This window comes from Schistocerca nitens, chromosome 2 (genome assembly GCF_023898315.1).
Source record: "Schistocerca nitens isolate TAMUIC-IGC-003100 chromosome 2, iqSchNite1.1, whole genome shotgun sequence".
Classification (NCBI taxonomy): Eukaryota; Metazoa; Arthropoda; class Insecta; order Orthoptera; family Acrididae; genus Schistocerca; species Schistocerca nitens.
The window spans coordinates 638,211,369-638,283,457 of NC_064615.1; the positions used below are offsets into that span (position 1 = coordinate 638,211,369).

The following is a 72,089-nucleotide window of genomic DNA, read 5'->3' on the forward strand; positions in this document are numbered from 1 at the left end:
AAACATCCGACTGTGTGAAGATCTTAGACTGATTCTTGCACTGGGGCTGTGTCAATCATTTCTGTGAAACAATTTTATGCAGTTCCTTAAATGTATGATTCAACTTCTGAGCCGAAGAGTTTTCGTTAAAAGCTTGAAGTACTGAGATGACAATGTTTTTGGTGATTGCCAAGATGATAAATTTGTTTAATTTATTGACTGAGGTAACCAAATAACAATTAAATGTACCACGAATCTTGGTTGTAAAATCACTCTTGCTACCATCTGTAATGTGTTTATTATCTTTATTAATAAACGATAACTTGAAACTATATCCAGTAAAACTCTCAGCTTGTTCCATTCACTACCTCCCATGCTTCTACCGACGCATAGGATAATATCAAAAACAAAGGAAAATGTTAAAATGGAGTAGGATTCGAGTTACTTTAAACAGTTCAGTGATAGGTTTCTTCTCATCAAAATAGACAGCAACGCAACGCCGACATCCTCATTCAGGTATACATCCCGACATCCCAAGGAGAAGATGAAGAGACACAGGAAATGCATGTCAAAGTGAAATGGCTATAGAAAAAATGCTAAGAAATCATAAGTGATCGTCTGAAGGACTATCTCATCATTTAGGAAAGTCAAAATAACCTTCAGTAAAACTAAAAGCATGGATGGCAACATTAAGAATGTAACGGAAATCCCACCTTAAACGAAAAACAGAGAGCGCATGATTGGAAAGCGTGCACTGAAGGCCGGTATGAGGAGGAGCATTGTCTGATGATATCACAGAAGAAGAAATTGGAGTCTATATGGAAGAGATAGGTGATCCAGTATTAGATCAAGTATTAAAATAAACGGTTTGGAAGACTTGCGTTAAGTATTACTGATCCTTCTCGTCTGCGATAGATATTATTCCATCGTAATTTCTGAAACCATCGGAGGAAGTGGCAACCCAACTTCTAATCAATTTGGTGCATACAATCTATGAGACCTACCGCCATACTTTCGGAAAAATGTCAGCCATTCATCTGCTAAGAGAGCAAGAGCAGGTAAGTGCCAGCGTTTCAGCACAGTAATTTAACAGCTCACGCATCCGATTTGCTGACAAGGTGATATACAGAAGAATGCAAAAGAAGACGAATAACTATTAGATGACAGTCAATTCGGCTTCATCAAAGGTAAAGGCACTTAAGAGGCAGTCCAGACGCTGCAGTTGATAACAGAAGCAAGACTGAATTAATTTGACCAGAAGCGAGACTGAATAAATATGATCATACGATTTGTCCTCCTGGAAAAAGCGTTCGACAGTTTAAAATGGAATTCTGAGAAATATAGAAGTAAGCTGAAAGTAAAGGCGAATAATATGCAATATGTACAAGAACCAAGAGGGATCAATAAGTGTGGAAGATGAAGAACGAAGTGCTCTGATTAATACTGCGTAAAATAGGGATGCAGCCTTTCGCCCCTACTGTACCATCTATACAGCGCAGAAGCAAAGGCGAAAACAGAATGGCTGTTCGAGAATGGAATGAAATTTCAGGGTTTAAGGATATCGATGATATGATTCACGGAAGAGGTTGCTATTCCCAGTGAACATGAAGAATAATTACAAGATATGTTTAATGGAATTAACAGTATCATCAGTACAGAATATAGTTCGAGGGTAAACCGGAAAATGATAAAAGCAATCAGAAATAGCAGAAATGAGAATGGTGAGAAACTTAACATCAAAATTTGTGGTCATGGAATAAACTGCTACCTTTGTACCCCCACGAAGTAGAAGTTAAAGAACTCTGCTATCTTGAAAGCAAAATAACCCATGACGGACAAAGCAAGGAGGACATAAAAAGCTGACTAGCACAGGCAAAGGGTGGGCTCTGGCCAAGAGAACCTACTAGTATCAAATGCAGGCCTCCATTTGAGGAAGAAATTTCTGAGAATGCAGTACAGCAGTGGTTGGTAGTGAATGATAGGATGTAGCAAACCACGATGTAGGAAAACCGGAACAGAAGAGAATCTAAGCTTTCGAAAAGGGATGCTACACAAAAATATTGAAAATTAGGGGGGCTGATAAGATAATGAATGAGGAGGTTCTCCGGAAAATCGGCGAGGAAAGGAACATACGGAAAAAAAATCGACAAGGAAAAGGGACAGGGTGATAGGACATAAGACATGAGCGAGTACCACATGTGGTACTACAGGGAACTGTAGAGGATAAAAACTGATGAGTGAGCCAAAGATTGGAGTACGACTACATCTGACAAATAACTGAGGACCCATAGTGAAAATGCTGCTCTGAAATTGGAAATTTGTGGTAAGATCCTATGGGACCAAACTGCTGAGATCATTGCTCCATAAGCTTACACACTACTTAATCTAACTTGAACTAATTTACACCAAGGACAACACACACACCCATACCCGAGGGAGGACTCGAACCTCCGGCGGGGGAAGTCGAGCGAACCGTGACAAGGCGGCCAAGACCGCACGGCTACCCCGCGCAGCTCTGCTCTGAGATAAATAGATTGGCACAAGAGAGAAATTCACGGTGAGCTGCATCGGACGAGTCAGAAGGCTGATGAATCAAAAAAAGATATATGCCTCCTCGCTTTGCTTAATACCTCTGTTAGAAATGCAGGTACTTAAGATCTACTTACGTTTCAATTGAAAATACACTGGTCTCTTCCGTTCGCAAAAATCGGAAATTATTCGACGATAGAATCTCATCGGAAAAATTCGCAAAATTTTAACTAAAATGAATCCATACGAAAATTCATTTGTCAGATACAATCTCTGAAAACTCCCAACTACCCACCAATTTACAGATATACAGCTTCTTACCACAAGATGATATTTTGTTAGGTATTTAATGGTGGATAATTATTGTAGCTCTTGGTTCATTTACTCACCTTTTCACGTTGAACTACTGACATTAACCCCGTTGCTAAGTGCTAAGGGGTGTCTGCTGTCAGCAACATATATTTGGTACGCACTACTAGTGTAAGGTTGCCTGGGAGTGGATGATCTAGACAAAATAAGGACTGAAAATTATTTGTATCAAGATTTTTACTAACACTCCCCTGGGAAAGTAACTTTGCCAATTAGATCAAAAGGACCTTGACACACTGAGGCAAAACCAACTAATTAGATAAAACAATTTAAGAACAGTAATGATAATCAATAAAACAATCTCTTTAAAGGTTCTGACCCTTTACTAAAGGATAAACGATTAAGCACAAAACTCAAGAATGTTCCGAATAAAAGTGTTTTACAACAAATAAAACTTGATAGGAAAACTGTCTTCTAAACAGGCAGGCAATAAAGATCTTTAGAATGTGTCTGACTAAAATACAGCAAATAATTCAGATTGACGTAAAAGAAATCCATTAGAAAGAAACAAAAATAATTAAAGCTGCTTGATATGAAACCACCACACATCAGTCAGTGTAGTTCGGACGAGCGGCCCCGAAATTACTTACGCCAGGTCCGATACGCTGCTCGTCACACTCCTCCTATTGTAATCAATCAGTGGGAACACCCCACAGGGCACGAACATAAAATAATACCCTGATGAACAGATAAGTAACTTTTAGTTAAAAAGAGTAAAAACCTGAGTCATCAGATTAGACGCTGACAGTTTAGACAAGACAGTTGTGATAGGTCGCTAAAAGATAATAAGGTAACTGGCCAAGGTAACAACCTCGACTTACACTGTATCATAAAGAAGTTCAGTGGCCAACTGAGATTCAGCTTCAGATCACGCCACGAGGTGGAGACGATAAACAGTTAACTGTCGCTTGGGACGGAAAGCATAGGTGGAAGAGAGACGCAGACTGTTGGCTCGTGAACTTCACCTACGTTAAATGCAAGCTTGGACTGGAAGTTTAACTCACCAAAATAGATGCAACAAGATTTGGGGCTCCAAGTAACTAAAGAAAGCGACTTGCCCGCTTAGTACACAACCTACCAGGCCAAAAAAGAAACCGAGCGAGGTGGCGCAGTGGTTAGCACACTGGACTCGCATTAGGGAGGACGACGGTTCAATCCCGTCTCCGGCCATCCTGATTTAGGTTTTCCGTGATTTCCCTAAATCGCTTCAGGCAAATGCCGGGATGGTTCCTTTGAAAGGGCACGGCCGATTTCCTTCCCCATCCTTCCCTCACCCGAGCTTGCGCTCCGTCTCTAATGACCTCGTTGTCGACGGGACGTTAAACACTAATTTCCTCCTCCTCCTCCTCCAAAAAAGAAATATATATATAAATCTTGAACGTCTCAGATAATGACATATTGTATAAAAAAAAAAAAAAAAAATTACCTAACTCCAAGCAATCCAAAACCGCAATAATTTAAGACATACAACAAAATCACAACTCTATGACAATTACCAATTGGAACTTACTGTGTTTTCATACGAGCAACGGGCTCCTCAAATCGCCTGGCCAGACGCAGGAGCAGGGAACAACAACAGTGGGCTGGACCACGTTCCATATAGAATCAGCAAGACACAAACAGGTACAGGAAGTGAACCAGTTGCAATTATTAACACACTCATAGCGGAAAGCAAGATCATTCTTTACGAATGCTGCATGGTCTCAGCACCAAAGCAACGAGCTAAACGCAGGTCACCGAGCATGCGATGCCCCCGTGCCGTGACAAACAGTGGAAAAACTTGGAGCCTCCAGGAGAGACGTGGATGACGACGACCCACCACCCACTTCCAAATGTCGTCGGCCAAATCAATAACGCGTCCACCGCGGTTTCTGGTGCACCTCCTTTATATCGGGAAGATGCTCCGCGCTGCTTCAGTCATTGCCTCTCCGGGAAAAAACGGCCTCGGAGCCACTCGCGGCAAACGTGCCACGGCCTTTCACGCCAAAGATCGTGTTTCACGAGACTTGGGGCCAGCTGTTAGTCGCGCTATGGTTCAATACTATGATACAGAAGTATTCTTCAAACAAGAGTATCCAAAAGAATCATCCTCACAGAAGTTCTTGTGTCGTAATCCACACAGAAATAATTACCTTTTAAAAATTGTGGGTTTAATTTTTATCGCAAAAATAAACGTTTTCCTGTTATCCTGTAGCTTTACATATAACATTTTCGAAACATTAAACCTATACGAGTGTTAAGAAAGACTATTTTTCCTAAACATGGTTGGGGTCTCATACTACGTGTTATATACACAGCACTTTCGAAAAGGATTTCAGTGAAGTTCACCGCTACCGCGTGTCTCTTATAAATCCCAATTATAATTTACTTATCTTCGAGTTAATAAATTACAAAAAAAAATGGTTCAAATGGCTCTGAGCACTATGGGACTTAACATCTGTGGTCATCAGTCCCCTAGAACTTAGAACTACTTAAACCTAACTAACCTAAGGACATCACACACATCCATGCCCGAGGCAGGATTCGAACCTGCGACCGTAACGGTCACGCGGTTCCAGACTGAAGCGCCTAGAACCGCACGGCCACACCGGCCGGCAATAAATTACAAATCTTGCTTATATTCTGCGCATCTAACATAAACGTCCTGTGTAAATATCTTCACTTGTTTTGTTTCGTTCTTCATAATCATCATCATCATCATCATCATCAGTGTTCTGCCAAAAGGCAGGTTTTGACATGGTAGTTCTCCAGTCTGTCCGGTCATCTGTCATCCTCTTCAGGCCTGCATAATTTCCTCTTCCCTTTATGTCGTCTATCATCTTGTGCCTCCTTCTTCCTCTCAGTCTTCTTCCACAAACCAATCCTTCCAAAGCATCTGCTAGCAAGCACTCCCTTCTCAATGAATGTCCCAACCAGTTCTTTTTCCTTTCTCTTACAACATTCAACAGACATCTTCTCTCACCAACTCTTTCCAATACTCTTTCATTACTCACTCTTTCCATCCAGCTTATCCTCTCTATTCTCCTCCACATCCACATCTCAAATTCTTCTAACTTTTTTTCATCCTCTCGTATCAGCGTCCATGTTTCTGCCCCATATAGTGGCACACTCCAGAGAAAACATTTGCCAAGCCTTTTCCTTAGACTTGTATCTAATTTGCCACATAACAGTCTCCTCTTTCTGCTGAATGCCTTCTTTGATATAGCAATTCGAGTTTTCACCTCCTGGTGACATCTCAAGTGTTCTGTTATTGAGCTTCCAAGATATTTAAATGCACTTACTTGGCTAATGGTTGATTGTGCTACTGTAATATTGGACAGTCCGCCTCTTGTACTGATGACCATAATCTTTGTTTTTGCTGTGATCCCATATTCCACACAAGCTTCATTCAGATCTTTCAGCATGTTATTCACCGTCCGCTCACTTTCTGCCACTAATACAATGTCATCAGCAAATCTTATGCGTTCTATCCTCTTTCCACCAATACGTATTGCTCTTTTCCCATCTAAGCCTTCTGCAATAATCTCTTCAAGGTGTGCATTAAACAACAGTGGGGAAAGGCAACAACCTTGTCTAACACCTCGACCAATGCTGCTTCCTTCTGGCATTTCATTTCCGATCCTTATCCTTACTTTCTGGTGTAAATATAGATTCTGTATCAGTCGTCTCTCTTTCCAATCTACTCCTTTCCTCTTCAAAATATCCATCAGCTTGTTCCACTGAACTCTGTCAAAAGCCATTTCTAAATCTATAAAAATAGCAAAGTTTTCTCTACCTTTTTCCCTATATCTTTCCCCTATAGTTCTTAACAGACCAATAGCATCTCTTGTGCCTTTTCCTCGTCTAAATCCGAACTGCTCCTCTGCAATCCCTCTACCCAGCTTGCCATATAGTCTTCTATTCAACACTCTCAGCAAGACTTTAGCTGCATGAAAAATTAGACTGATGGTCCGATGCTCTTCACATTTTTTAGCGTTTCTCTTTTTCTCTTTTGGTATCATAACTGTTGGAAAGAAATCCTCAGGCCATCAGGCCATTCCCCTTTGTCATATATCTCGTTACAGAGGTACACGATTTCTTTTCTTGTCTTGTTTCCCAAACTCTTCAACAGTTCTGCTGGCAAATCATGAATTCCACATGCCTTCCTATTCTTCATCTCCTTCAGTGCCTTTTCTACTTCTGCTTCCAAGATGGTGAATCTCTTTCCTTCTTCCGGCACATATTGCTCGTCTTATTGTTCTTCATAATGGTGTTCAATTTATGCATTGCACTGACATTAATCACACAAACATTTGGCAAGAATCTTTCCTGGCAACTACCGACACCCACAAGTTAGGGAAACAATAGAAACATGTTGAGGAGGACTATATCCGGCAGTGAACAGACATAGACTATCAAAGATAAAGAAGAAGAAGAAGAAGAAGAAGAAATACTTTTCGTGAAACCGCTATATTTCTGAATGGTTATTGTGCTTCTGTGACTAAAAATGCCTCACATTTTATGAATTATTTTTCAAAGACCCGACTGGAAGAACCACCTTGCCGATGACTTATCAGGTAAACAAACTAAATTTTTAGAGATCACGGCGGTAGAGATGAACAGGAAAAAATCTTACAACGACATCTTCTTAGCCCTTCCGTACCCATGTTCCATTTATTCAGGTTTCTTTCGTTGATGTTTCTCACAAAAATCGATTATATCTCTATAAATAATTTGCTAATTTGATGTGTTTCGCTGACCTCACTACGGCACAGCATGAACTGTAGCCTGCGTTATCGTTTACGTCCATGGCGCTACATGGTTTAGTGTACATTAATTTCAATTTGTGACCATACGAGTTAATTAGGGCTATCTGAAATCGCCTCATCCAACTACAGACACTTGAGATCAATTGTTTTCATTATCAGAGTGACGAGCTTGTATATATTTATCAGATTTGTTTTATCGAGCACGGCAGTGGAAATTACCAAGGTCGCGGAACATATGGTGCCCGAAGCTCTGAGTGTATAAAACAGCTACACATCACGTCTTTCGCACTGGTGACCAACATGAAGTGCGCTTTAGTGGTTATTCTGTTACTGGCTTCTGCGCTGGTGAGTGTCAAGTAAAATTTTTTGATATAAATCTTTACGAAAGTTGTAAGAACAAGGAATTAGAAAGTGGAGATTATTTTATGAGTAGGATTATTGTACTGCAAATGATTTGAATTAAATAGTATTATCTTAGAGTTCAGATATTGATATGCCCAGGAGGCAATGATTTCAAAACTGTGGTGCACCTTTCGCATAAGCACCAATAATTCGAATACAATGAGTTGTAGTAGATTCGTAAAATCAGAATCAGTTTGTAACTATTTTCCACATGCCGTTAATTTAAAACCATATAAAATATGCACTACTAAGATTGTTACACTGTGGACATTTCTGCTGCAGGTTCTTACCAGATACAATGTAGATGTATTTATTTTTCTCCAACATTTGATCCACTAAAATTGTAATCATATGTGGAAAGAAAGAAATGGCCATACGGTATTCTTAGTTGGGACGCCTCGAGAGGCTTCCATTATGTACGAACAACGGCCCCTTTCCAATGGCTGTGCCAGGGTTGTGTGGGATCTCTTCAGTATAGGTGCATGTAGTGCTGCATAATGATGCAAGAAGCGGTAGGATGAAACCCAATGGCATACCAAGGGTACCGTCGAGTTTAACGTTCTCATCCAAAGAATGGATCATCATCACAAATTTCATATGATTTCATTTCAAGAGACACTTTATTTTCCATGCTGCGATCGCCAAGCTTCTGATATGTTTTGTATGGCCTGTAGTGGTCCACTCGGTAAGATTAGCTAGGACCAGTGGTTTCCACTGTGCAGCACTCATGCTACGCAGTTGAGGCCATGGGCTCCTCGTGGGTGGTGGATGGAGGGGGAGTGGGGGGGGGGGGTGGGGGAGGGCTTGTGCAGATCTTTTGTCCTCGTTCTTTGTGTAAATGGAAACTGCATCATACTTACAAAACTATTGCACAATATCTTGGAAACAGAAAATTATAAAACATTTTTGATTTAAGAACATCAATATAAGGGGACAGGATCTGTGTAGTAGAGCTCCCTTCACCTGCTCTGCCCCAGAATGAGATCTCGGAATGAGACCTCGAGTCCGACATCCCCGGCAGTACCTCCCAAGTTTACTTACTAAAGGATGTTGATATGATAGTCTGCTTAATCATAGGTTAGTGTTTTAGAAGTTTGTCAGCCACACTACGTTACACATTCTACATCGTGTCTTTACACTATGTGATAAAGGGTAACTATTGATATGTGTTGTTTATGCAATGTATAGTGTCTCTTCAAGTGTTTTATTGTGTGTTTACTCTTATCCTAATTTACATTAAGTGCAGGAAAATCTACGTTATTATAATAACAGATTTAAGGAGGCGTCTGGTACAATAACCGGCTACGATTATGTGATAACATGCAGAGTGAAGAAAAATGTCATACTTGTCGGTGCGCATGTGATTTCTCAGCCCAATTCAAAACAAAAGTGTATCTAGCAGAACCTAGTGTCACCAATAGGCTTAACAGAAATACGATTTTAAAAACGAGGCTATGGAAACGCTGTACTGCTTGCGGCATGACCAACAACATGCAGCATGAACTCGGCGCTCTACTGGAGCTGCCCCGTTAGCTCAGTGACACGAGGTAATGCTGTGCGGAATGAATATTCAGACTCGTCAATGTGCGAATACTGTTCGCGACAAACATTTTTTTTTTTCGGTAAAAGCGTCAAGCAGTATCTAATTTATACTTCCACAATGTGGTGTCTTGTATACATCTTTCCGTTACTATTATCTTTATTTAAACATTAAGACATAACATGAACTTCTTACTCACGCAAACGATTCACTTTGTTTCGTCTATGACACAAATAAAGCCAATAGAAAATAAATAGTGGATATAGTAACATCGTCAGTATCCAGTGAGGCACAAAAGACACAATAGGCAGGTTACACTGGATTGCACATTATGCTACACACAATAATTCCACTCAGTATGTCTGACGTCCAGGCTTATATTCACAGATCCAGTACATACATGTACGAGCAATTTTATCTTTAGAGAAGATGTCCAAAACGACCACCTTACATTGACATACACTTCGCCACTTGCGGGATAGTACTTCGCTGGGTCCTACGCAAGACATCTGCATCCAACCATTGCCGAAGCGGCGTGGACGCGAACTATCAGGTCATGTACATCCATGGGTGAAGTACTAGAAACTTGTTCGGGGTAAGTAACCTCACGAATAAAAATGTAGTGGACTATGGTCAGGGGAACGTGGAGATTAGAACAATGGACCAATCCATTTGGCTCGAAGAGCTTCATTTATTAGTTACGCACATTCGTTCCAAAGTGTGGCGGTGGATCATCATGCTGAAACCATGACTGTCACCAGCATAAGTGGAACCTTTTGTAATGTGTCAGACACAGTACTGCAAAGAAACGTACGATAGAAGGGCACATCCAAATCATCCAGCAACTCGACTGAAAGTCAATCGAAGAAACACGAATGCAATGAAAAGTAGCAAAAACGAGGACAACGAGAAACTTAACGTCAAGTATTGGTGATCACGAGGTACATGAAATTATGCAATTCTACTAACTAGGCAGCAAAATAACCCATGACGGACGGAGCACGGAGGGCATACAGAACAAACTAGCACTTTCAAAAAGGGCATTCCTGGCCAAGAGAAGTTTTCTAGTGTCAAGCATAGGCCTCAGTTAGAGGATGAAATCTCTGAGAATGTACGTTTGGAGCACAGCATTCTATGGTAGTGAAATATGGACTGTGGGAAAATCAGAGCAGAGGAGAATCGAAGCGTTCGAGAGGAGATACTATAGAAGAGTGTTGAAAATCAGGTGGACTGAAAAGGAATGACGTGGTTCTACGCGGAATCAACAAGGAAAGGAATACATGGAAACCACTGACAAGAATAAGGGACAGGAGGATTGGACATCTGTTAAGACATCAGCGGATAACTGCCATGGTACTAGTGGGAGCTGTAGAAGTTAAAAACTGTAGAGGAGGACAGAGAGTGGAATACATCCAGCAAACAATTCAGGACGTAGGTTGTAAGTGCAACTCCGAGGTGAAGAGGTTGACACAGGAGAGGAATTCGTGGCGGACTGCATCAGACCAGTCAGATTAATGACTCAAGAAAAAAATTAGTAAGAGCCAAAAAACACTCATTCCACAATTCCACCCCGCAGGTTGATGGCAAAGAATGCCCAAAAGCCACATTTACGGGTAACATGTGGGTTGTGTTCCGATTAATAATGGGTATTGTGGAGGTTGAAAACGTCTTCACGAATGAAGCTGTATTCGTCAGTTCGTATCACGTTATTTATAAAATGTTGATTATATTGGTGCAAAAGCCATTCACAAAACTGTATTCGTCGAATGCGGTCTTTCGGCCGCTGGTGTCGATATATCGTGTAGTGATATGGATGCATTTCTTTCATCGTGTAACACTTCAATAACCGGTCTTTGAGACATCTGGAACTGTCTGGAAACATCATTGGTACTTCGCTGAGGTGCCTGGTGAACGGTTTCAACAACTACGTCTTCAGTCTTCGGAGTACATCTAGTCTTTGGACGACCCCCGTTCATTACCTGCGGACGAAATTACCCGTTTCCCGAAGGCGTAGCTCCAGGCGACTTTTTCGGAACTGCGCCTTCGGTAGTACTGTGCAGCGTAGGTATGAGCAGCAACAGCAGCAGCAGCAGTTTCTTTATCGGATGCGCCTGGCACCAAAAGCCTATCGATGTATTCTTCATTTGTGTACTCCATAAGGAAGCTGACCCACATGAACGTGACAGGACCATTTACGGCTGTGCACTGCGCAGTTATAAACACATACGATAGGCTACTGTCATGCGGGAAAATTATGTACTGCTTATAAACGACGAGAACTGGGGAACAGACGTCTAAAAAGTAAAAAAGGAACTTGACAAGTATTTGAATCATAGCTACATGGTGGATGTGGGTTTGATGTCCCACAAGTGTACTCAGTGAGCTACGACGGCTGGTACAGTACATGCAGAGTGGTACACGTTTCTCTGTACAATAGAATGCACTGCACCATGTAACCGTTGCCAGCTCCTCGTTTTCATACATCTGTTTTCAAAATGTGCCCGATCTGATTTTGATATCTAAACTTTTGTCTTACCTGGATGAGGAATCGCATGCCGATCCCTACTTGCAGCATTTTTTCTTCGTCCTATATGTCTCTCTGGTTTGATCTATATTTAACATTCCAATATTTTGGGTGGCTACAAGTTCTTCTTCACGTGTTATGTCGTCTATGTCGATGTTGGAGGAGTCCGTAGTACGGGAGTCATCATCTGAAGCAACCCAGTCGTCTCTTTGACGTCTGCTACGATGCCAGTAAAGTCTCATCTTCTTATAGATGATGTGTTCTCTCTTATAAATATGGTCTACTAGTTCATTTAGTTTTCCCCATTTCTGTAAGCCGCTGAGTGTGTGTTGTAGTGTTTCTCTTACAATTACTGTTGTGTTCGGCTGTGTGTGTACTGCTCACAGTACAATACGATGTGTTCAGGGGATCCATGTTCGCCGCACTGGCAGTTGCGGTCCCAGAAAGTGAGAAGCGCTGTAGGTTCGCTGGATATGGGCCATGGCCAGTCAGGAAATGAACCATGTCATGGACGGGATTGACATAGTTGGCACGATTCACCCGTAACCGTTCCCCGACGTTCGGAAAAAAGTTGTACACATCACGGCCTTTGTCTCCTGTTGCCAGACAACCAGCCGCCAAGTATTCAATGCCTTCCGCTTTTATTTCCTTGATTTTTTCACGGCTTCCTCTCTTTAGCCAGTAGCATGCGGTCCCATGTCTGATCTTTGTGTCGATTGGGAAGACACCCAACACCGCACATACCGCCTCTGCTGAGATGGTGCGGTTTGACCCCGACAGCCACAGGAGGACACTCCTTCGTCCACGCCTCATTGCTGTCCTGCTGGTCTTTGAGCAAGTCAATGTGCGTATCACTTGCCGCTAAGCTCACCACCTATTCATACAGAGCGCTGTGGTTCGCTCTGACGTCTGTAATTGATTGTCTGTACAGTGTTGCGTTTATGCGTGCGAGTTTATATCGAGTATTTCCTCTGCCTTACCAGTAGTTTCTCTTTTAATATTTTTATTCTGTATTTAGACCATGACACACTGCTGCGAGATTTGGAATACAATGCAGAACACTGGTGAAAATATGTTTATCAGTAACTCGTACGCCACCATCTCTTTTTCCAGTTCCCGGGCAATTAATAGCTCTGAAAATTCTTCTGTCATCTGAAATTGGACTTCCGAGTCTAACACCACACACAAAGACGAGCGTTAGCGACATCGTTTGTGTATGCAGTCTCGTGTCTAGAAATGTCGTTTCCTAACTTCTTTTTTTGCAAGATACATATACTATACTGCTATTTTTATTCGTTTTTGCTTTGCACAGCCGGCCGTGGTGGCCGAGCGGCTCTAGGCGCTACAGTTTGGAACCGCGCGACCGCTACACTCGCAGATTCGAATCCTGCTTCGGGCATGGATGTGTGTGATATCCTTAGGTTAGTTAGGTTTAAGTAGTTCTAAGTTCTAGGGGACTGATGACCTCAGCAGTTAAGTCCCATAGTGCTCAGAGCCATTTGAACCATTTGCTTTGCACAGAGTTTGAAGTGATGTTGTACTATTTCGTACAGACGGCTCCATGATAATTAAGGCATTACATCATAGTGTAGAAAAGCGTGTATCTAGGCATTACTCAGCTGTGGAGTATTATGAGTTTCACTTGCCACTGTAACAGCAGATAAGTGGACCACCGTGTAGCTAGTCGCTTTACATGCTATTGTTAGATAACAACAATTCATTTGCATCGACGCAGGAACGCTAACAATGGGCTCCCCAACCAGTGAAATTTTGATTGACTAGTCGTGGTCCATTTGCAATCACATCAATAGCTTGGCGATGGTGCTGATCAGAAAACATAGGACTCAGTAGATCACTAGTGCCATAATTCATAGAGCATTGGTTGGTATCATCGTAGGAGAAGTGAGTATAAGAGCTACACCGCTGATCGTGGTAGGTAAGACGTACAAGGTTCAACTGTTGATTATGTTTACTTGCACCAGCCTTATTGACACTTGTACAGTATATCCATCCTCAAATGTATCGCCCAGCGCTCTGGATACAACGTTACTAATCTTTCGCGGAACACCACTTGACCTCTGAACTACCGAACACACCATAAGTAACACATACAGCAAAAAAAGAAGCAACCACCTCAGCATCGATGTTGCCGCTAACAATACTAAAAAAATCTGCTGACCATCTCCTGGAAGCCCCTGGTAAATAGATTTCTGGTATCGGTGGACGTACAATAGTTAAGTCACGGCTAGGTTCAAGACGGTCTCCTGCCGGGTTACGTATGTCCTGTGTTGACCACTGACTTCTCTTCCAGGCAGCGGACCCGCGGCGGGCCGCCAGGCTGCACTCCCAGTCGCACCTCAGGAAGCTGCCGCGTGCGCCGCCTTCTCCCCCTGCAACCAAGAGGATCCCTGGTAAGTGACAGAGTGCATGAGAGAACAATATAAAATCTAGGAGAGTAGTTACGTCTTTGGTTCCAAGTTCGGCCTTTTCACAACATGCGGAACCTGTTGCAATCAATTCAGTCCGAAGATTGGTTTGCTGCTGCTCTCCACACTAGTGCATCCTGTGCAAAACCCTTCGTCTTTGCATAACTGCTGCAGCCTACATCTATTTTAACCTGCTCAATGTAGTCAAACCTGGGTTTCCAATTTTTACCCGACACCAGTTACTTCACCAAACTGACTAATTCTTGATACCACAGACTGATCCTATAAACGGATCGCCTCTTTTTGTCAAGTTGTAGTACAAATCGCTTTTCTTCCCAGTATGATTCAGTACCTCCTCATTAGTTGACTGATCCGCACATCAAATCTTCAGCGTGCTGCTGTAGCACCACATCTCAAAAGCTTCAACTTTCGTAATGTCTGACCTGTTAAGTGTCCGCGATACACTTATGTACAACACTAAACTCCATTTTAATACCTTCAGAAAACACTTCTTAACATTTAAATCCATGTTCGATGCTAAGAAATTTCCCACTTTCAGAATCGCTTTTCTTGTAATTGCAATCTGCATTATATATTCTCCCCACCTGGGTCAACATCACTTATTTTGCTACCAAAATAAGAAAGATCATCTGGCCCATTTAGAGTCTCGTTTCCAAACCTAAGTCTCTCAGCATCACCTGATTTAATTCAAGTACCTTCGTTTTAGTTTCGCTAATTTTCATTTAATAACATTCCTTTCAACACACTATCAATTCGCCGGCCGCTGTGGCCGAGCCGTTCTACGCGCTTCAGTCTGTAACCGCGCTGCTGCTACGGTCGCAGGTTCGATTCAGAAATCGAATCATGGGTGTGTGTGTGTGTGATGTCCTTAGGTTAGGTAGGTTTAAGTAGTTCTAAGTCTAGGGGTGTGTGTGTGATGTCCTTAGGTTAGGTAGGTTTAAGTAGTTCTAAGTCTAGGGGATTGATGACCTCCGATGTTAAGTCCCATATTGCTTAGAGCCTTTTGAACCATTTGAACCACTATCAATTCCTATATTAAAAATAAAATAATCTTGGTTGCGAAATTATTTTTATTTAACAACAATGCGTTTCGTCGTTGTTAGAAATCACCAGATTAGGTAACACACTCAGATGAAGTTCACTGTGCAGGCTGCCAAAGCTCTACGTCAGCCACATACACATAAGACCGTCTCGACGAAAATGCGATCGTCAGAATAACTAAAAGGAACTGTGAAAACCTTTGTACTGTTATAGCAAGTATAGCAGTGAGACGTCTGTCTGTAGACGAATGGCAGCCCATTTTTAAACTAGAGAAGGTAGCGATGTCGGGCTCTGGGGTCGACGTTCTATCTCACCCAAATGTCCGGACTTGGGACAGGCTAGATGATTCCAGGTCATTGCCTCATAGATGTTGCTTTATACTAGCCTCCATTGTGTCGCTCATGCAAACAATAATCGTCTCCGAACTGTTCCTTTACGGTACAATTTATTGGCCGAACCACCCGTTTCTGAGCCAAAAATATCCTTTAGAATGGGAACCGCGGTGGTTAGAATCCTGCCTCGGGCATGGATGTCTGTGATGTCCTTAGGTTAGTTAGGTTTAAGTAGTTCTAAGTCTAGGGGCCTGATGACCTCAGATGTTAAGTCCCATAATGCTTAGAGCCATTTGAACGATTTGAACTAACCAAGTTCAAACATCGAACAATGTGGATTCGTTTCACTTTGTTTCCATTCATTACGATGTACGTGAGGAGACCTTAAAACTTCGTATGAAAAGTGTTCGTGTCGATTAACACGTAACACAATCTCATTTTGTTAAGAAGGACAATATCCCAGAGAAGAACGATGCAATTGTTCAGTATGTGTCTTCGTCGTCGAATAATGACAATTATTGTTTACTTATGATGAGTACAAGTCGAGTGAATGCGAACCATCACTGTGTTATTAATAAAGGGATGACAGTCGAAGCTGCATTTGGACTTGTTTTGGCATTTTGGCGGCATGTACGATCTGCTATTAAGATAAATAGCATACTCTAAAACTACCGTTACAAACTCCTAGGATTTTTAGAGGTGAATGAGTAGATAATATGGTGAACTGGAACCAATGTTTCGGTACGTACCGTCTCCGTACTACAGCCATTTGATAACATGTTGGTAATGCGACCATTTTCACAATTAATTTATTAGGCACGACCGAGTGCATAACATGTTCTACAGTTCTATTCATTGACAGACAAAGAACTCGTTGACAGATACTCTTGGTATTGTGCAAACGTGTACTCAACCAGTCGCTGTAACAGTCACAGACACATGAATGAGGCTCGAACCAGGGCAGAAAGATACAACAGACGTCAAATGATATTAGTCGATCCGACGTAATCACTCCCACCATGACTAACTTATTGCATCAAACATGTTTTCAAATAGCTGTAGCGCGGAAACGATACGTTTCTGGACATGGGTTCTAATTCAGAATATTGTCCACTCGGTCGCCATTGCAGGTCTTATAATTTTGTAAGTGAAATTTTAGAGCATTCCCTATAAGATCGTATAGAGGTGACCATTTGGTTGCAAGCGGAAAAATATTGTAACAGGCATCCTCAGTGTGACCGTGACTACTTTCAACCAAAGTTGCAGTAGGGGCCGATATGAACTATGTGCTCTGCATTCTAAAAGAAGAAGACGAAGAAGGAGAATTGAAGAAAGGCAACCCTACCTTTCTCTATTCAGGGGATCTTCCGAACTGATAACTAAAGTTCATTCACCTGCAGAGTCCGCCGGTGAATTTCGTAAATTCTCGTGAAGTCTTATCGACTTCAACTAATTTCACCAGTAATATTTGTCAAACTCTTCTTTTACAGTGGAAAGACGAATGGTGCAAATTTCTTACACATAACTGCCTAAGAGCTGTCACTCCCCAAAGTAATCGATCTTACTGTTAGAGCATGAAATCAGTGTGGTCTCGTTCACTAAATCGTTGATATCCATGTTATAACACTAGTTCGTTATACATTATACGCCACTCTTCCCTAACTACAGAACATAAAGTCCTGTCACGGGAAAAGCTGTCACTCCCCAAAGTAATCGATCTTACTGTTAGAGCATGAAATCAGTGTGGTCTCGTTCACTAAATCGTTGATATCCATGTTATAACACTAGTTCGTTATACATTATACGCCACTCTTCCCTAACTACAGAACATAAAGTCCTGTCACGGGAAAAGCCACGTGTAACACTAACCTGTCGTGACACAAGCTAATGTTACCCCCTGAGAGGATTTGGGAATGTTGACTGCATGTGTATCTAATGGATAAAGGTATCGGACTGCAATACTGAATATATTGCAACTAACAGAAAACTAAACAGACTTTAACTTTGGGGTTAATGAAAGTAGTAAAATTCATATAAGAATGAAAAAATGAACGGTCGACCGCCAAATTAAGCCCAATAATTCGGAAATATATGTTTAAGAAAATTGAATAGTTGTTGTTGAAGTTACTTTCATTAATATTTCCCTTTGAATATCACACAGGATACAAACTGACTCAGGCCACTCTGAGCTGTGCATAGCAGCAGTTACCAATAATGCACAAACTGGAAATCACGGAAAGCAAAAATGTACCAAACTTATACTAATAACAGTTACACTCAAGATTATTACATGAACCAGTACTGAAATGTTACTGCAAGAAGTGCAGAACTAAATTTAGGACATGGGGGGGGGGAGGGGGTTCTGACTTAACTAACATGTGACAACCACTAACAAATAATATCACAATTACATTGTTTGTACCCCCATTAATAGAAATCTATCAGATTTTCTTATTAGCAATGATATTCCAATTATCTTTCTAATATGAGACGAAAATGGTGGGGACCCATAAACTGGTATAATATCACTAGTTAAGTCTATGAATATTTCAGTTGAAAAGACTAATTAAAACAAATTCACTTCTTAACTTTACTTGGGATAGGTTATATTTTACTTTTCAAGGCAAATTATTCAACATTGAACTCAATTAACTCAAAAAACAAATCATCCATGATAGTACTCGAGACTAAATTAAGTTTCAAATGAGTGTAACTTATTTGCCCCTTTCATCACCTGTGATGCAGCTATTTTAGACAGTAACATATACACAATCTGAGACTGTATTTTTGCGAAACGATATTTTCACTATACTAAGAGTACTTTAGGAAATTTCTAACCATCTTCACTTTTGTGGTTTTAACTTCAACTTTTGCTAATCTTTGCACATTTGACCAACATAAATAAATCACTAGTTTATTTGAAACAGGAGAGGACCCTGCATAGGTTCATGATCAGGATGGAAGTCATGGTTCCAAACGCAGATTTATAGCATTATGATTATTATTAAAATCACTCGCACAAATTAACTGGTCCATGCTCTGATACATATCTGTATGCATGAAGTTAGTGGAGCAGTGGTGAAGTTGTGGTGGCAAGCGACATGGAGGCTAACTGTACACACGGCTCTTGATGTTTGAATGGTATATAAAATTACTTCTTGGCGACAGATTTTTAACGTGTTAGAGCCATTACTAATTGCCGAGAGTACTAGGCAACAGCCAAATCCACATCAGAGGCAAAATTCTTTTCAAAACGGCTTCCAGTTACCTCCCTTGGCACCGTCGATGTGTACCGTTCCCACCAAGTAGCCACACAGTTCGCCCGCCAAAACCACATTTTACATCGCACCGTGCCGCTTCCGTTGCGAAGGGACTTCCCCTTCCCTACCTCTTTCACATTTTACAAACACAAATGCCGTAAGCATAAACCAGCTTCCAGTACACATTCTTTTTTTTTGTAGAAGTATACATCTATTACCAAATTTTATTATTTTGAACAATCATTTATCTTTTTCCATATATACATTATAACAGTCTAATCTCCTGTCACAAATCAAGGACTTCAACTAACAAAGAACACACACTCCATTACCGTAGATACACAGTTACCTGATAAAAACCTACTACTAATCGATATAAGTGTTACAAGGTGACCACTAAAAGATAACTAGCTGAGAATTTCCTGACATATTAGGATTTCGTAGCGGACAGAGACGTGAACTCGAGACTATCGCTGTTGCCAACCCCTCCCTCTCATCACACCAGTGAGATACTTCCATTATTCGTTTATGACGTTCTGAATTACTGCTCCTGAATCGGTAGGAGGGGGTCGACTTCGGGCGGCGAGTATGTTGCGTCCGACTGCTGCCAACATTAACGATCTGAAAAACGGCGTTTCTGTTTGTGCAATACGTATTACGAAGTGATTGTGGTGCCATTTTGTGCTGCGTTCTTAATTAGTATACCTCGCAAACAATGACGAAGCAGTTCCTGTGGCACTTCTTATTGTCACAGAAGATACGAAACTGCCACAAGTGCATGAGGAAAGTAAATCTCCCTCCCCCTTGCCCCCCCCCTCCCCGCCGCCAACCCCAACCCACACACCTTGCATTGTCACTCTGGCGGGGACAGTGAGCAGTGCTCGCTTCTTCCGGTCTCCGTAACCCCCCCCCCTCTCCCCCCGAGGCCCAAGAGAATTCGGTCGTGACCACCTGAACAAAGAATTTCTCTTTCCCAGTACCTATATGAGATGGCTTGCTTTCCGCAGCATCCGCAGAAGAGCGCGTGGTGCAAGGTTCGCGGGCCGTGCAGGGCCAGTTCCCGTTCCAAGCGGGCCTCATGATCGACGGCTCCGGTTTCTGCGGCGGTTCCCTCATCTCGACCACCGCCGTCCTCACCGCTGCGCATTGCGTCGACGCGTAAGTAGACACATTTTGTAGCAATACTCGTGCGTCCTGTATCTAAAAGTAACGTAATCACCCGTAATCACCAAAGCATGGAGTAAATAATACCAATACTCGACGCGCTTAATCAACAACAACATAACGAAATCTTGGCTCTGAGTACTATGGGACTTAACGTCTGAGGTCATCAGTCCCTTAGAACTTAGAACTACATAAACCTAACTAACCTAAGGCCATCACACACATCCATGCCCGAGGCAGGATTCGAACCTGCGATCGGAGCGGTTGCACGGTTCCAGACTGTAGCGCCTAGAACCGCTAGGCCACTCCGGCTGGCAACGAAATCTTACTTGTTAAACAACCTTCATTTCTAGATCGACAATTATTTGGATAACATTAGCCTTTGAAACCACATACAGAGCCAGATGGCCAGTGACTTTTGCTACTGATAATCTGAAGAAGCAGGGACTTCCAAGAGGACGGGCAAACTGAAACTGACCCAGGAAATATTTATAACAATCTTTGCAATTGCTAAACATGTATGGGAATTGTATACACGTCTCCTTCTCCCCCTCTCGCTCTCTACCTCTCTCCTCTTCTCCCTTCCTTTGACCATCTGTTCCTCCTCCCCCTATCGCTGTCCATCATCTTTCCCCTGCTCCCTATATATCTTTTATCCCTCACTCTCTCTCTATCCATCTCCTCCTCCCTCATCTCTCGGTCCACATCCTCCTATCCCTCCTTTATATCTACTTCTTCCCCCATTTTCTGCTCATCTCCTCTGCACCGCCCTCTTACCTTATGTATTCTTATTACAAACGGAACCTTCATTAAGAATAGAAGTCAAAATGAATGGGTAAATCGGTATACATGGCGTAAACACTGGGTATGAGAGAGACCATTACAGCTATTGGATCTGCGAGGATAGTACCTTTAATGACAATATTTCGCATTGATGTATAACTCCACTGAGAACCGTGTCCATCAATACCGTATTGTTGTCAATATATTTTGGATAAATACCAGGACCGGTCGTAAATATTGAAATCCTTTATTTTACAGATGATTACAGTGACCGAACTCGATCTGCAAAATAAAGGATTTCAGTATTTACGAGCGATGCTGCCATTTGTCCAAAATATACTGAATACTTCGCATTGTTTTGATTTACGAATAGGAAGGATTATAAAGTTAGCCATAACACAGCTTTCCTGTTTTCTGTTAAAACTTACTGCGAAAAGGAAAATAAAACTACACATCTTCACAGCACAGCCTAGCATGTTCTTTCTCGCAGCCCTTGCTGGATGGTTGTGAGTAAGCTACAGGTGTGCGAGTCGAAGTCGACTGTAACCGTTGTTCCGACTCACTGATAGTATTTTGTCCGAAGAAATAAACCAGGGCCATGGAACAGCGGTTGGTTTCCGCCAACATTATTGTCCACAGAATTGACGAACGGGAATTTGATATGAATGTGGTTTAGATTAGAGATTTAAAGACAAAGCCCACTTTCTTATGAATGGGTTCATCAACAAGCAAAATCAGCGCATTTGGGGGACTGAGAATCCGAATTTCGCGATGGACGAATCTCTTTACCGTCAACGGGTGACTGTGTGGTGTGCAATGTCCGTCCATTCACGGAATAATCGGTGCGATATTCCTTGATGATACCGTGACTACCCAACGGTAAGTGAAGGTTTTGAAGGTGATTTCACCCCCATTACCCAAGCTCACCCTGATTTCGACAAGATGTGGTTCATGCAAGAAGGAGCTCGACCCCATCCAAGCAAGAAAGTGTGAGGGGAACTTTGGGGCCACTTGTTCTGGCTCTGGGATACCCAGAGTCCACTGACATGGGCCTCGATTGGCCGCCATATTCCCGGATATGAAGACATGCTATTCCTTCTTTGGGGGCTATATTCAAGGCAATATGTACAGGAATAACACGAACATCATTGCTGAGCTGAAAATAGCCATTCAGGAGGTCATCTACAGCGTCGATGTTCCGACACGTCAGCGGGTCATGCAGAATTTAGCGATTCGTCTGCAGCACATCATCGTCAGTTTTGGCAGGTATTCCAACATGTCATAACCTACATCCGAATATCTGTATTTACATATACGTGTCGAATAAAGTGTGTGCACACAATAGTTTGTAACTTATTTACGTTTCTTTCATATAGTTCAGTAAATTTCACCCTGTAGATACATTCGAAAGTACTTCATCGTGAAAGAGTTGTAGCTTATATATATGAATCAATGTGATTCTGCTTTTTTTACATGTACCTCACGATAATTCATGTCTCTTGGTAACTTATTAAAGCATGTAACGCTAAATTATAACAACTGTTCTGTTAATTAAGTAGAAGTAAGTTAAAAACTAATACGCATGTGACTGCTTTATCACCATTGGAGCGCTAGTGTCGCTCCAGTTGTCCATGGTAACAATTTTTCGCACCAGAAAGGGTCGTGATTTGGGGGAAAATATTAAATTGGTCTCTGTATATACTGCTCAGCAATAAATTCCTCTCCTGAGCCATTACTTATCTAGAGAGCAACAATTTTGTCTGTGCTACACCCGTGATATGCAGAAGTACAAAGTATGAGACAGCGACAGGGTTAACTGTGTTACGGTAATTAGGACTATAACACGTATGTAAGGACTGGTTATTGGTTACGAATAGACGTAGATATATATGCACTAACAACTCCATATGTTTGCAGATAGCTTGACAATGGCAGTGGAGCCGAAATAAGCTTAAAGCACTAGCAAGTAATATCTCAATAAAAAGTCTTTGACTATAATAGCGTTCAGGCTTACTATACATATAAGGTCCTTACAAGACAACTTAGATGTTAATCTTAGTGTCGAAACCTATCACATGCGACTCACTGAGCATTGTACAGAAATGTGCACTTGAGGCTCATCACCTTGCCCTATTTTCCAATGTTATTGGGGCTCCATTCAGCCAATTCTCCTCTCTGACATGGATCTGGATCAGGAGTTTCTTGACGAACAGCAGTTGGAATGATACAGTGGATGTCTTCCCAAAGAAACACTAGTAAAGCTCTTCACATCACAATGTAGCATGATGACCAATAATTTATTTTGTCAATCTAAACTAACTTTTGAGTACATAAATTGTTGTCAGACTTGCATTTTGGGCTCAAGAAAGGATCTGTGCCAGTAAATGCAAATGTTGGATTCCAGGCTAGCGTGTGGATCCAGCCGTTGCGCTAGGAGACCGCGAAAGCCCACCTGACACTAATTCAGGAGTTGTGAAACAAATCGATAGAAGCATTTTTAATAACCGAGGGAATACAGCGTCTTCTTCATCTTGGTGATGAACTTGCAGTCGGGTCACACGGCTGATCAAGGTAGTTTTCTCGCTCTCGCACGAGAGAGAACCGACATCCTGAAACCATACCACATGGCGTCTGAGTCTACATCTACATCAACACTCTCCAAGCCACCAGAAGGTGACGTTGGCATTTGTAGCACCGCAAACTGATGTCCCCTTCCCTGCTCCATTAGTGAACGACGAGTGCGAATTGTGACTCTCCGTAATCCTTTGTATTTCCTGAATTTTTTTGGGTGTGCTCATCTCGCGAGAATGAGTGAGGAAATAACATGTTGTTCGGCTCTTCCCAGAAAGTACTTTCGTGTAATTACAATAGTAAACCTCGCTGTGATGCGTAACGCCTCTCTTGTAGCGTCTGCCAGTGGAATTTATTGAGCATCTCTGCAACGCTCTCGTACCGACTAAACGATCCCGTGATGCAAAAGCAGCGCTCTTCGTTGGATCGTTACCTCTTGTGTCAATCCAACCTGGTAAGGGTCCCAAATCGATGAACACCACTAAAAAATTCAGTCGAGCAAGCGTTGTACAGCCTCTTCTTTAATTGGTCTGTTAATTGCTTTTACTGCTGTTTTATGCGGTTTATTCTTCCAAGCGTCGTTCGGGATAGTTACTCCAAGCTATTTTACGGCATGTACTGTTTCCAGCAATTTGTCACCAATACTGTACTTTTAAAGCGGTGGATTTCTTTTCCCATCTATGCGCAATATATTGCATTTATTAACGTACATCATCCATTAGCTCTTCGTATCTACATCTCCATGGATACTCTGCAAATCACATTTAAGTGCCTGGCAGAGGACTTATCGAACCACCTTCACAATTCTCTGTTATTCCAATTTCGTGTAGCGCGCGGAAAGAACGAACACCTATGTCTTTCCGTACGAGCTCTGATTTCCCTTATTTTATCCTTATGCAAATCGTTACTGTCTTCTGACGTTGCTACTCACTTATACACAACGGCATCTTCTGTGAACAATCTTAAAGAACTTCCACGCCTTCTTCTAGATCATTTAGGTACATCCTAAAAGTAACGGACCTATCACACTTCCCTGGGGTACTATGGAAATTACCTTTGCATCTGTCGATTTTGTTACGTCAAGAGCGACGTGTTGAGTTCTGTCTGCAAGGAAGTCTTGAATCCAGTCGTAAGTCTGGTTTGATACTCGCTAAGCTCGTGTTTTTCAGTAAAAAACAGTGCAGCACAGTATAAGACGCCTTCCGGCAGTTGAACACGGCATCGACCAGAGCGCCTATGTCACCAGCGCTGTACATCTCACGGAGAAACACAGCGGGTGAGTTTCGCAAGATCTCTGTTCGCAGAATTCTGATTGATTTTTACGGAGGAGTTTTCCTTCTCCAAAACAGTCACAACACATGAACATGTAACAGGTTCCACAGTTCTGCGACAGATTGACGCCAACGATATATCGTGCATCTATGTGCACCTGTAGACGAGCCTTCTCGGAAATGGGAGAGACGTGCGCTGTTTTACAATCCCTAGGTTCGCCTCTTTGCTCCAGCGATCTACACTGCTGGCCACCGTAAATGCAACACCCTGAAGGAAGCATCCGAATCAAGTGAAATTTACACCATGGGTTTAAAGCGATGAGATATGTAACTGATTAGAATTTCAGCGTAGACGCACATCACGCGCGCCTGTGGCGCCACCTCATAGCGCCATTTAAGGCTTGGAGATTTCGACGAGTGTACGTTCGGCACGTGTGTTTACCTTGTGGTTGTTTCACAAGACGATCAGTTATGCCTCGTAGACAACAGCGAACATCTTTTGATCAAGTATCCGAGTTCGACAGAGGAAGGATAGTGACTTACCGAGATTGTGGATTATCATACAGAGAAATCGCTAGTCGTGTTGGACGAAACCAAACAACTGTAATGCGGATATGTGACCGTTGGATGCAAGGAGGGTACGACGGACCGACGTGGTCGATCGCATTCACCTCGGTGCACCACTGCACGTGCTGATAGGCAAATTGTGCGCATGGCAGTGACGGATCGCTCAGTGACATCCCGAACCATAGCACAGCACATTGCGTCTGTAACGCATCATCCAGTGTCTGCGCGTACCATTCGACGCCATTTACAGCAGAGTGGTCTGTCCGCAAGACGTCCATTGCTTCGTCTACCATTGACGCAGAACCACAGACGTCTCCGTCGCCAATGGTGTGATGACAGACGGATGTGGACGGCAGAATGGAATGACGTTGTCTTTACTGACGAGGCACGCTTCTGTCTGCAGCACCACGATGGTCGGATTCGAGTGTGGAGACACCGTGGAGAGAGGATGCTGGACAGCTGCATTATGCGCCGCCACACTGGTCTTGCATTATGGTATGGGGCGGTATTGGATATTACTCTCGCACGCCTCTAGTACGCATTGCCGGTACTTTAAATAGCCGGCGCTTCATATCCGAGGTGCTGGAGCCAGTTGTCCTTCCTTACCTTCAGGGCTCGGCCACAGCCATATTTCAACAGGATAATGCGCGACCACACGTGGCACACATTGTCCAAAGGTTCTTCGTCAATAACCAGATTGAATTGCTTCCCTGGCCGGCTCGCTCTCCGGATCTTTCGCCGATAGAAAACATGTGGTCCATGGTTGCTCAACGAGTGACCCAGATTACATCCCCAGCTGCCACACCAGATGATCTTTGGCAACGTGTGGAAGCTGCTTGGGCTGCTGTACCCCAGGAACACATCCAACGTCTCTTTGACTCAATGCCGAGACGTGTGGCAGCGGTGATCTCCAACAATGGCGGCTACTCTGGCTACTGATTCTGGCAGGAACCACATGTCACAGACGTCTGTAAACGTAATCATTTGATACTTGGTCAACATGTTATCTACAAAATAAATCTTGTTGTGCTACCTCTTGTCTTTCTTGGTGTTGCATTTACGGTGGCCAGCAGTGTACATTAAACTGCTGCTAGAAAGGGAACAAGTTCTTTTGTATAATCCCTGTCGAATCTTACAGGTATTTCATCTGCTCCATAAGCCTTTCTATTACAAATCTATTGTTCTTATTTTTCTATTCCGCGGTCAGTTACCGATATGCCTGTCATTTCAAAGGTCATAGGACGATTAAAAGGATATACCATATTATGATCTTCCACTGCGAACAATTTCTGATACCTAATTCAGTATGTCGGCCTTCTCGTGAGACATGCTGAGGTAAAGCGTGACTGAGCCTCTGGTCGCGCCTTGTTGCAGCGGTTCGTTCTTCACCGTTCTGCTCGGAGGCCTGGAGTCGCGGCCCACGTCTGGGGACAACAGCCAGTCCTTCGCCACCACCGACGCCATCAAGAACGACGCCTTCTACACTCCGGACGGCAACGCCGCCTACTATGACGTCGGCGTCATCTTGTGGTCCGATCCCATCACCATCACCGGTGAGTGTCTCCACTGAAATGTCTTCTAGGTTTTTAAGATGTAGGTCAGAGATACTTAGATACTTTTGTTCCTACTGTTGATATGGCTTCCGAGTCACAATTCTATGGTATGAGTATCTATGGAGTTGGCATTCACACGCATAGGGCAGTATTGTCACCGACAAACACTGGATTCAACGCCAAGTGCATGAGATATAGCGTGAGGTTGGCCTGAAAGATTTTGAATGTTATAATATTGCTAGTACAGGGTGGTCCCGTTCAAAAGTGCAATTGTTTCTGCGCAAGCGAATCGTATTGGAATGAGCTACTGTAGACTTAAATCTTTGATTTTATTTGCGGCAAGTATCACAAAGCTAAGAAGTATTTTTATTTTTATTTTTCTATTTTTCATGAAAAAATTGGTAGCCACCGTTATTTTCTAAATTTTGTATTGAACTTTGTCATGTGATCGAGTCTCTTTCAAGAAATTTGACAGCGACGGCATTGTGAGATCGTGTCCTTGTACGCCAAAGTGAAAGTAACTCGAAAACTTCGAATTTGGAGTTGTGACACACAGAATTTATTGATTTATCATACTTTTAAATATTTTTATAGACGAAACTGTTATACTTTGCTCTTAATCACAGTTCCCGTTTAAAAACGCTGTAGAAAGAGGACAACTGCTCAGGTTGAAGTCAAATTTCTACGGTATATTACTGACGCAGGGTGAAACGCCACGGAACCAACAATTTTTAACGAAAATTTGGCCAATAGCTGTCGCTATAAGCGTCAGAATACCCACACCAACAGATGCACGGCACACGTCTCGAAGGCCCAACATAACTGTCTCTATGAAGACTCGCCCGCTGCTAGTAAAACTCTTTTACAGTAACGGTGGCTATGCGCCAGTAGCCCTGTAAAATCTTCAGACACTGAAGACTCTGAAAAATGGCATTGGTCCAATGTCTGCTAAGGATCTAGAGAAAATGACTACAAAATTCGAAAATACAAGATTGTTTTAATTGTACTGTAATCAGAGGGAGGAAAGCAGTTCTTACGACATGTGTCTAAACGTGGCCACAGCATTGCAGGAGGGGTCGAGCGGTGGTGTGGAAACATTCAGTGCACATGGAATTGCCCGAACAGTCGACATGCCTGCGAGCACGGTGCATAAAATCCTACAAAATATCCTGCACTACTGTCCTTACAAAATCACCCATGTTCACAAGCTGCCTTCTGATGACCTGCCAGCAAGACAAACGATCGTTTTGGAATTTCTTGCTCGCATCGAGGTGGACTATGAATGACCATGGACCATTCTGTGGACAGAAGAAGCCCATTGCCATCTCCAAGGACATGCCAATATGCAGACTACTTCATTCTTCAAAGTTTACTGTCTCGTGCGGCATCGTTTGTCGCAGAGTCGTATTTTTCTAGCAGATGAGTCCTGTGCATCCTATTACCTGTATCGTCACTGCTAAACGCTATCCGTGTTCCATTCCAACCCTTCAACAGCGTGGATGTGTGGGTAAGATCATTGTCATGCAAGATGGCGTTCCCCAGCACATTGCACAGCCAGTGAATCGTCTGCTGCAGAGGCATTTCGAAAACGCTAGAATTATCAGCCGTCATTTCTCTACGGCCTCACCGTCGAGATCACCTGATCTTAATTCGTGCGACTTCCCACTGTCTGAACGATGTTGTGTTCAGTGCTCCAGTTACCAACGTAGCTGAACTGAAGGCACGCATTGCGCAACGCATTCTGAACGTGACACCTGAGGCACTTCGATATGTTGTGGAACACATTGTTTCTCACTTTCAACTTGTTGTAGAAAACGGTAGACAGCATATTCAACATGTCTTGCTCCAGTCTCATAGCAGATAAAGGCCGATGACATTTTGTTTTTTATGTGGTTTTTCGACCTAGATTTTCCGATCTGATGTCGTACGATGTTGCCGTGGTGGATGGTCTTACCTAGGTGTGCCACAACTGCTGACTGCCGAACTTGTGGAGTCATAGATATTGAACAGTACGGATGGTGTAATGAGCAACCCAAACCACAGCTGTTGTGTTACGATTCATCTGTCACTTGTTGCATACCGCATTTACGTTAAGACGCTTAAAGAGCTGTCTTTTGGTAAAATTTTCGCGCATGTGTGTTGTGAGTGAATGTGTGTGTGTGTGTGTGTGTGTGTGACCGTGTGTGTGTTCCATGACGTCCCCCCCCTCCCCCTCTCCCCCCCCCCCCCCACTGTCAATAATATGCTTTTCAAATTTGATGTCATTCTAAGCAGTGGTTCTCTAACTACAATGTTTAAGTTTAAAGCGGAAACCCTATACTTTGTGGAGTAACATGTTCTTTATTTTTTTCTTCTTCCTTAGGGAAGTAAAATATTAGACCTAATCGCAAATGCAGGTAGACATTCTGTACATCATAGGTGCTAGTAGTACAGTTTTCGGTCGTGACTATTTCAAAGTACACACAGTGGCTTTGATACTTGTGAAGTACGCAGGAAATGACTCAGATTGTCAGAGGCAAGTCTTATGCGCAGATGAATTTTGCTCCAAGTGTCTATAAATCGACTTAATGTCAACATACTTTCTCTAGAAACACATCTCTTAATTATATGGACAGGCTGAAGGGTATTAATTCCTTATAGCAGTGTAAATCGTTCTTTTTCAACATGCTTCTTATTGTTATGAACGGTTATTGATAGGAGGCCAACTGCGTTGCCACAGTGATAACACCGGTTCCCGCCAGATTACCGAAGTTGAGCGCAGTCGGGCTTGGCTAGCACTTAGATGGATGATCGTCCGATGGTGTTGGCAAGTGTGTTGCACTCAGCTCTTATGAGGTCAACTGAGGAGCTATTTGAGGGTTCACCGCTCTGCTCACGAAAACTGCTAACGGCTGGGAGTGTGGTGTGCTGACCATATGCCTCTTCATATGCACATTCAGTGACGCCTATGAACTGAGAATCACACGGCGGTCGGTCGGCACCGATGCGCCTTCAGAGGCCTGTTGGGACATTTTTATTATCAAAGGTTGGTAGTATGACAACCGTAACTACAGATTTGTGGTAGTAATCGACGAAAAGCAATGGTAAACTGAACTTGAATAAAACCACGATCAACTGTTAACTGATAATTTTTTCACAAGACCAGTTTTGCTACATTAAAGCAGCATCTTTAGGTGATAGTGCATAGAAAGTAAAGCAAGCTTGTACTCTATACAAGTTAAAAAAGAAGGATAGCCACTAAAAATGAAACTAAATGAAAAGTATTTACAGTAGTGAAACTTCCTGGCAGATTAAAACTGTCTGCCGGACCGAGACTCGAACTCGGGACGTTTGCCTTTCGCGGGCAAGTGCTCTTGCCCACGAAAGGCAAAGGGCCCGAGTTCGAGTCTCGGTCCGGCACACAGTTTTAATCTGCCAGGAAGTTTCATATCAGCCGAACACTCCGCTGTAGAGTGAAAATTTCATTCTATTTACAGTAGTGTCACATAATTAGCAAACGGAGACGCCCTCAACTTTCGTAGTCAAAGAACCAAACATTATGATGAGGGGAAGTAGTCAACAAATTATAGAGAGCATTGCATTGGGGCGAACAGTGCAAGAGAGGAGGCACTATAGCAAGAAGAACCGTAGTTAAATGAAATAAATAAGATTAAAAGAGAATACAAGAAACACAAAATAAAATATCTTAAGTAGAGCGTCTATCTGAGAAACGTAATCATTTAACCAACCCCGTTACTAAAAGGATTAAAAAAACTAATAGGAAAAAAGTGATGCATGATTAAAAATCGAGAAGCTGGAAGTTAATTAAGCTATTGGGCCTGCATGTGCATCCATGTGGAAATTGATTGCAGATGAAGGATTAAAAGTATCAAAGACTATAAACTTTGTTTAAGACATTTGCCAATAACAAACAAGTCGGAACTGAGAACGAACGTATCACGTAGTAGAACGACCCATTTTTAATGGCGAACCTAGGAAACCAGAGAACAGATTAATAAACCGTCTGACATAACTTGAGTGTCCAAACATACCAATGCAAGAAATGGTTGTAGCGAGGGTAAAGCACGGGGGCGGTCAGGTGTATACTAAACTAGGGGGTTGGGGGGGGGGGGGGGTCGCCACATGGTTGGAGGGAGTGGTGAACGATGGAAGACCACAAAACGTGACGGGCGCAGCGGGATTTTGAGCTCCGAAGTTTGGGGAACGCTTTCAGAGTACAACGTTATATCTAAGAACGAAAGATCACAGAAAAAATGAAGACGCGACTGCTATTGGGATAGCATATTGCATTAGTGGAATGCCAGAATGTAAATAGTGAGGGAATAAGGTACCAAAAGTGAATACAAAAAATCTTGAGGTCCAAAGAATTAAACTCTGCTTTTTAAACACTCAAAATTACGTAGAATACCGCAGTGTCTTAGTTCGGCCGATTGTTTGAAAACACAATGGGAGTGTGTTCTTTCTGCGAACAATCTAAACTTCCTCAAGGATGTTGAGAATCAGCTCTTTCTCCTGTCGGTGCACAACAGATAAAAGACAGTCCAAGTTTGTAACTAAATGTCCGGTGTGGCGGAGATGTTTGCTTAAGACTGCACGCGAGCTGGCCAAATTAAGAAGATCCCGGAAAAGTGTGTTAAATGACCTACCAGTCCGGCCAATATATCTCTTTGGAAAATCACTACGTTGGATACCATAAACGCCAGACACATCAAATTTACAAGTTGCTGAACTCTGTGCCTACATTTGTAACCAATCATCTGAGGTATAAAATACGCGGGGAAATATTGTTTGCTATGAGACTGACACCAGTCTTCTCAGAAATCTTGCCATAGTACAGGAGCCTATGGTAAACAGTGGTCTCAGAGTTGTTAACGATAGACTGGAAAGTGATGCCATGGATATCATCGAGCCCACGACTTTTTTTATTCATTTCTGGTACCTCATTCATTCACTATTTATATTCTAACAGCCCAGTAATGCAGTGTGCTATCCTGACGATAGTCACATGTTCGTTTTTGCTATGTTATTTGGTTCCTAGATACAGTGTTCTACTGTTAAGGTATTCCCCAACCTTTGGAGTCAGAATTCCGCCTCACCTGTCACGTGTTCTGGTCTTCCGTCATTCGCTAGCCCCTCCGGTCGTATAGATATCCCCAACAATTCAGTATACAGCTGACCGCCTGCAGCGCTTTACCCTCGTCACAACTTTACCCTCGTGACAACCATCTGCAGGGTACGTAAATTTCGTGTATTGGTCTATCGGTTCTTCTGGTTTCTTACGTCTGCCATTATAAGTGGAGTGTTCTACTATCTGAAAGATCATCCTGGGTTCCGACTACGCTATTGGTGAACGTTTGAAGTAAGGTTTATAACCTTTTAAGTTTTTTAATACTCTTAGTCCTTCATTCGCAGGCAGTCTGCACATGGAAGTACGAGGCCAAATACCTTAACTACCTTCTTGCTTCCCCATGTTTAATCTTGCATAACTTCTTCCTTCTGTTTTTGTAAAAAATTTTTTACTAATGGGCCTATTATTGGTTAACGTTTCTCAGAATTAACCACTACTGATGGTATCTAATTTTATGCTTCTTGTATTATATTTAAATGATATCTGTTACATTTAATTACCGTTTTTTGCCATAGTGTCTTATCCCCTGCACTATTTACCCCAATGCTCAGCCAGTTATTCAAATGGTTCAAATGGCTCTGAGCACTATGGGATTTAACATCTGAGGTCATCAGTCCCCTAGAACTTAGAACTACTTAAACCTAACTAACCTAAGGACATCACACACATCCATGCCCGAGGCAGGATTCGAACCTGCGACCGTAGCAGTCACGCGGTTCCGAACTGAAGCGCCTAGAACCGATCGGCCACCGCGGCCGGCTGCCAGTTATTATTTGTTATCTACGTTCCCTCTTAATGAGACTGGATTCTGCGAGTACGAACGTTGGGTCGTTTTCGTATGTTAATCTACGTGACGCTACTTTTCAGTTAGGTTTATTGTTGTCGGCTTCTTTAATTATTTTAATTTTATGGACTACAAGGATGCTTCGCTTTCTATGCAGTATCATCTGAAGACGCTGCTTTAATGCAGCGAAACCGGTCGTATCAATAAATCACCAATTAACAGCTGTTTGTGGTTTTATTCAAGTTCAGTTTACCGTGAAATTCAATGGTTGTGGCTGCCTATGCTGTAACACTGTACATGAAAAGTAAGTTTTCCGTCTTTGGCGTATTCTACTTTGCATCCGTAGCAGCAACTGTTATTCACTATTGCTGTAACTAATGAAAAATGTGTGAAACAGGAGAAATACGAATAATACATATTAAAGCTTTGGTATTAGTGCAAATTGCAAATAAATAGCGTTGTGCGAAAGTGCGGGTCTGATGTGGGCAACTTGCACAGTTCACTATTCTCAATCCATCGATATTTCTACCGTATGTTCCCAGTTTACGTATATTGCCCTGGAAGTTGTCCCCGCCGGCCGCTATGGACGAGCGATTCTAGACGCTTCAGTCCGGAAACGCGCTGCTGCTACGGTCGCAGGTTCGAATTCTGCCTCGGGCATGGATGTGTGTGATGTCCTTAAGTTGGTTAGGTTTAAGTAGTTCTAAGTCTAGGGGACTGATGACCTATGTCAAGTCCCATAGTGCTTAGAGCCATTTGAACCATTTGAAGTTTTCCCTCTTGTGGAACGGCCGTCTACCTTAGGTACAGTTACAGTAAACTTATCATTGTAGAGAAGTTCTGGTTTAATACACAACCATACAATCATGATTCTCTTTAAGGAAATGTGTAATTTCTTTTCAGTTCACTTAAAACATTCAGTAAAGTAATGTGTTACCTTGTATGGGATCTGCGTTTATGATTGTAACTAAGTTCCTAGAAGGACATAGCTATCACTACGTCGTTTCAAAGCTGTTGATAGCACCGTATACATTTATTAACAACCGTATATATCATATTAGTATATCACATAAATAATAATAAGACATTTGCTACAAATAACATTATTTCTTCTGTAGCTCTAGTTATGTCAAGTTTACGTTACCAAATAATGTTTTCCTCCCACTATTAGAATCTGAAAATGTTCATTTCAAATACCTTAAACGAGAAATGCTTCTTCTCCTGACCATTTCCAGTGATCATACTGCTGGTTGTGTACGAACCAATAGAAATACTTTATCTAACGTTTGCTTGTGCCTCTCGTTGCAGACTACGTGAAGCCTATCAAGCTGCCATCGAGGTCGCAGGTCAGCGAGACGTTCGCCGGCTCCGACGCCACCGTCACTGGCTGGGGACTCACCAGCAACGGTGAGCTGCTTCTGCGTCTACATCTACATATACACTGCGTAGATCACAGATAGAAATATATTTAATGGGGGGAGAGGTACTAAAGTTCATGGGAGTAACTCTTTTGTAGGCTAAGATCAGTATCCAATGATACAACACTGAATGAAATTAAGCTTAATGAGAATCTCAGACCGGCAGGTACTACAGATATTAAAACATCACAAGATTCTCATAAAAGTAAGTGAAAAATAATGTTAGTATATTGCATTGGAATATCAGGGAATTAAAAGACACTGTAGATGAGCCTCTTGTTTGTTTAGAAGATTTAGAAGCTGAGGGTGGAATAGATGTACTATGCCTGTCTGAACATCACATCACTTGACATATATAAATGGTAAATGTAGCTGGATATAATTTTTCAGCACATGTAAGTAGAGACACTATTGACAGACAGTCAATGTCAAGGAAACTCACCAACAGCTGTTATTTTAAGACGTTATTTTATTTTATTTTGAAGGCTACCAGTTTCAGCATTTCACTATGCCATTTCAAGCCCCATATGCAAGATGGAAACAAAAAACATTTTTAAAGCAAAACACAGAAACATGTGCCTGAAAGCTTAATATAAATAATGGTACTTTTATAATTGTAGATGTGTACAGATCACCATTGGAAAACTTTCACTGCTTCTGAAAAACTTTAATTATTTGTTGTGCTATCTGCAAAACAAAGCAAATTATTGCGTTTGGGGATTTAAATATAGATTTTCTGAAAGAGCCTGATAGAAGGAATGACCTTTAAGTATTACTTGGTGGTTTCAGTTTGACTACTCGGAAAGTACAGGAAAGCAGCACACTGCTAGATATTGTTTTTATAGACAAATATAAATATAATCAAAAAAAACTGTTCCTGTTAAGAATGGTCTTTCTGATCATGATGCACATATAGTTAAAGTATATGACATAGCGCCATGCAATAAAGTAAAACAGTCCTCCAAAATAGTGTGTTCAATTAACGAATTAACAATTCCAAATTTTAAGGAAAGCTTGCAAGAATTAGACCGTTATGAGGTGTACAGGGAACCAGATGCTAATTTAAAATTTAACTTATTCCATCATACCTTTACGAGCATATTTCAAAATAGTTTCCCTAAGAAAACAGTGAAACGTGATAGTAAGAAACCATCTAAAACGCTGAGGCTTATTAGAGTGATAAAAAATCTTGTGTACAGGAAAGGGAACGTATCTTGTAGCTGAAGTGAGTAATGATCCAGAGATAGTCGAATGTTATAATAGCTACTGCACTGTGTTAAGAAAAGTCATGAAAAAATCCAGAAGCATGTACATCATGTCTAAGGTTGGCGCCTCTGATAATAAAATTTAAACAATTTGTAATACTGGTAAAAGGAAAACAGTGCATCTAAGAGCATAAAAAGACTGTGATTCTGTCAGAATTATTGAAAAATTTGCCATCAAAAAGTCAGAAAAAATATTTTTAATAATTGTCTTCTAAGTGTTGTAGAGAAAATAGGATCCAGCTGTTCATCAGAAAATGCAAGGCTCTATATGGAAGAGGCAATATCTATGTAATATGATAAAATTGAAATGCAGCCGCCCTTTTTTGCTAAAATTAGGAAAGTAATAAATTCACTCAAAAATAAAAGCTCACATGGAATTGATGTCATTTCCAAAAGAGTAATAATTGCTTGTTCCCATCAGATAAGGAAGAATCTCTGACATGTTTGTAGTAGATCACTGAAACAGAGCATTTTTCCAGACAAACTGAAATATGCTATTGTTAATCATTGCATAAAAAAGGGGATAGATCTAATGTTAACAACTACCGCAAAAATCTAGCTTCTGGCAACTTTATCCAAAATTCTTGAAAAAAAATAATGTTTTGAAGAGTAACTTCACACATTTGTATAAATGAATGGTTTTCAGAACGGCTTTTCAACAGAAAATGCTATATACGCTTTTACTAATAAAATATTAAATGCTCTGAATAACCAAACATCACCCAGTGGGATTTTCTGTGTTGTCTCAAAGGCTTTCGGCTGTGTGAATCATGAAATTCTTCTATGAAACCGTAAGTATTGTGTATGAATGAGATTCTGCACAAATGTTTTAATTCGTATTTAACTGGAAGACTGTAGAAGGTTGAAATTAACATTACAGATAGTTGGCAAAAACCAGCAACGTTCTCTAACTAGGGAGATATCAAAAGTGGTGTCCAACACCCTTGGGTCTCTTATTGTTCTTAATACGTATTAATGACTTGCCACACTATATTCACGAAGATGCAAATCTGGTTCTTTTTGCTGATGATAAAAGTATCGTTATCACGCCCAACGACGAAGCATTAGCTGAGGAAACACTAAATAATCAGAAAATTACCAAGTGGTTCTCTGCAAATGGACTCTCACTAAGTTTTGTAAAACGTAGTTTATACAGTTCTGTACAAGAAATTGTATAAACCCATTTACAGACTTTCAACCGAAGTCTGTTGCTAAGGCAGAATATTCAAAAATTCTGCATGTGTACATTGATGAGAAATTCATGTGGAAGAAACACATTGATGATTTGCTGAAATGTTTGAATTCAGCTACTTATGCAGCTAGGTTTTTTGCAAATTATGATGATAAACATATCAGTAAATTAACCTATTATGCCTGTTTTCATTCACTGCTTTCATATGGCATCATATTTTATGGTAATTCATCTGTTATTGTTGTTGTTGTTGTGGTCTTCAGCCCAGAGACTGATTTGATGGAGCTCTCCATGCTACTCTATCCTGCGCAAGCTTTTTCGTCTCCCAGTACCTACAGCAGCCTACATCCTTCTGAATTTGCTTAATATATTCATCTCTTTCCATCACTCTACGATTTTTACTCTCCACGCTGCCCTCCAGTACTAAATTGGTGATCTCTTGATGCCTCAGAACATGTCCTACCAATCGATTCCGTCTTCTCGTCAAGTTAGCGACAAACTCCTCTTCTCCCGAATTCTATTCAATACCTCCTCATTAGTTATGTGATCTACCCATCTAATCTTCAGCATTCTTCTGTAGCACCACATTTCGAAAGCTTCTGTTCTCTTCTTGTCTAAACTATTTATCGTCCATGTTTCGCCTCCAAACATGGGCCGGCCGCTTATGGCCGAGCGGTTCTGGCGCTAGAGACTGGAACCGCGCGACCGCTACGGTCGCAGGTTCGAATCCTGCCTCAGGCACGGATGTGTGTGTTGTCCTTAGGTTAGTTAGGTTTAACTAGTTCTAAGTTCTAGGGGACTTATGACCTCAGCAGTTGAGTCCCATAGTGCTCAGAGCCATTTGAACCATTTTGAACCAAACATGGCAACATTTTCAGAGAAAGGCTTCCTGACACTTAAATCTACAATTGATATTAACAAATTTCTCTTCTTCAGAAACGCTTTCCTTGCCATTGCCAGTCTACAATTTATATCCTCTCTACTTCGACCAGCATCAGTAATTTAGCTGCCCAAATAGCAAAACTCATCTACTACTTTAAGTCTCTCATTTCCTAATCTAATTCCCTCAGCATCACATGATTTAATTCGACAACATTCCATTATCCTCGTTTGGCTTTTGTTGATGTTCATCTTATATCCTACCTTCAAGACACTATCCACCCCGTTCAACTGCTCTTCCAGGTCCTTTGCTGTATCAGACAGAGACTCTATGTCACTGGCAAACCTCAAAGTTTTTATTTCTTCTCCATGGATTTTAATTCCTCCTCCGAGTTCTTCTTTTGTTTCCTTTACTGCTTGCTCAATATACAGATTGAATAACATAAGGGATAGGCACCAATCCTATCTCACTCCCTTCCAAACCACTGCTTCATTTTCACTCCTCTCGACTCTTATAACTGCCATCTGGTTTCTGCACAAATTGTAAATAGTCTTTCGCTCCCTGTATTTGACCCCTGCCACCTTCAGAATTTGAAAGAGTCTACCACTGCTTCATTTTCACTCCTCTCGACTCTTATAACTGCCATCTGGTTTCTGCACAAATTGTAAATAGTCTTTCGCTCCCTGTATTTGACCCCTGCCACCTTCAGAATTTGAAAGAGTCTACAAATGCTAGAAACATAGGTTTGCTTTCCTTAATCTATCTTCTAAGATAAGTCGTTGGGATAGTATTGCCTCATTTGTTCCAAAATTTTATGGAATCAAAACTGATATTTCCCGAGGTCTGCTTCTACCAGTTTTTCCATTCGTCTGTAAATAATTTGTGTTAGCATTTTGCAGCCATGATTTATTAAACTGATAGTTCGATAATTTTCACATTATCAACACCTGCTCTCTTTGGGATTGGAATTATTATATTCTTCTTGAAGTCTGGCGGTATTTCGCCTGTCTCATACATCTTGCTCACCAGATGGTAGAGAATTGCTAGGTTTGGCTCTCCCAAGGCTGTCAGTAGTTCTAATGGAATGTTGTCTACTCCCAGGGCCTTGTTTTGACTTAGGTCTTTCAGTGCTCTGTCAAACTCTTCACACACTATCATATCTCCAATTTCATCTTCATCTACATCCTTTTCCATTTCCATAATATTGCCCTCAAGTACGTCGCCTTTGGGTAGACCCTATATATACTCCTTCCACCATTCTACTTTCTCTTCTTTGCTTAGAACTGGGTTTCCATCTGAGCTCTTGATAGTCATGCAAGTGGTGCTCTTTTCTCCAAAGGTATCTCTAATTTTCCTGTAGGCAGTATGTATCTTACCCCTAGTGATATATCCCTCTACATTCTTACATTTATCCTCTGGCCATCCCTGCTTAGCGATTTCTCACTTCCTGTCGATCTCATTTTTGAGACATTTGTATTCCTTTTTGCCTGCTCCATTTACTGCATTTTTATATTTTCTCCTTTCATCAATTTAATTCAATAAATCTTCTGTTACCCAAGGATTTTTACTAGCCTCGTCTTTTTATCTACTTGATCCTCTGCTACCTTCACTATTTCATCTCTCAAAGCTACCCATTCTTCTTCTTTCCCCAATTCTTGTCAGTTGTTCCCTAATGCTCACCCTGAAACTCTCTACAACCTATTATTCTGTCAGTTTATCCAGGTCCCATCTCCTTAATTTCTCACCTTTTTGCGGTTTCTTCAGTTTTAATACATCTCCTTAAATTCTCACCTTTTTGCAGTTTCTTCAGATTTAATCTACAATTCATAACCAATAGATTGTGGTCAGAGTCCATATCTGCCCCTGGAAATGTCTTACATTTTAAAACCTAGTTCCTAAATTTCTTTCTTATCATTATATAATCTATCTGAAACCTTCCAGTATCTCCAAGCCTCTTCCACGTATACAACCTTCTTTCATGATTCTTGAACCAAGTGTTAGCTATTCATCAGCTATTCATCATTAAGAGAAAAAGTATTCATTGCACAAAAGTGTGTAACCAGAGTAATAGCTGGAGCTCATCCAAAATTACGGTACCGATACCTTCACAACAGATACATTCACATATGATATTTGTTATTAATAACCCATCCCAGTTCAGAATTAAAACCAAAATGCATAGCTACAACCACAGAAGAAAGGATGATCTTCAGCATTCTCCATTCAATCTGACTGGCACAGAAAGGGCTGAATATGCTGCCACAAAAGTCCTTGGTCATTTGCCAAATAACATTTAAAGTCTGACTGATAGCCAACCAGCATTTAAGAACACATTAAAAGAATTTCTGAATGACAACTTCTCTTACTCAATACATGAACGTTCAGATATAAAATCGCAAACGAAAAAAAGTAATATAGTGTAAAGAAATGTTATGTGAATCTGACATGTCACACATCATCACAAAGCCAGCCGAAGTGGCCGTGCGGTTAAAGGCGCTGCAGTCTGGAACCGCAAGACCGCTACGGTCGCAGGTTCGAATCCTGCCTCGGGCATGGCTGTTTGTGATGTCCTTGGGTTAGTTAGGTTTAACTAGTTCTAAGTTCTAGGGGACTAATGACCTCAGCAGTTGAGTCCCATAGTGCTCAGAGCCATTTGAACCATTTGAGATATCATCACAAAATGTCATATCCCTTATCTAAGGAACAAGTACTAATGTAATGTATCAACACAGACTGCCGGCAATTGTACTACATACTAGGACTTGTTCCTATGCCACTCACGTAAGGGTCTTGAAATGAATGATACAGGATCCATAAGCAGATGATTGCAGTGTATTTCTAGATTCTTCACTATTCTTCAGAACATCAGGGGATTAAAAAACAAAGTAGATGAGCTTCTTGTTTGTATAGAAGATTTAGAAACTGAGGGTGGAATAGATGTACTATGCCTGTCTGAACACCATATAGTCACAGGTATTGAAATGGTAAATGTAGGTGGATATAAGCTTATAGGTCATATAAGTAGAGACACTATGGAGAGAGGAGGAGTTGCCATATATGTTAAAATCAGTCACAGTGTGGAAAATTGGAAACTAAAAAATTTTGTGTAGAGCAACACATAGCAGCATGTGCATGTGAGCTTAAACTAAATAAAGGCACTTTCATAATTGTAGCTGTGTACAGGTCCCCACTGAGAAATTTTCAACTGTATTTGAAAAACTTAGACTCTTTGTTGTGCTGCCTGTCAGACAATGGAAAGCAAATTATTGTTTGTGGGGATTTCAAAGTAGATTTTCCGAAAGAGTCAGATAGAAAGCTTAACCTTGAAGTATTACTTGTTTCTTGCAGTTTGACATCAGTTATTGATTTTCCTACTTTGGTGGTAGAGGAAAGCAGCACACTAATAAATAACGTTTTCATAGACCAAAATAAATTTAATCAAATAAAATCATTTCCTGTTAAGAATGGTCTGTCTGATCATGATGCACAGCTAGTTACAATATATGACACAGCTCCATAAAGTAACTCAAAACAGTCCTCCAAAATAGTGCATTCCATTAACGATTTAACACTTCAAAATTTTGGGGAAATCTTGCAACAGTTAGACTGGGATGAGGTATACAGGGAACATGATGCTAATTTAAAATTTAACCTATTTCACGATACCTTTGTGAGTATATTTGAAAACAGTTTCCCTTAGAAAACAGTGAAATATAATTGTAAGAAACCATATAAAAAGCCATGGCTTACTAAAGGGATAAAAATATCTTGTAAACAGAAAACGGAAATGTATCTTATAGCTAGGAGGAGTAATGATCCCAAAACAATGAAATGATATAAAAACTACTGCACTGTATTAAGAAAAGTCATTAACACGTCCAGAAGTATGTGCATTATGTCTGAGGTTAGCACATCTCATAATAACATTAAAACAATTGGGAATATTGTGAAAAGAGAAACAGAGCAACTGAGAGCACAGGAAGACTGTATATCTATCAAACACAATGAAAAGTTTGTTAACTAGAAGTCAGAAGTAGAAAACATTTTTCATAATCATTTTTTAAGTGTTGTAGAGAAAATAGATTCCAGCTATTCAATAGAAAATGCAAGCCAGTATATGAAAGAGGTAGTACCTACACAATTTGATAAAATTGAAATTCAACCGACCTCTCTTACTAAAATTAGGAAAATAATAAATTCACTCAAATGTAAAAGCTCACATGGAATTGATGGCTCTTCCAACAGAGTGCTAACAGCTTGTTTCCAACAAATAAGTAAGATTCTCAGCCATATATGTAGTAGCTCACTCAAACAGGGAATTTTTCCAGATAGACAGAAATATGCTATTGTTAAACCATTGCATAACAAAGAGGATCGATCTGATGCTAACAGCTACTACCCAATCTCACTTCTGACAGCTTTCTCCATGATTCTTGAAAAAGTAATGTATTCAAGAGTAGCATCACATATTTGTAAGAATTAAGTACTAAGAAAATGTCAGTTTGGTTTTCAGAAAGGCTGTTCAACAGAAAATGCTATTTATGCTTTCACTGGTCAAATATTAAATGCAATGATTAACCGAACATCACCCATTGGGATATTTTGTGATCTCTCAAAGGCTTTTTATTGTGTGAATCATGAAGTTCTTCTAGATAAGCTTAAGTATTGTGGTATGAGTGGGACAGTGCACAAATGGTTTAATTCATACTTAACTGGAAGAATGCAGACGGTTGAAATTAAAAGTACAGATAGTCTACAAAAACCAGCAGAGTCCTCTAACTGGGGAGGTATCAAGAATGCTGTCCCACAGGGTTCAGTCTTGGGTCCCTTATTGTTCTTCATATATATTAACGACTTTACACTCTGTATTCATGAAGATGCAAAGTTAGTTCTTTTTGCTGATGATACAAGTGTAATAATAACACCCAAGAAGCAAGAATCAGCTGAGGAAATTGCAAATAATGCCTTTCAGAAAATTATTAAGTGGTTCTCTGCAAATGGACTCTCACTAAATTTTGACAAAACACAGTTTATACAATTCTGTACAGTAAATGGCATAACACCATTGATAAATATAGACTATGAACGGATGTCTGTTGCTAAGGTAGAATACTCAAAATTTCTGGGTGTGTGGTTTCATGAGAAATTGAATTGAAAGAAATACATCGATGATCTCATGAAATGGTTAGGCTCAGCTACTTACGCTATTAGGGTTATTGCAAATTTTGGTGGTAAACATGTCAGTAAATTATCCTATGTTGCCTATTTTCATTCACTGCTTTCATATGGCATCATATTTTGGGGCAATTCTTCATTCAGAGAGAAAGTATTCATTGCACAAAAGCGTGTAATCAGAATAATAGCTGGAGCCCATCCAATATCAACTAGCAGACTTTTATTTAAGGAACTTGGGATATTCACAGTACCTTCACAATACATATATTCACTTATGAAATTTGTCATTGATAACCCATCCCAATTCAAAAATAACAGCGACGTGCATAGCTACAACACTAGAAGATAGGATGATATTCACTATTCTGGATTAAATCTCACTTGACACAGAAAGGGGTAAATTATGCTGCCAAAAAAATCTTTGGTCATTTGCAAATAGTATTAAAAGTCTGACAGATAGCCAACCAATATATCAAAGCAAATTAAAAGAATTTCTGATTGACAACTCCTTCTACTCAGTAGATGAATTCTTAGATATGAAGTAATAACTGTAAAAAAATTAATAAATGAATTTGTGTACAGAAAACTTATTTTAAAGTGACGCATTCCAAATCATTACGAAATGTCATATTCATGATCTATGGAACAAGGATTAATGTATGTATGTATGTACTGGTTCTTGAGACCATATAAGAAGAGAGGTTTTCGCGAAATAGGAGAAATGAATTCAGAATTGTGAATACGATTAGACTGCAACTCACAATTATTTAGTGACAAATGAAATTCGGTGCCATACCAGGGCCCAAACTTAGATTTTCTGTTTTATGCAGTCAGTTGCCTTAACCACTTTGGCTGTCCAAGCACGTGTCCAGGACCGACCAAAATTTACATACGTCACTGAGTGCCTATGTCTTGCACTCGTACAATTGCTGTGGTTCCTGCACAGAGCGAGACCTTATTATTATTGTTGTGGCCTGTCTAGGCATGTGATACTATTTGCAATGCTGTGTTTTCGATGTTCTGTGCAATGTCCTTCAGACATGCGTACATAATAGCATATTCGGATAGCCAAAGTGGTTAAGGCGATTGTTGTGTATCCCTTCACAGTGGTAAGTAGAGGTGGGCTACGGAGTGGTGTGTCAACTGCCATCGTGGGAAAGCTGAACAAGACCGGAAATGATTAGGGAACAAGTAACACAGTAAACAGAACATTTACTTAACTTGTATGTCTCCAAATGTAGGAAGATGGATAACAAATGATGCAACAAGAATGGAGTCCAGCTACTGATGTCAACATAGATGAGTTGTTCTGGACTACTGCAGGAACTATGGTGTCAGGGCCGAGATCTGCCGGCGTTAGCTTAGCGACATGTGGCGATGTGGCTGCGAGTGTGAGTGGGTTTAGTCATTGCTGCCAACCGCCCTTTATCGTGGTGGCAGAGGGCGCTCATGGTACAGAGCCAGTGAAGGTGTGGCTTATCTGGCACACACCGCTGGGGCCGCTTGATTCCACACAACCGCTATTGACATTCAACGGAAACTTTCAATCCCATTACCAATGTAATGATTCTCATGGCGTGGTATCGATACATGATACAACAGCGACCACACATGTAAAGCAGGAAATCTGGGGTTGAGCTTTGATCTGGCACAGATTTTCGTTTCTCACTAATGGTGGAGTTGCATTATGACTGCATTCGCAATTCCGAATACATTTCTTCCGTTTCATATAGCTGTTGATCGTAGCAATGCCAGGTCTTCAAACCTGTATGCACATCTTAAAGACATTATATACTAAACCCAAAAACAGACATTGCAAATAGCATTATGCAGAATAGTTCCCTTCCGTATTAAGAGTGTTTGTAAGTTTAGGCTTTTCAGCATCTTCATGATGCATTCACATAGCTAAAAGAATGCTTCGAGCATTCGTCCTACCTTTCTTTGCACTCATTCAATAACCTCTGCTAGTCTAGTATGGTATGGCTCCCACCCATTTGAGCAATATCCTAGAATGACCTCATGAGTGTTATGTAAGCAAGAACACTGACTTTTCATGTTGCTTTCCCTGTTTTATTTTACAGATTCTGATCATGGCACAACTCAAAGTGTGATGTGGAAGAAACATTGAAATGAAATTGAATAATGAAACTATTGCAATTCGTCTCACATTATAGTGATGCTAATCAGGTCATGTACCATTACGTGAGCAGCGGAAAGCAATATAGAAGGAAGTAAAAATTATGTAAACGAGTGAAATGTATATTTTACTTTGCCTATATCTAGACTTATTACACTTGATTTAGTTGTAATACTATATACATAGTTTTAAACATCAGATGTAAATAACACTGCTTTCAGAGACTTAACATAAGTTCTGCGAGGCAATGCCCAATAATTTCATATAATGATTTACAATAAATTTAAAGTATCGCTTGGAGAAGATAAAAAATCTCATTTTATTATATCATGGCGCTTGGAGAAGATAAAAAATCTCATTTTATTATATCATACATTCGCATGTCCTAGAAAGTGAAGTTGTCATGCTGACGTATTCATATTTGCACTCTTTACCTTGTTTCCAGATGCATGGACTGTTGCTGGATACCTTCAATACGCTGATGTACAGATCTGGGATAACGCAGACTGCCAGGCTATATACGGTGAACTTGTCGATTCCAATGCGATCTGTGCAATGGGCACTAATGGCCAGCATACTTGCAATGTAAGTATTCGTTCCACAAAGAACATTCGGATAGTAAGGGACATTTTCTTACACCAGAAAGTTTATCGAAGGTACTACAGAAATACATTGCACACGATTCGCCACATGTTTTCATTAAATTCTTCACAGAGTCGCCTCGATCATCGACACCGCCGTCGCCTATTTAAGTAGTCTCTCCTCTTAAAATTACTTCCCTCATACAAATCAGTCCCGATATGGCCGTGAGTTTGCTCTGCACCCTTTAAACGCGTAAGAACGAGGTATTCCATTTTGGAATAAATATGGAGTTCTAACGTTTCCTTGTTAGAAATTTAAGGAAGATCAAATGATATCTGGCACATGTCAACCTGCTATGATTTCTTTTGCTACCTCAAGGAATGCGAGCGTGAATTAATGTCCATGTAAGAAAGCTAGCTTCTGCCGCTGTTTTGGATTACCAACGGCCGAGTTTTCTACAATATCCGTGTAGATTTGTCATTTACATGCAATACGTAAGTGGTTTTCGCTCCACGATGAAAATTAGTTCCCTAGAAGACATGCTGGACATGTTGTTTTACAGCTGCGTTTAATTTGTGGATACACGGACTCCGACTACCACATAATTCCAAAAGTGCTGTAACGTTTGAGCAAAATTGCTGTTGACAATTAATCAGAGTACTTCACGTCTCGTAAGCTAATTCCCCCCAAAACCCTCTATTTTTTCGACTCTCATTACATGCTGCTTCATATCATACGGAATTCTCAAAGACTGAGTATTATTCCGTAATCCTGATCGCGTGTGTATTCTGAAGTACCCAGACTGTACTACAATGTTCACTTCTCTCACAAATATCATTGCTGTGTTGCAGTTTTCGGAGAAAATATTGTTTGTATTTTCAGACAACAACAGTCTTCATTGGCCTCAAGCCCATTTAATGATTGAAGCCCCATTAAAATTATGGTTTCTGACATGAGACAACATTTACGAAATGGTTATTATGGAGAGACATAATAATGACACGGAGTCATTAGAAAGAGAAATAGATACAGAATCTAAAGCAACAGTGGTTGATTCAGTAGGTTTGATTGAAGGCATTTTTAACAGAGGCAAGAGAGGCTGTTAGCCTAGTGAAGGGAGACAGCAGATTTTTTGAAAAACACTGTGGCTTTTGTTCCAATAAATGATGAGATATAAGGAAGAATAAAAATCAGATATTTATATCTCATCGACAACGAACTCATTAAGGACAGATAACAAGCTCCGATTGTTTCGAAAACAGGGAAGGAAATCGACCGTGTCCTTTCGAAGGAACCATCCCGGCATCTGTGTGGAACGCTTTAGGGGAATCACGGGAAATGCAGATCTGGACGGCCGGGAGCGAATTTGAACCGTCGACCTCCCAAATTCTACTCCACTGTGCTAATCACTGCACTGATATGGACTGAATACGTTGGTTTAATTGGAACCGTGGGGGTGGCGGTAATACTGTGAGGGTTTTATTTTGTAGGACTTGACTGTAGAATATGTCGACGTCAGAGGGAATCATCTATAGTTTGCATCCATACGTTGAGATACGTATTCCGTAGCATTAATTTTTTATTTATAGATAATCTTTCTCCTCTCATCGTGGAGTAAAGTTGGAAAAACAACATTGCGTTGTTTTAGCAATATGAAATTTCCAAGCAGGATGAGAGTCAAGTATTGACACGATGTTATTGTTCAAAAATGTTCAAATGTGTGTGAAATCTTATAGGACTTAACTGCTAAGGTCGTCAGTCTCTAAGCTTACACACTACTTAACCTAAATTATCCTAAGGACGAACACACACACCCATGCCCAATGGAGGACTCGAACCTCCGCCGGGACCAGCCGCACAATCTATGGCTGCAGCGCCTAAGACCGCTCGGCTAATCCCGCACGGCGATGTTATTGTCAGCATTGGAAGTATTGGCACAGCAGTATCATACAACTGAACTTGTCCAGCATGGGTTCTTCATTGTAATGTACATCTGACTGCTTCGGTTTCATTTGTGTTAATTTTGATATTTCACAGCATATACCATTGTGTGATTTTCTCAAGGTGTCGGATTAAATTCATAGTAATGCAACTGAAATTCCTATGAGAATTATAAGTTACAATACCGTCAGCGACCAGGGTTGTGTGGTACAATTCTAGTTCGGTTGCCATTAGTATAAATGAAACACAGGAGTGCATGATGAACTATGGCTTCTATTGCGTTGAGTGAAGTTTTGAATTTGTTGACGGAGATGTAGAAATGTCCGTCAGAGACGGATCATGATCTGGATTATATCAAGCGGATAGTGATAGTTAAGGGGTCTACATCTGCAGACATGAACAGCCGACTTTTCTGGTTACAGGGCGACAGCGGTGGCCCGTTGGCGGTGACTGGGTCGGACGGCGAGCCGCTGGTGGTGGGGGTCGTCTCGTGGGGCACGGCCAACGACTGTGAGTCCGGCCAGCCCGACGTCTTCATGCGCGTCACAGCCTTCCTCGACTGGATCGGCGAGAATGCCGGCGTCACCATCTCGTGAGACGGGGCGCCAACGACGGAGCTGTCTAGCACGTGCGAGTGACACACATGATATTGTGGATGCTAATAAATTCAGTTCGTGCTTATGGTTGTATTAACTTAATTCCACCTTCGCTAGTAGAGTCTCCCCCTGACAACAGTACACCTTTGGTATATTTACAGAACTTTGGCACGCTTTGGACTGTTTGTGACCTTCGAAAGAAACACAAACACACACTTGAAAAGAGAAACAATTTGCACAACAATAAACCGAACAAACTGATCCATAAAGCTGTAGCGCCAGGAAGGAGAGCAAGTAACGAAATTCATTTATTGTGGGTACACAGTATAGTATAAAGGGCAAATGATTAAATTTACAGATTTCTTTATTTTCTTTCGGCGAGAGGTGTGGCGTCAGTACTCTGGCAGGTTTGATACCCCCTGACACGAATTCCCTTCCAGTGCCAAGTAATTTTAGAGCTGCACTTACATCCAACGCCCTCTGTTATTTAATGAACATATTCCACTATCTCTCTTCTACTAGAATTTTACTTTCTACTTCTCCCTCGAGTACCATGGAAACTTGTAAGTGACGTGCACTTAAATGGGGTTTATGAAATGAGTGGAGCCCTGAGCTGTCTCCTGATGGCTCAAAGAGCCACAAGCAAATGGAAATTCTATCTGACATCGAAATCAAAGTAAAAAATAGGGTCGCCACCAACTCTAGCCACGTGACAAACCAGAGGTTCGACTGAGTTGCAAAATTAATTAACTTAGTCATCAGAAAAAGCTCATAAAAGAACATTAATTGTAATGTCACTCATAAAATGGGTTGCAATTATTAATATGATCCAGGAGTTGTTCACATGAATCAAATATTAAAATAAAGTAAAAGTTGTGTGAACACTGTGATTAAGAGCAGCTTGCAGCAACATACCTGAAAACAAGATCTCTTCTAAAGATTTTATTTTAATTAAAAAAGGAAACACTAATTATGGGACCTGTGCACATGGAAACGCTATGGATGGGCTAACAAGGGAACTACAAGGTGAATGGCGTAGGTAAAGGAGACGTAAGATCGGTACACTGTATAAGACTTGAAACAAAATTATCTATTTCTTGAGACATTAATATAAGACATCTACATAACTGCTGTTACCTGGTAACTACGTACAATTGATTATGAAACGCTATACGATTCACAACAGAATCTCTTAATTTAGAATCGCGGTAGTAATTAGAGGAGGACTGGAAAGGTTTAATCGCATTCAGACCCACATTCACTCAAAGAGCAGCAAGGACGGCCCCAACACTAACATGCTAGGAGGTTTGTACCGCTGTATTGAAAAATGATTAAATAAACGAGTAAATCTGAATATCACGGTTGCATTTAAAGGTGAACCTCGGTTTGGAGAAACCGCCTCAACGAGAGCCATACATACACGCTTACGCGCTTAACATGAAATCACAAATCACGAATACAATTGAATAATCCGGACAGGATATATTTAATATTCCAAAATCAGAGCAACAAGTAAACTCTAGGACAGAGGCAGGGGGCCACCGGAAAGTTAGGCTCACAGTTAACTCGTGTGGGCACGTGGTTCGCGGAGACACAATTTCTACGTACCGCGGCCAAATTTTAGCAACATTAAACCAGCAGCCGTGACAAATTAACATTTTACAGAGGACACATTTGAATAGACAGAGGGTAATTTTCAGAGGGCCAAAAAAGTCTAATATTAACCCACGTGGATGGTTTCCAACGGATATGTAATAATCAAACACAGAAAATTCACGAAGAGGCAGAAATTATCAAGATTCGGAAAAACTTAGAATGTATACACACACAGTCACAGGCACACAAACATGCACACTGAACCGAGGGCGCACTTCAAGCCGAAAGATAAAAGCTCCCCTCTCGCTATGAGACAACTCGCCGCGCGGTTAAATCATCTCACCCTTCTTCGAAGAGACCTCGGCTGCAGACCCTCGGAGAGATGTAAGCAGACTACCTATCTCACACTAAAACTTCTCCCACCCGACACCGTGGCCAGGAAAGCCCAGAGATGAGACTTCTGCCACCAACCTAACACCGATAACTTTCACACAAAGGGAACAATCCTCTTTGCCTACCTGAGAACTATTGGGTTGAACGTTCTGTAAGACTACCGCTGATTCTCTGCTGGAATAACAGTCGTAAGTTGGGTTACATATAAAAGCATGGAAGACTTATAATGGCGTTATAGACGCATTTGCAAGTCTGAAAAGAACCAGCATAACAACCATATGATGCTTGAAAATCGTAGAAATAAATAGGCTAAGGCTTAATTGAATCAGAGCTCAGTCTTCTCTGGTACGAAGTTTAGCGACGAAAACACCCGAATTGTTTTGTAGGATGCAGAGTGCATTGCAAAACAAATAAAATGATAAAGAAAGGGGACTACAGGACCCTTCCAAGTTATTCCTTGATGTCTCAACACATGTCCTAGTATCTCGTCGATTCTTCTTCCCCATACTTCCCTTGCGGTTCCATCCTCACTGATCTGTGAATTATCTCCACAGTTCTTATCTCATCAGCCCGTAAATTTTTCAACGCCGGCCGGTGTGTCCGTGCGGTTCTAGGCGCTTCAGTCTGGAACCACGTGACCGCTACGGTCGCAGGTTCGAATCCTGCCTCATGCATGGATGTGTGTGATGTCCTTAGGTTAGTTAGGTTTAAGTAGTTCTAAGTTCTAGGGGACTGATGACCACAGATGTTAAGTCCCATAGTGCTCAGAGCCATTTGAACCAAGCTGCCTCGGGCATGGATGTGTGTGATGTCCTTAGGTTGGTTAGGTTTAAGTAATTCTAAGTTCTAGGGGACTGGTGACCTCATAAGTTAAGTCCCATAGTGCTCAGAAGCATTTGAACCATTTTATTTTCCAACATCCTTCTATATAGTACGACATTTCGAAATTTTGATTCTCTTCTTTTCCGGTTCCTCACAGTCCAAGAGTAATTTATGTAGTGGTCTAAAGTTACTTTCCGTCTTACTTTTCTCTATTGTTCGTCCAGTCATTGTTTTATCAAATTTTAACCCATCCTATTATTTTCATCGCCGTCAGGCTGGGCTAGCACTTGGATGGGTGACCATCCGGTCTGCCGAGCGCTGTTAGCAAGCGGGGTGCACTCAGCCCTTGTGAGGAAAACTGAGGAGCTACTTCATTGAGAAGTAGCGGCTGCGGTCTCGGAAACTGACATACGGCCGGGAGAGCGGTGTGCTGACCACATGCCCCTCCATAACCACTTCCAGTGACGCCTATGAGCTGAGAATGACACAGTTGCCGGTCAGTATCGTTGGGCCTTCATCGCCTGTTCGGGAGGAGTTTAGTTCAGTTTCTTTTATTTTCATCGAGAGCATGCCTGTGTCTAGTGTCCTATGGAAACACAGTGAGGCGAAGACAGTGGAGCTCACTACTCAGAATGTTTGGCGCTTTTGGCTTCAAAGCGGTAGAAGCCTTCTGTGTGTTCTGAGAACTTGGCCCACTGACATCACTCTTCGGCAACAAAGCGGCGGCATATTGGTTAAAATGGGGGAAAATATTGTAGACATGCGTCAACTAAACAACTGGAGACTTGATACATGATGAAAGTGGGACACGACCGAGAAAGGCCGTCCACGTTTGCTCTATTATCTCCAATATACGTGAACGACTGATGTTGAATCATCTGAATCCAGGCCGTGGCATGGTTCACTTTTTGAACGGCCACCTGAACCGCGTGGGACTCAACCAGAGTGCTACAAGCATCTGGGGGTCATAGGGCTCACCAGAACACGTGACATTTCATTACAACACCCTCACACACGTAAGACATATAAAAGCATACGACGACATCAAAGAAATTTTACGGGACCCACACAAATGGTGTTCTAGGGAACATCGCTGATAATGCTTCAAGAACACTGGACGACGTCTATAGGCAAGAAAATACATATAGCACATCTCTAACAGACACACAACAAACACGACCACATGATCCTTGGGAGGATACAAACTCAGTCATAGATAGACTCATAACATAACGAGCATAACACCTAAAATAGATAAATAAGATTATTATAAGAAAAGCAGAGAGCACCTGATTGATCCATGTATCTAAACAGCACTTTAATATGATAACTAAGTACTGTTAAGGATAATGACTAACGTAAACAATGGGACAGTCGTTGAATTGTAAGATGGCAAGAACTATGTCCCTTACATGAAGTCATTAAAGATCACCTAACTCACGTTGAGCGAACAGTAGGGCTGAACAAAATGACTGGCAAGGCACAATGCATCTTGTAGAGGGTATAGTATGGATGTAGTGGAATAATTAATGTTGGGTGATGGCTTTAAAGTAATTCACACAACATGAAAACTTTGTGGAAACGAGTCGATATACTGGACGCTAGTTTACCCCAGGGAAGTATTTGACTGTGGCCGGCCGGGGGAGCGGCTAAGGGAAGCAACAATAGGCACCTTAGGGCGGCTCAAGCTCTAAGAAAGCGGTAACGGTGCACGGCCTCCAGCCGCCTTAAGATTGGGTGGTTGACCCCGACTCCATGCTGGTGTACCGGGAAACAGACGGAGAAATTGTATGTCCGTCGTCCCGTTTTCTGTGAAACATGCGACAAAGCTGTGCAAAGCTACGGTGGAGCGGTCAACAGAGGTCAAAATATGCGTGTTCGTGGCTATAGCATCTTCACGCTGAATTCACGGTCCACAGAGCCTGAAGTAAATCAGGTGAAGAGTGACAGCATGAAATACGCCGGCCTCTGATGGGAACGTAGGACCAAGGAATTTGAAGTACCCTCCTGGGAGTCAGAATTCCGGAAAACGTGGTGTTTGTGCAGACGCTAACCTTGATGGGTGGCCTGGGAAGAGCTAAAAAGAAGAAGTTGAGAGGAAGGGAAATTTTGTGGGAATTTGTTCACTTCCCAGAGCAGGCATTGGTTGGCGCTGGGACGCGACGCATAATTAACGCGACTTGCGCTGCAATTGGCGTAATTGATTTTGCTAGAGGGGAAACCGAGGCGAAGAGTGGACTGGCAGAAGTCTCAGTAGAGGTCTTCCATTCCCAGCTTGCCTAGAGTACAGACGTGGCGTTCTTTACTCAGCTTGCCTGAGAAAGAGTGAGCATCTCTGCAGTTTAGGACTTAGCAAACGCCGGCCGGAGTGGCCGTGCGGTTCTAGGCGCTACAGTCCTGCCTTGGGCATGGATGTGTGTGATGTCCTTAGGTTAGTTAGGTTTAATTAGTTCTAAGTTCTAGGCGACTGATGACCTCAGAAGTTAAGTTGCATAGTTCTCAGAGCCATTTGAACCATTTGAACTTAGCAAACGGAACGATTGAACTTGGAGATAGGAAATTTTGGTTCAGCTATGTACTGAGGAAGATAGCTAGGAGTGAATAGACGAGCGCAGCCTTGCAGCACCACGAGGTCCGCACAACGACACCGCTCCGCCACGCTGTATTCGGTGATATTGCGCCTGCTCCGGCCAGTGATTAATTTGCTGGATCACATCGGCAAAGTTTCCACGAGGGTTTCATGGGCCGAGTATTGTAGAATTCTTCTCGCACTTCGCATTACGCCTGGGTCAATCGATAGGAATTACTTTTGATTTATCGCGCTTTACTCCACGCGCTTTATTACCACTGCCTGTTAGGAGAGTAATGTAATGTGATTGAAGGTCGTGAGTTAAAATAAATCTGTGCTAATCGACTACATCTGTTTTCAATCAAGTAGTTGAAATCCCAAGTCAGTTTCTTAATTAATTTTATGTTCAACATTTGCATCTGGTGTTCAATAGCTGAATATAACATCAATGTGCACCACTTTTTAATTAAAAGTGATCAATTCTGAATAAATTAATGTCAACACTGCCACCGCAGTTAAATCAGGAGTCACAAGGCCATATTACTTTTTTGCGTTATCCTATATTGCGGCAGTTTTGCACTCTCTGTTGATCTGTTAGTCAATTAGTTGGGGTGAACACACGCCAAAACCAGCTAATTGACGGGTGGGGTACTACACAATATAAGGGTTAAGCCATTCGAGGAAGCGCGTGTCGAAGTTCCGAGGATCCCCTCGCACTTATCGCATCCGTTCACGGATATGGCATCGTGCACACAAACATACAACATGACAGCACACGTGCAACATGTAGAACCAAGTCTAGAAATAGCAGCACAAATAGTACAATCGGTAACCCCTACACAAGCACTTAAAATATGAAATAAATAGTATTTGTTCCCAGGCAGTAGAAACATCTAATATCTTGTACCATTCTGCATTGACGAATGTTTTCTTCTGATTCGACGAATACTATGAATGTGTCTTGACTTTTATTAAATCGTGCTTCTCTTGGCATTGTGTGGATTAGAGTTTTCCGAAAGTTGTCTCTGGACTTAAGGCTTCTAGAAACCAACTTAGTTACCACTTCCTGAAATGATTTTAGAAATTCCGAAGGAATGGTCCATCTGTCTTATGACTTATTTGACTAAAATTTTTCCAAAGCTCTGTTAAACTCAGACTAATAGTGGATCCCATATGTCTTCCATTTGCCCACGGATTATATGACGTGAAAACTTTTACAACGAGCTGCCATTTCCAGTGGAAACACTGGCCCCAAATGGCCTGAGCAGTGAGTCGAACTGAGCATTGGCATTGCATGCTGCTCGCGTCTATGCCAGTGTTTATTAGTCACAGTGGTTGGAGAGCCATAGTGTGCAAGTCTCTCTGAAACTCATAACCAGACCTTTTCAGAAGTTAGTGATCTGATGAGCTTCCTGGCCCATCCCAACACCCTCGTTATCAGGCAATATGCTGTCTTCCACTATCTTACGAAATAATTCGAAAGTAAAGTAGGATACAGCCATAGTCCTTAACACATCGGAAACACGGCAGCAGCTGCTCAGCCCAGTGCCATCTCATAGCTTCACACCAAGAGTTAAGACCATTATACGATGTTGTTTTGACTCTGGGAACTTTATTGCTCCACAGAATCTCCGTAGATGGATATGTCAATTGTGGTACTGTATGCTGAACGGGGTCTTGTCTGAGAAGACGATGGCTAGTGTAATTCCTGCGTCCGGTGTTGTGTGCACCACGGTCGGGGAACCTCTTCTATACTGTGTCAGGGGAAGCAGTATGATTAATCGCTGTGTTCACAATCAGTGGTATTCTAGGTGTCGTTGAACTGTCATTATGAATATATATCTTGATTCAAACAACCCCATTTCCTGACTCTGTATACATGGGGTGGCTGTGCGTTCATGTATGGCTGAGTGAAAAATGTTCCTATCCTCTCGGGCGCTAGTCGTATGGGGTCGTTGAGATCGTGCATGGCGTTGGGTATGTCCCTCCTGAAACCATTGATTCGGTAAGCCCATGACAGTTGTGGGATACCGACCAACGCCAACAGTAACTTCATGGAACGATGAACCACAGTCTCGACAACACACGATTCTTCCGCTGTCGATTCCTGAAATGTGCTGGTAGTTGTTTCTCCCTCTTACACGTGGCATAAGGCGAGGTTATCATCTGCAACCAACACTCAGATATGATTTCGGAAAAGAAGCCTGCTGTATAACCACTCTTCATACAGACTGAGGTAGCTAAGATAGGTTACCTAGTAGAGAAAAATATATCGACATATGGTTTTCTCCAAGCTATTGCGGACAATATGATGAATTTAATGAGGCTCGTAAGTAATTTTTACCGTTTTTAGTCACAGAATTGCAACATCGACTTTGCTTTTTCTAATGTTACTGTATACTTGTTTCTGTGACATTTGAAAGAAGCTTCTAAGAGAACTTCAACAACGTTATATATATGACACTTGATCAAATAGTACCAGGCTACCAGTACGGCGAACCACTGTCCCGTCGTTAGGACAAGAGATTCCACAAACGTTTCCCCTGTTATAGCAAATGTAAAAAACTCGTAACACACGTATGTTTCTTGCGTTTACCTTTGCACCTGAAGCCAGTCAGTATGTGCTCTGTGCTCGTAGAGCTGTTGAGAAATTCACAATGAATGCGACAGTCGAAAAAGTGGACATCTTTTATGGCGAATATCTCCAGTCTATTTTGGCAGATGTGCGGTTGTATGCTGAAGAGTACCCAGATAGTTCGAAGCAAACATGGAACTCAGGCATGGTTCTTGTGTTACCTGTGCACTTAAAGCCCATCAGTCAGTGCTCTATTTTTGTATTAATCGGGTAACTTGCTCTTAAGGCTATTGAGACATTCACAATATAACCGACAGTAGAAAATGTTAATCTCGTTGAATCTAAATGGCACCAAACTATTAGAGGAGAGGTGCGAATGTATGCTAAAGTGTATCCAGCTCTACATCTACATCTACATGGATACTCTGCAAATCACATTTAAATGTATAGCAGAGAGTTCATCTAACCACTTCACAATTCTCTATTATTCCAATCTCGTATAGCACGTGGAAAGAACGAACACCTATACCTTTCTGTATGAGCTCTGATTTTCCTTATTTTATCATGGTGATCGTTTCTCCCTTTGTAGGTCGGTGTCAACAAAATATTTTCGCATTCGGAAGAGAAAGTTGTTGATTGGAATTTCCTGAGAAGATTCCCCCACAACGAAAAACGCCTTTGTTTTAATGATGTCCACAAAAATGGCTCTGAGCACTATGGGACTCAACATCTTAGGTCATAAGTCCCCTAGAACTTAGAACTACTTAAACCTAACTAACCTAATGACATCACACACACCCATGCCCGAGGCAGGATTCGAACCTGCGACCGTAGCAGTCCCGCGGTTCCGGACTGCAGCGCCAGAACCGCACGGCCACCGCGGTTGGCAATTAATGATGTCCACCCCAAATCCTGTATCATTTCAGTGACACGCTCACCCCTGTTTCGCGATAATACAAAACGTGCTGCCCTTCTCTGAACTTTTTCGATGTACTCCGTCAATCGTATATGGTAGAGATCTCACACCGCGCAGCAGTATTCTAAAAGAGGACGCACAAACCTAGTGTAGGCAGTCTCCTTAGTAGTACAAACACTCACGATCTGTCTTTGTAAACATTATATAAGAAGTTGTAGAAACAAGATGTCCGGAGAATAGAAAACGCCAGGGAAAAAGAAGAATAAGTGAAGAAAGAAATGAAACTAACATTTTAGCAACAGTAGCATATAGTGTGAATGTCACTAAGGGGCATGTCGAAAGTACGAACGAGATCAATCAAATGAGTGTTCTGCGGGCATTACGTTCCATCGCATTTCATTCCCTTTACATTCCGCTGCATCTAGAGCGTCACGACAGTGACTTCCAAATGTGGTTACAGCTCTCCGAATGTTACCGACGAAAAGTACAAAACGATGCGGCGAATCTATGCAGAATTTTGTTTAAGGGAGAAAAATCTTTTACAAACTATGGGCAAGCCTGTCTTCATAATTTGCACTAACCACCAGTTGAAAACTCACACTGACTAAAAGAAGTAGGTTAAAACAACGGTCTATCAACGTTTAGTGCATGTTTTCGAAGACTCCCATAATCGGTCCCTGCTTTATTGATGTGAATCTAAATACATTCAATTACCTCGAGTTCCTAAGATATGCTGCTGCTGCAGTTATTGGAGAACATCCCACTGGACATAAGGCCTCAGTGTGGTACCAACAAGACGGATGTCCCTCCCTTTCCGCACATCTAAGGACAGACCCTCTCAAGACAATATTTGGAGAGCATTGTAATGTAGTTCAGAAAACGTAAAATGGTCTGCACATTCACCAAACTTGAGAGTTCTATACTTTTATCTGTGGCGAAAATTCAAACATGTGGTCTATTAGGAAAGACCGTCGACTGCCGAAGTCAAATAAATCTTATAACACGGGCCTCTGCTGCCGTTAACTCTAGATGAAACGCAAAGTGTAGTATTTTTCTTCCAGAATCATTTTATACTACGTAGAAATACTCAGGATGTACTTGTTATGACAGCCCCGATAAGAAACACTTGAACCTACCCAGAGTTGTGTGCTTGCTTCCATTTGGTGTGAAAGGGCATGTGTTTGTGGAATTTATTCTCTGGTAAGTGGGGCAGTGGTTTGCAGCGCTGTTATTGTGATATTATTTCATCAAGTCCCATACATGTTATGTCGTTGAACTACTCTCACAATCTTCTTTCAAATAAAACGGAAAATATATATAGACCCATTACAAAAAAACGTCGGTGTCGTAATTTGGCAACTTTAAAAGATAAAAATTACTTGCGAATGTCAGAAAATCCTCCATACTGTGCGCTATAACTTGGCGAAAACGGCACCTCGATATATTTATTCATTGTAGATATATTTGGGATGGCCTGACCTAACTGCCTCGCCTTGTATAAAGCATGTTGATGACTTCGCTTCCACATATTTTTGTGTGGTAGCACTCAAATTCAAATCTTTTGTATATAAAAGCATGCTTTACACTTTACGCTAATTTGACGTTTGCTGTATGTCGCCTTCATGTCGTTTAAATCTATTAAACCGACAAGCTGAAAGTAAGAGTTTTTTGGTACGTAGGTACTGATGACATTCAGGAAACGAAACCTTTATGTGAACTGGTCGCTAAATGTTACTTATTACACCCGAACGAGGGAGGTAAATTACACAGGAAACATGTCACAGTCATCTCACCACGAACATAGTAAGAACAAATTAAGGTGTAGGAAGCCATAGCCCATCGCAACACATGGGTTATTTTGACTACTTGGTCCCATAAAATTAACAGCAGAGGGAATGAGTAGTGGAGCAAGTAACAAGTTCTATAAGGCCTCACCCGTCTTCCTTCCTCTACTTCTCCACTCTTCCTTGAAACACACACACACACACACCCACACACACACACACACACACACACACACACACACACACACACACACGCGCGCGCGCGCGCGCGCGCCAGCGTGAAGACAGACAGAGAGAGATTTTATCACTAATGCTGAATGCTGAATGACGTAAGAAACGCCATTCACTATCGCCAAAAATTTTTTTGTTAGTGGTCAATGACGTAAGAAATGGTATTCACCATTGACAAAAAAAAAAGAAGAAAATCACCGACGAACTGATCGTATATGTATCGCAGAAGATGAGTGTCATATTCCAGTATGAAGGAGTACAAAAAGAAAAGGAAAAAACAAACGTCGAAGTACCGTGCAGCCTCATATCGTTGTAACTTGAGGAATCATGTTCAAAATAGTAAAATCATAATCTTTTTTCTTCATTTAAGCTGTAGCCTACACAACGCTGACGGTCTTGTGTACTGCTCAGGGCGATTTACAAGCTCAGGTCTTCCATTCGTAAATCAAATTTTAAAATTCCTGGGATGTTCCGCATTTATTTGACAGTCAAATGTATGCGCTGTCCCTGAAATTTAACATTTTATCTTCACCTGAAGTGTCTCAAGAACTGTAGCTCATATACGCGGACAGGTTTGAAGGCAGAAACGTTCATTGTCTAAAGGATACGGACAATCAGATGCATCGCCGTTTCACTAGACACACCACAACTCACAGTAATCCTAGCCATATAACCAATTATCGTCGTACTAGGACATGATGTACATCACTAACTTCTAATTGACACTGAAGTACTTGGCAGAGGCGTCATAGACCACTTTCAGACTATATCTCTACCGCTCCGCTCCCAAATAACACTTTCAAAAAACTAACACTAAATTATTTCCATGCCAGGTCTGATTTCTCTTATTTTATTATTATGGTCATTTCTCCGTATGCATATGGGTACCAACAAAATATTTTCGCATTCCAAGGACAAAGTTTGTGATTGAATTTTCGGGAAAAGATCTCGGCGCAACGAGAAACCCCTTTGTTTTAATGACTGCCATCGCAACTTGCATATCATATCCGTGGTAGTATCTTCCCTCTTTTGCGACAGTACAAAATGATCTATCATCCTTCTCTGACTTTCCCAGTTTAACGGATTTCTTAGATTACTCATGAGGAGGACCTCCCTCTTTAATTGTTTGGTGTCAAATGTCACTTTTCGCATCCTACAGATACCTTGTTAGAATCATTTTGCATTTTTTACTTTACTAGACATAAAAAATCTAAGAGGACTCCTCAGATTGTCTCCTTAATCGATTATGCAGATTAGGTACAGTAGATGACTTGGAACATTTGCTTGGGGGACACCCGATAACACTTCTGTTTTGTTCGATGACTTTACATAAGTTACTACAAACTACGACATTTCTAACGGAAAATCACAAATCCAGTCACACAGTTGCAATGTCACTCCATAGGAACTCAGTTTGATAATAACGCCCTTGTGAGGAACGGTGACAAACATCTTCGGGAAATCTAGACGTATGGAATCAATTTGAGGTCCTCTTGTCAATAGCACTCATGGTTTATCAAATGGCTCGGAGCACTACGGGACTTAACATCTAAGGTCATCAGTCCCCTAGAACTTAGAACTACTTAACCCTAACTAACCTAACGACATCACACACATCCATGCCCGAGGCAGGATTCGAACCTGCAGCTGTAGCGGTGGCTCGGTTCCAGACTGAAGCGCCTAGAACCGCTCGGTCACACCGGCCGACATGGTTTATCCATAAAGAAATTGTAGTTCTTGATTGCTAATGTAAAGAAATCATACTTCGCCATGTCCTTCACATCAGTTTAAACAGGTGATCCATATAAATGTTTTTCGTTTCCAATTTTATGTGATTGCCCGCTTTTATCGACGGAGTGTGCGACAGAATACAGCAGTCGTCTTATGTAACTGCATTATGTTGACTCAAAGTTATTGTGGAAAACAAAACACTGCGATATAAATTAAAGTCATATGTGGTTTCAACGCTTCCATCGAACCACCGGCTTTATAGTGTTTTGTGTAGTTTTTTGGATCACCGTTTATTTATACATTAGGGGATAGGTATGCGACATCTTCCCCTTATTTCTGTTTCTAAGTTTAATATTGAATGTTAGTTTACACATCCTCTAATATATTAAACGATATTTTCACTCTGGTATGAAAATTATAGGATATCCAGCAGATTTCATATTGGAATCGATAGAAATATGGTTCTGTTTGAGCAACTAAACGTTTGTGGTTTTGCTACTCACATATAGTTCGAGAAGTTTCTTCATCTTCAGTGGCTTTTATTTATTATCTGTTGGAATTTATGCATCATAATATATAAAAAATGGTTCAAATGGCTCTGAGCACTACGGGACTTAACATCTAAGGTCATCAGTCCCCTAGAACTTAGAACTACTTAACCCTAACTAACCTAAGGACATCACACACATCCATGCCCGAGGCAAGATTCGAACCTTAGACCGTAGCAGGAGCGCGGTTCCGGAGTGAAGCGACGAGAATCGCTCGGCCACAGCGGCCGGCTATAATATTTAACAGCTTTTGAGATTGTAGTACTTACGAGGCGTGTTTTCTAAGTAAGTACCGTTTTGAAATTTAAAAAAAAGACGTGCTAAGATATCTCAATAATTTTATTTTTACATGAAACCCTGTACCTTACTCTACGCACTGACGCCATTACAGTCTGATTCTTCCTTGTTTACATTGTGTACTGGGTGTTTAAGGCGCCTCCGATAATCGTCAGTCCCACCGACTGTGAAATACGAGCTGTTATAAGATTTCTTAGTACTAAAGGCCTAAAAGCGATCGATATTCATCGTGAGAACTGTGGAGTTTACGGAGAAAACATTATGAGTGATGGAATGGTAAGAAAGTGGGTGAGAGCATTTAAAGATGGCCGCACAAATGTGCATGATGAACAACGGAGTGGGCGTCCTTCGGATGTTAATGAAAGTTTGGTGCAGGAAATGGACAATAAAGTGATAGAAAACAGACGCTTTACGATTTCCTCCTTGCCGGATGACTTTCCTAATGTTTCTCGTAGTGTTTTGTATGGCATTGCGACCGAAACTTGAATTACCGAAAATTGTGCGCACGTTGGATACCGAAAATGTTGACGGAGGTGCACAAAACCAAATTGTGCGCACGTTGGATACCTTTGAGCGCTACCACAACGACGGCGATCATTTCTTAAGCCAAATTGTTACGGGTGATGAAACATGGGTGGCCTACGTCACACCGGAATCAAAGCAAAAGTCCATGGAAGTTGAGCAAAGGCATCGTTTTGCTGCAAGACAATGCCCGTCCGTATGTGGCAAATCGCAACAAAGATCTCATTACATCTTTTCGATGGGAAACTCTAGATCATCCTCCTTACAGCCCCCATCTTGCGCCCAGTGACTACCACCTGTTCCTGCACTTAAAGAAACACCTGGGCGGTCAGTGTCTTCAAGACGGATGACGAAGTAAAAATAGTGGTGATGCAGTGGTTAACAAGGCTGGTGGCAGACTTCTATGGGGCGGGTATTCAAAAACTGGTACAACGTTATGACAAGTGCCTCAGTATTGAGGGAAATTATGTAGAAAAGTAGATTAAGGTACAGGCTTTCAGGTAAAAGTAAAATTATTGAGATATCTTAGCACGTCTTTTTTTAATTTCAAAACTGTACTTACTTAAAAAACACGACTCGTACATTACCCTTCATGATGATGACTTTTCCCGAAAGCAGTGGCATTTATCAACAAGATAATGTGCCATGTTACAAGGGCAGGAGTATGATGGATTGGTTCGAGGAACACAGTGGGGGGTTATTATTGATGTTCTGGCCACCCAACTCGACAGATCTGAAGCCGATCGAACACATCTGGTGTGTGTTTGAACGTGGTGTCAGAGCTCATCGCTTCCCTCCCCGGAATTCACGGGGCTTGGGGGAATTTCGCGTGCAGATATGGTGCCAGTTTCCTCCAGCGACCTACCAAGGCCCCACTGCTTCCATGCCATGATGCGTCACCGCTGCTATACGTGCCAAACGAGGACATAACGGCTATTAGATAGGTGGTCATAATTCTCCGGCTCATCATATTATATATTTATTTTCATGTTAATATTTGTGTCAATACTTACAGTAATGTAACTATAGTAGCCCTTATGTCCTCGTTTGGCAAGGATAACAGCGGCGACGCGTGCGTCATAGCACGGAAGCAGTGGGGCCTTCGGAGGTCGCTGAATGAAACTGGCACCACATCTGCAAGCACAAGTCACCTAACTCCCGGGAATTCCGGGGAGGGTAGCTCTGACGTCACGTTCAGTCACACACCAGATGTGACTGATCGGGTTCAAATCTGGCGAGTTGGGGGACCAGAACATCAATTGGAACTCCCCACTGTGTTCCTCGAACCACTCCATCACAATCCTGGCCTTGTGACATGGCGAACTAGCTTGTTGAAAAATGCCACTGCCTTTGGGAAACGTCATCGTCATATGTCAATGTGAATGTTTTCCCCAGAGCGTAACAGAGCCGCCGCCAGCTTATCTTCAACCCCGCAGTACAGATGTTCCCCTGGAAGACAACGGACCACACCCTCTCATCAGCATGTTGAAGAAGGTATCAGGTTTCTCCAGACCATGTAATGCTCTGCCACTGCGCCAACGTCCAGCGCCGATGGTCACGTGCGCATTTCAGTCGCAGCTGCCGAAGTCGTAGTGTTATCATTGGCACATGCATGGGTCGTCGGCTGTGGAGGCCCATTGTTGGGAGTTTCGGTGCATTGTGTGTTCAGACACACTTGTACTCTGCCCAGCGTTAAAGTTTGATTTTAGTTCCGCCACAATCCGTCACCTGTCCTGTTTTACCAGTCTGCCCGGCTTAGAACATCCGACATCTGTAATGAGCGGTGGTCGCCCAACCCTATGACATCTGGAAACGGTTACACCCTGGTTTCGCCACGTGTTGAAGATACTAATAGAGCATTCCTCGAATATTCAACAAGTCGTGCAGTCTCTAAATGCTCGTGCCGAGCCTCCGGGCCATCACAATCTGCACTCGCTCAAACTCAGATAGATCGCGCGCCGTCCCCATTCTACACACAGACATCACGCTCACTGATATTGCATGTGATGTGCGTGTGTCTGATTAGCAGTCATTCCTCGCCAGGTAACGCTGCTATCGCCTCGACGGGTTTATATCAATGGTAAGTTGCTAGTCATAATGTTCTGGCTGATCCGTGTTTTTTAAAATTACGTATTGGTGTTCACAAGACTGTTTGGAATTTGTAATACAGCTATAATTATAATGCCATACAGCATATATTTCTACACATATTTTCGAAAAATTTTATTGTAATCTAAGAAATGCTAGTCAAAGTGAAGTAGCGTAGCTTCGTTTACAAAACGACATGATATACACTCCTGGAAATTGAAATAAGAACACCGTGAATTCATTGTCCCAGGAAGGGGAAACTTTATTGACACATTCCTGGGGTCAGATACATCACATGATCACACTGACAGAACCACAGGCACATAGACACAGGCAACAGAGCATGCACAATGTCGGCACTAGTACAATGTATATCCACCTTTCGCAGCAATGCAGGCTGCTATTCTCCCATGGGGACGATCGTAGAGATGCTGGATGTAGTCCTGTGGAACGGCTTGCCATGCCATTTCCACCTGGCGCCTCAGTTGGACCAGCGTTCGTGCTGGACGTGCAGACCGCGTGAGACGACGCTTCATCCAGTCCCAAACATGCTCAATGGGGGACAGATCCGGAGATCTTGCTGGCCAGGGTAGTTGACTTACACCTTCTAGAGCACGTTGGGTGGCACGGGATACATGCGGACGTGCATTGTCCTGTTGGAACAGCAAGTTCCCTTGCCGGTCTAGGAATGGTAGAACGATGGGTTCGATGACGGTTTGGATGTACCGTGCACTATTCAGTGTCCCCTCGACGATCACCAGTGGTGTACGGCCAGTGTAGGAGATCGCTCCCCACACCATGATGCCGGGTGTTGGCCCTGTGTGCCTCGGTCGTATGCAGTCCTGATTGTGGCGCTCACCTGCACGGCGCCAAACACGCATACGACCATCATTGGCACCAAGGCAGAAGCGACTCTCATCGCTGAAGACGACACGTCTCCATTCGTCCCTCCATTCACGCCTGTCGCGACACCACTGGAGGCGGGCTGCACGATGTTGGGGCGTGAGCGGAAGAAGGCCTAACGGTGTGCGGCACCGTAGCCCAGCTTCATGGAGACGGTTGCGAATGGTCCTCGCCGATACCCCAGGAGCAACAGTGTCCCTAATTTGCTGGGAAGTGGCGGTGCGGTCCCCTACGGCACTGCGTAGGATCCTACGGTCTTGGCGTGCATCCGTGCGTCGCTTCGGTCCGGTCCCAGGTCGACGGGCACGTGCACCTTCCGCCGACCACTGGCGACAACATCGATGTACTGTGGAGACCTCACGCCCCACGTGTTGAGCAATCCGGCGGTACGTCCACCCGGCCTCCCGCATGCCCACTATACGCCCTCGCTCAAAGTCCGTCAACTGCACATACGGTTCACGTCCACGCTGTCGCGGCATGCTACCAGTGTTAAAGACTGCGATGGAGCTCCGTATGCCACGGCAAACTGGCTGACACTGACGGCGGCGGTGCACAAATGCTGCGCAGCTAGCGCCATTCGACGGCCAGCACCGTGGTTCTTGGTGTGTCCGCTGTGCCGTGCGTGTGATCATTGCTTGTACAGCCCTCTCGCAGTGTCCGGAGCAAGTATGGTGGGTCTGACACACCGGTGTCAATGTGTTCTTTTTTCCATTTCCAGGAGTGTAGATAATGTAACGACAGCAACACAATAAAAAAATAAAAAATCGATCATGTCAGCCTTAAAAATTTGAGAAATTACGTTAAACGCTTATGAACTGTAGTTGATATACTCTAAGGCAATAATTATAGATGTGCTGCAAATATAAAAAAATGGTAAATATCATAAGCACAATTTTTTTTGTATATTCTGCAAAAGATAATAAATAAAACCCACTGAAGATTCTCCGAAACATGTGTGGATAGTAAAACAAGAGAAAACGCTGTTTGATCAAGGCAAAACCACATTCCACTATTACATATTAGGAACCAAATGCGGACAAGGATAGTGCTTCGACTACAAAATGATTATTGCGCAACAGTATGACTTCGTTTACTAAGTTTTTTACTTGTTTCCTGATAGAAATTTTGATTGAATGTGTTATGCATGTCTGTAACCTGTTTCCAAGTGAAGCTCTTGAAATCCATCTAAGAACTGCACATGTTATAATCTACTTTTTGAAAACAGCCACAAGTCGCACTTTGTATTTTTTATTTATCGGTTTCGCTCTTCAAATGATCAAGAGCATCATAAGAATATACAGTTTAAAGCTGGCTAACAGCATTAAAGATGGTGTTTACATTTGGCTGACAGCTCTAAAGAGGAAACTGGTTATACTATACTGCTTAAACATACGTTGAACGTACAGTAGTAAATGGTGACTTTGACAAAGCCGATCTGTATGTACCTTTGGCGCAATCAACCACCCTCGTTTCGCCAGAGATAATGTCTCCTACTACTTCATTTAATTTCCAATATGGGTTTTCTAGCCCTTTGGTGAGATGTGATATCTGTTTTTGTGAAGTACTTGCTTCAGCTTACATATGAAGATCAGCAAAATAATTTTTTCTTGGAAAATTGTGTGTGGTGTCATTTTTCTTGTGATACTTCGCTACCGGAGGCTTGACAGGGTTCCTGATTGTCTCCTGAGGTGATATTAGGTTTTTTATTTATTTATTTGTTTTTCTGAACTGAGAAAGCATCTTCTGAATGGGTAGTGTTATGTGTATTTACACCATCATTCTTTATATTTCTGTTAATTGTCACAGTTTCGGATTGTAAAATTTAATATTTTTTCGGCGAATTAAATATTCTAAGAGATTCTGGGATTACAGCCATTCGTTGTAAGTTTACGACGACCGGTTGCAATCCCGAAATCACTTCGAATACTTTCGGATTGAGCGTTGTTTGACTTCGGTTTGATCTCTCAGGTTTTTTCGAGGTGGTTAATCACTGGTATTCTTCCGGATGCTAAGCCGACTTTGTATTTCCATTTTCGCAAAAGTGAAAAGTAATTTTTTTTTTGTTCGTGTCCACTAATTTCGTATTCAGAAAATACCACACGGGTAGAGTCAGTTTCTGATTCTTCGATAGTCTTGTCCCGCGAGTAGTAGTTACCTCAGTGCCATTTCAACTTGTTCTAAAGTCTCTATCCACTTTTTAGTACCTCTCCTCTATAAGTAGAGTTGTTTTGCCATTCCTTCGTCAGATATATTAAATGAGTTGTTATTAGTTGGTCTTTTTTTCCTGGACGGGAATCGTATGAATTAACAATTTGAGAGGGGTGGATGGAGATGAGGAACTTTTGTTTCCTGCCCTGTTTGTGTATTTCTTTTCGTTTGCCAACAAGATATGGGCTTGTCCGGTGCAGTAGAGCCCTTGCGTTGAACAACACCCGCTAGAAAAACCCAGAGTCTATACCTGAAAACCTCGTCTCTCTATACAGCGGCCTAGTTGTTAAAAACACAACACTTTTGGGAAAAAACACAATTTTGCTTCGATGTCGTTCCAAGCACCGTAGAACTTGTTCTCTTGAAAAGTTACACTGCGAACTTCCTATTTTCTATACTAACGTTTGCGACAGTTGAAGGAGTCGTTGGAAGAGCGCTAACCAACGAGTGCATAGTTTTGAGCTATTGCTGCTTATGTGCTTGGTTAAATTCGTGAATCATAAGTCACAATTGACTTATTCCTAACTTTTTCTATGATAAGTTATGCTACTACTTTTTTAGCTACATAACCTGTCATAAGGGTTAAAATTGTTATTAAGTACTAGAAAACTGTTTACTTGCAACATTATTGCTATTATTCAGGGTGGGCTCTGCCTTCATTAGACAGTGGTGTACTAGAGACGCTATACATTAGAAAGGATTAGCTATTCCACTAATGTTCACAAAGAAACAATGTCCAAATCATATGCAAATAAAATGCATACCCACAGGAAAATTTTGATATCGGTAGCGTTTGACGCAGGTCGACAGAATTTACATGCATGTTTTTGGGGTTTTCTTTAGTTTTTCAGCAGGTAATTCTTGAAATTTTGTCCTCGGAGCTTCAGCTCTTCTCAATTGCAACCCTTTTCCTTAAAGACCCTCTTTCTTCTCATTGATGAGATTTGCCCATACTTCCTTTTCCTTTTAACAAATACAATGTCAAAACCTTTTGCGGTTAGACAGGAGGCAAGATAGTGCTAAGCCACGCTTGCGGTATTGTCAGCATGCACAAAATAATGGCCTGCTGGGGTGTTAATTTATCGGAGGAGGAGGAAAAGGAGATTGTGTTTAACGTACCGTCAACAACGAGGTCATTAGAGACGGAGCACAAGCTTGTATTAGGGAAGAAAGGAACCATCCCGGCATTTGTTCGAAGTGATTTAGGGAAAGCACGGAAAACCTCAATCAGGATGGCTGGACGGGGGTCTGAGCCGTCGTTCTCCCGAATGCGAGTCCAGTTTGCCAACCACTACACCACTTCGTTCGGTTCGATTTATTCAATCATTTGAGGGGATTTTAGTTATTCTGTTTTGCTGTGGCAAATAAAATTTAATCAGTAGCAAAAAAGACGATTCTATAAGAGGCTTCCTCTATTGGATGTTAGGCTCGCGTGCACGGCTTGGAGTGCGTTTGCAATGTAGCTGCAACAGGCGATCTTGGACTCTACGAATAGCGCGGATAATTTAAAGTGATAGTTTTAGGCAGAGGTTGTATTGAACGATGGTTGGTTAGCATAACGGCAGACGTCGGGCCTGGCTACCTCTTTTACAATAATGACAACCTCACCAGGCAATTGTGCTGTAGCCGTTACCATATTTTTCTTGTACCCAGTTTTGCATTACGTGTAGTATCTTATTGGATAATATAACTAGTTTGTTTGTTAGTTAGTGCCTTTTGGAAGGAGAAATTATTATCGGTATTGACACAAAATGTTTTTGCAAGTGATGCATGTTATAAATGTTTAAATGTTGTACACTCTTTAAGATCAGAAAGTTTAATCCTTCGTCGATAACCGTGAAGGTAATTGCATGGGTTCTTGTTAGCACAATTTTGCATTAAAAGTAGGCCACAGAAATAATATCTATCTACTTTTGTGCTCAGTACTTTACATATAGAAAGTAACTAGAGTTTCAGTCTTTAAAAGTATCCCGGTACAAATGAAAATAATTTAGTTTATCTACGCAAGAGAAACAATTCCGCGACGTTAAGCGTCTGTACCTGTGTACGCGTTAAGTATGAATTAGACACGACAAAAACAAAGTTTCAATACTGTAAAATATCCCCCATAAATCAGTAATGTCCTTAAGGTTCAATATCCTTCACTTTTACACCAGCATAAACTGAGAATTAATTATTTTACCTTAAGCCTTGAGTCAAGCCGTTATCGATTCTGCAACTTTTACTCACATCGGTTCTATAGCTTTTTTAGAAAAACGTTTGTGATAGACAGATCTAAGAACTCCTGTTGAATGATAATATAATTGTCCGTGCGCTTTGGGATACGCTGTTTCATAAACAATTACTGAAAATTAAAATTTCCTCGTAAAGGCGGACAACAAGAACAACAGAGACGTTACCTTCGTCTCCGCAGCAACGTGTGCTGAAAGTGCTGAAAACAAAAGTATGTGGCACATGGGACATTTCTATAAATGAAAACATGTAACGACATTTACTGCTTTCTCTCTATTCCAGAATAAAACAAATTTAACAGAATGACAGACCTGGCTGCAGCAGTTCGCTGTTAGTCACATCAAATACCTCAGATAAGTATCAAGAAAAAAAAACGACAAGGCAGTAGCAAGAGAGAGTAAAACAAACAGAACCCCCAGCGATAATCTTATCACACGATTATAGATATTACATGATAGCAGCAGAGATTACATGTTGGCTTCTTCTATATACACATCCCTGTCGTAGTCTTTAGCAATCATAAACTAAGTGTTTACTAAATGTACATAAATTACAGATTTCATCACTGGTTCTAGTTTCAGAATAATATTTCACTTTTAGCAAAAATCCATATAGTCTGTAAATTTTATATTTAGTTGTCAAAAGTACCCAAGGGGAGGCTACATACGTTGGGCTTGTTTTCTTATTTTGAAACGAGTGAGGAGACTAATATCCTTGCATCGTCTGGTTTGGGTACGACTCCTACGACACAAGAAAGGATGGACGACCCCAATCACTATGCGTCAGTTCTGCTTTCGCGAAATCAGATCAGAGATCCAGCCTGCCAACACTGCGAGACGTAGGAGGGGGTTGCACCCCCACAACTGTCCACACGCCCTGGTGGTCTAAGCTCTAGCTCGTTTACACACGTGGGTGACCGCTATGTTAAAGTGTTCACACTGAACTCGACTTACAGACCCATTTCTTGCTCGGCATCCTCCGGTAGATGGGCCGCAGATCTCTTGCGCGCAGCATTCAGTCTTGTTGGAAGATGGGAGTTAGCGTCATGCCACTTCCGATTTCAACAAGAAAGTCTCGTCTACTGTGCCTCCAAACTGAATGTCGCTCTTCCGCATCGACAAACTAAAATTCCAGTGTTTTGCTGTGTTGTATAGCAGTGGAGGACAGCTGCAGTGATACCTGGTGGCAGTCATCTTAATAAGGCATGGACGAGGCGGTGATGGCATCCGATGTTATCACTTGTACGAGTTTCATTCGGTGTAGCTGATCTTCGTGGTCCCCTGGTACCGTGAGCAGTATGTGAACACTACACAGTTAAGGAAACAACCAAAAGTACGGAAAAAAAAACAATCAAAGACGTCGTTCATCTAATGTGACTGAAAGGTGCGGTCGTGATTTTGTGATTTTATATGTTGTGGAGTCAGACTGGTATCATTTCGGGTTCAGAAGCCTTCTGAGTTCTACAGTGGATCAAAATAAACAATGCATCTACAGTAAACAGCATTATGGTGAATACTATACGCCAAGGTAATTTCAGTAGCAAAAGTTTTCACACTGCTGCCACTCGTTTCTAAAGCCCGAATACCAAACAAGTACGAGAAAAATATAGAAGCGTTACGAAAGATAGGTACGAAGATCAAACCTTCTAGGTAACAAATTGCTATTTGGAGATGCCTTCTACGTTCTACAGTGGATCAAAGTAAATAAGGCAGATGCAGCATACAGCGCTATAGTGAATTCTTCACGCCAAGGTAATTTCAGTAGGAAAGATAGTTTGTGCTGGCACTCGTTTCTAAAGCCCGAATACCACACAAGTACGAGAAAAATATAGAAGCGTTACAAAAGATAGGCACGGAGATCAAACCTTCTAAGTAACAAATTGCTATTTGGACATACCTTTCAGTCTAGGAATGAATCTGCACGCCTTTACCGTCTAGACCTGGGAAACGAACTTCCTTCAGCAACTAGCTTCAGCAGTTATACGCAGCAGATCAAAAACGTTTTACTGTCAAAAACATTCTACAGAGTGATCAGAAACGATATGAGAAGCTTGTGAGAGTGTTGCACGGTAGGCATTTAAGTCAGTCAGGACGTTGCAAGCGCAAATTCAAGCGGCCCGCCGGAGACGTTCTTGCCTTACGTGTACTTCGTTTGGTTTTCTAAAACCGAATAAGACAGCGATACACAAATTGGACATGTGACGGCAGTAAGGATCGAACCGGAGCCAAAGGCTGAGCAGTGTCGGATGCTATCATCTACGCTATAGGAACAACTGACTCTAATCGTGTCCCGCGGGTAGTTTGAATTTGAGTGAACATTGGCTGATTGGATAACTTCAGTGTTAATTGACTTGGAAACGGCGCGAATTACTGAGCTTTATTTTGAACAATTATTTCTCAGCACAACCTATCCTGCAACACCATTACAAGCTTTTCAGACTGTTTCGGACCACCATGTTTATTAAAATGAAACGGAGAGACAATATCTTGGAAAGTC

General features: G+C 41.7%; 1 protein-coding gene across 1 annotated transcript; it reads left to right on the plus strand.

Annotated features, from left to right (window-relative positions):
• Positions 1-7,879: 7,879 nt before the first annotated feature.
• Positions 7,880-48,233, plus strand: LOC126234529 (brachyurin-like). The gene is made up of 7 exons (XM_049943223.1): positions 7,880-7,970; positions 14,403-14,502; positions 20,179-20,329; positions 26,902-27,080; positions 34,301-34,399; positions 45,505-45,644; positions 48,005-48,233. The coding sequence occupies exons 1-7, from the start codon at positions 7,926-7,928 to the stop codon at positions 48,176-48,178; spliced, it is 888 nt and encodes a 295-aa protein (XP_049799180.1). The 5' UTR covers positions 7,880-7,925; the 3' UTR covers positions 48,179-48,233.
• Positions 48,234-72,089: the final 23,856 nt, after the last annotated feature.

Coding starts and splice junctions, on each gene's coding strand:
- LOC126234529 (XM_049943223.1), top strand. CDS start 7,926: ATGAAGTGCGCTTTAGTGGTTATTCTGTTACTGGCTTCTGCGCTG. Junction 14,503..20,178: donor TGCAACCAAGAGGATCCCTG/GTAAGTGACAGA, acceptor TGCTTTCCGCAG/CATCCGCAGAAGAGCGCGTG. Junction 45,645..48,004: donor ATGGCCAGCATACTTGCAAT/GTAAGTATTCGT, acceptor TTCTGGTTACAG/GGCGACAGCGGTGGCCCGTT.